At 46.5% G+C, this 71350-nt stretch overlaps 4 protein-coding genes across 10 annotated transcripts; 2 read left to right on the top strand and 2 right to left on the bottom strand.

Moving 5' to 3' along the window:
* Positions 1-16697: 16697 nt before the first annotated feature.
* LOC135522741 (APC membrane recruitment protein 2-like) lies at positions 16698-20122 on the bottom strand. Its single transcript, XM_064949285.1, is given in 3 exon segments — positions 16698-18703; positions 18705-18862; positions 18865-20122. Coding segments are annotated over 3 exon segments (1992 nt in total). The 5' UTR covers positions 19969-20122; the 3' UTR covers positions 16698-17973.
* A 6275-nt stretch (positions 20123-26397) lies between these two features.
* LOC135522738 (myotubularin-related protein 6-like) lies at positions 26398-46499 on the bottom strand. 2 transcript variants are annotated; one of them, XM_064949278.1, is made up of 14 exons: positions 46256-46499; positions 44346-44474; positions 40146-40308; positions 39438-39595; positions 39221-39349; positions 35573-35707; positions 35341-35473; positions 35140-35249; positions 33860-33985; positions 33621-33764; positions 33394-33500; positions 33174-33308; positions 31893-32019; positions 26398-26980 (listed from the first exon to the last, which is right to left on the bottom strand). In XM_064949278.1, exons 1-14 carry the CDS (start codon positions 46277-46279, stop codon positions 26660-26662), a joined length of 1941 nt encoding a protein of 646 aa, XP_064805350.1. In that variant the 5' UTR covers positions 46280-46499; the 3' UTR covers positions 26398-26659. The 2 variants fall into 2 exon arrangements, with proteins under 2 accessions (XP_064805350.1, XP_064805349.1); XM_064949277.1 differs by having other exon boundaries at positions 35341-35707.
* Positions 46500-46793: 294 nt separating this feature from the next.
* LOC135522739 (nucleoporin p58/p45-like) lies at positions 46794-58125 on the top strand. Of its 6 annotated transcripts, none has more exons than XM_064949283.1 (14): positions 46794-47597; positions 48097-48119; positions 48617-48883; positions 50730-50771; positions 50851-51010; positions 51152-51217; positions 51343-51517; positions 51627-51706; positions 53022-53140; positions 53315-53397; positions 53513-53714; positions 57159-57242; positions 57692-57790; positions 57926-58125. In XM_064949283.1, the coding sequence occupies exons 1-14, from the start codon at positions 47518-47520 to the stop codon at positions 58093-58095; spliced, it is 1650 nt and encodes a 549-aa protein (XP_064805355.1). In that variant the 5' UTR covers positions 46794-47517; the 3' UTR covers positions 58096-58125. The 6 variants fall into 6 exon arrangements, with proteins under 6 accessions (XP_064805355.1, XP_064805351.1, XP_064805352.1 ...); XM_064949279.1 differs by having other exon boundaries at positions 46799-47597; positions 48097-48254; XM_064949280.1 differs by lacking the exon at positions 50730-50771 and having other exon boundaries at positions 46804-47597; positions 48097-48254.
* A 7946-nt stretch (positions 58126-66071) lies between these two features.
* Positions 66072-69513, top strand: ropn1l (rhophilin associated tail protein 1-like). Its single transcript, XM_064947343.1, is given in 8 exon segments — positions 66072-66116; positions 66118-66174; positions 67541-67569; positions 68780-68906; positions 69058-69137; positions 69139-69195; positions 69244-69260; positions 69338-69513. Coding segments are annotated over 8 exon segments (588 nt in total).
* Positions 69514-71350: the final 1837 nt, after the last annotated feature.

Genomic DNA, 71350 nt, shown 5'->3' with positions numbered 1-71350 from the left:
CACACACACGCCTCTCCATCAGACTTGGAGCTTGCTATCAGCACGAGATGCACCTCCCATTCCTACTCCCATTCCTACTCCCATTCCTACTTCCATTCCTACTCTCATTCCTACTCTCATTCCTACTCCCATTCCTACTCTCATTCCTACTCCCATTCCTACTCCCATTCCTACTCTCATTCCTACTCTCATTCCTACTCCCATTCCTACTCCCATTCCTACTCTCATTCCTACTCCCATTCCTACTCTCATTCCTACTCCCATTCCTACTCCCATTCCTACTCTCATTCCTACTCCCATTCCTACTCCCATTCCTACTCCCATTCCTACTCCCATTCCTACTCTCATTCCTACTCCCATTCCTACTCCCATTCCTACTCCCATTCCTACTCCCATTCCTACTCCCATTCCTACTCCCATTCCTACTCCCATTCCTACTCCCATTCCTACTCCCATTCCTACTCCCATTCCTACTCCCATTCCTACTCCCATTCCTACTCCCATTCCTACTCCCATTCCTACTCCCATTCCTACTCCCATTCCTACTCCCATTCCTACTCCCATTCCTACTCCCATTCCTACTCCCATTCCTACTCCCATTCCTATTCCCATTCCTACTCCCATTCCTACTCCCATTCCTACTCCCATTCCTACTCCCATTCCTACTCTCATTCCTACTCTCATTCCTACTCCCATTCCTACTCTCATTCCTACTCCCATTCCTACTCCCATTCCTACTCCCATTCCTACTCCCATTCCTACTCCCATTCCTACTCCCATTCCTACTCCCATTCCTACTCTCATTCCTACTCTCATTCCTACTCCCATTCCTACTCCCATTCATATCTCTTTAAAAAAAAACAATACACGATTATTACATTTTTTTTAAATCCAGAAATATTGTGCTTTGGTGATCCATATTACAGAGAGTTTAAAACGGCAATGCTGACAAATTGCACTCAGTGCTTTGAGCAGTGCTCTCCATAGACAGACTGGGGAGAGCAGAGTGCCGACCACCCTACTAAAGCCAAGGTTAGCGGAGTAAAACGCCACTCATCTTGATTTTTTCAGGGCTTGTCAGTCTTCCCTGCTACCACTTCAGTCATGGTGATTTGCCGCTGCTATGGGAACTGTTCTGACATTCAAACATGCTTTGCTGATTTGAAGTGACTGTTGATTGCCGACATATTCTAGTTTCCAAAAACATTTATTTCGCACTGAAGTTAGCTGTTATTTTGGTTGGCAAATTAGATTGATTTCTGTTCATTGTACTGCCCTGTCAGCCATCAACAACCACCATTCATCTTAGCACGTGAATACGCTGACAGGCCAGTGGAAAACCTTTGTTGACGTGTGGTTGGATTGGGACATTTCCCACCGTATGCAGTAATTGGTACACTGTGTGTCAGTATGTATGGTGAGTTACACTGTGTGTCAGTCTGTATGGTGAGTTACACTGTGTGTCAGTCTGTATGGTGAGTTACACTGTCCGTCAGTCTGTATGGTGAGTTACATTGTGCGTCAGTCTGTATGGTGAGTTACACTGTGTGTCAGCCTGTATGGTGAGTTACACTGTGTGTCAGTCTGTATGGTGAGTTACACAGTGTGTCAGTCTGTAAGATGAGTTACACTGTGTGTCAGTCTGTATGTTGAGTTACACTGTGTGTCAGTCTGCATGGTGTGTTACATTGTGTGTCAGTCTGTATGATGAGTTACATTGTGCGTCAGTCTGTATGGTGAGTTACACTGTGCGTCAGTCTGTATGGTGAGTTCCATTGTGTGTCAGTCTGTATGGTGAGTTACACTGTGCGTCAGTCTGTATGGTGAGTTCCATTGTGTGTCAGTCTGTATGGTGAGTTACACCGTGTGTCAGTCTGGATGGTGAATTACACTGTGTGTCAGTTTGTATGATGAGATACACTGTGCGTCAGTCTGTAGGATGAGTTACACTGTGTGTCAGTCTGTATGGTGAGTTACATTGTGCGTCAGTCTGTATGGTAAGTTCCACTGTGTGTCAGTCTGTATGGTGAGTTACATCATGTGTCAGTCTGTATGTTAAGTTACACTGTGTGTCAGTTTGTATGGTGAGATACACTGTGCGTCAGTCTGGAGGGTGAGTTACACTGTTCGTCAGTCTGTATGGTGAGTTACACCGTGTGTCAGTCTGGATGGTGAATTACACTGTGTGTCAGTTTGTATGATGAGATACACTGTGCGTCAGTTTGTATGGTGAGTTACACTGTGTGTCAGTCTGTATGGTGAGTGACATTGTGCGTCAGACTGTATGGTGAGTTACACTGTGTGTCAGTCTGTATGGTGAGTTACACTGTGTGTCAGTCTGTATGGTGAGTGACATTGTGCGTCAGACTGTGTGGTGAGTTACACTGTCTGTATGGTGAGTTACAATGTGTGTCAGTCTGTATGGTGAGTTACACTGTGCGTCAGTCTGTATGGTGAGTTACACTGTGTGTCAGTCTGTATGGGGAATTACACTGTGTGTCAGTCTGTATGGTGAGTTACACTGTGCGGCAGTCTGTATGGTCAGTTACACTGTGTGTCAGTCTATATGGTGAGTTAAATTGTGTGTCAGTCTGTATGGTGAGTTACACTGTGTGTCAGTCTGTATGGTGAGTTACACCGTGTGTCAGTCTGTATGGTGAATTACACTGTGCTTCAGTCTGTATGGTGAGTTACACTGTGCGTCAGTCTGTATGGTGAGTTACACCGTGTGTCAGTCTGTATGGTGAGTTACACCGTGTGTCAGTCTGTATGGTGAGTTACACTTTGTGTCAGTCTGTATGGTGAGTTACACCGTGTGTCAGTCTGTATGGTGAGTTACACCGTGTGTCAGTCTGTATGGTGAGTTACACTGTGTGTCAGTCTGTATGGTGAGTTACACTGTGTGTCAGTCTGTATGGTGAGTTACACCGTGTGTCAGTCTGTATGGTGAGTTACACTGTGTGTCAGTCTGTATGGTGAGTTACACTGTGTGTCAGTCTGTATGGTGAGTTACACTGTGTGTCAGTCTATATGGTGAGTTACATTGTGTGTCAGTCTGTATGGTGAGTTACACTGTGTGTCAGTCTGTATGGTGAGTTACACCGTGTGTCAGTCTGTATGGTGAATTACACTGTGCTTCAGTCTGTATGGTGAGTTACACTGTGTGTCAGTCTGTATGGTGAGTTACACCGTGTGTCAGTCTGTATGGTGAGTTACACCGTGTGTCAGTCTGTATGGTGAGTTACACCGTGTGTCAGTCTGTATGGTGAGTTACACTTTGTGTCAGTCTGTATGGTGAGTTACATTGTGTGTCAGTTTGTATGGTGAGTTACACTGTGTCAGTCTGTATGGTGAGTGACATTGTGTGTCAGTCTGTATGGTGAGTTACACTGTGTCAGTTTGTATGGTGAGTTACACCGTGTGTCAGTCTGTATGGTGAGTTACACTGTGTGTCAGTCTGTATGGTGAGTTACACCGTGTGTCAGTCTGTATGGTGAGTTACACTGTGTGTCAGTCTGTATGGTGAGTTACACTGTGTGTCAGTTTGTATGGTGAGTTACACTGTGCATCAGTCTGTATGGTGAGTTACATTGTGCGTCAGTCTGTATGGTGAGTTACACCGTGTGTCAGTCTGTATGGTGAGTTACACTGTGCATCAGTCTGTATGTTGAGTTACACTGTGTGTCAGTCTGGATGGTGAATTACACTGTGTGTCAGTTTGTATGATAAGATACACTGTGCGTCAGTCTGTATGGTGAGTTACATTGTGCGTCAGTCTGTATGGTAAGTTCCACTGTGTGTCAGTCTGTATGGTGAGTTACACCGTGTGTCAGTCTGTATGGTGAGTTACACTGTGTGTCAGTCTGTATGGTGAGTTACACTGTGTGTCAGTCTGTATGGTGAGTTACACCGTGTGTCAGTCTGTATGGTGAGTTACACTGTGTGTCAGTCTGTATGGTGAGTTACACTGTGTGTCAGTCTGTATGGTGAGTTACACTGTGTGTCAGTCTGTATGGTGAGTTACATTGTGTGTCAGTCTGTATGGTGAGTTACACTGTGCGTCAGTCTGTATGGTGAGTTACACCGTGTGTCAGTCTGTATGGTGAATTACACTGTGCTTCAGTCTGTATGGTGAGTTACACTGTGCTTCAGTCTGTATGGTGAGTTACACCGTGTGTCAGTCTGTATGGTGAGTTACACCGTGTGTCAGTCTGTATGGTGAGTTACACCGTGTGTCAGTCTGTATGGTGAGTTACACTTTGTGTCAGTCTGTATGGTGAGTTACATTGTGTGTCAGTTTGTATGGTGAGTTACACTCTGTGTCAGTCTGTATGGTGAGTGACATTGTGTGTCAGTCTGTATGGTGAGTTACACTGTGTCAGTTTGTATGGTGAGTTACACCGTGTGTCAGTCTGTATGGTGAGTTGCACTGTTCGTCAGTCTGTATGGTGAGTTACATTGTGCGTCAGTGTGTATGGTGAGTTGCACTGTTCGTCAGTCTGTATGGCGAGTTACATTGTGCGTCAGTGTGTATGGTGAGTTACACTGTGTGTCAGTCTGTATGGTGAGTTACACCGTGTGTCAGTCTGTATGTTAAGTTACACTGTGTGTCAGTTTGTATGGTGAGTTACACTATGTGTCAGTCTGTATGGTGAGTGACATTGTGTGTCAGACTGTGTGGTGAGTTACACTGTCTGTATGGTGAGTTACACCGTGTGTCAGTCTGTATGGTGAGTTACACTGTGTGTCAGTTTGTATGGTGAGTTACACTATGTGTCAGTCTGTATGGTGAGTGACATTGTGTGTCAGACTGTGTGGTGAGTTACACTGTCTGTATGGTGAGTTACACCGTGTGTCAAGTCTGTATGGTGAGTTACACTGTGTGTCAGTCTGTATGGTGAGTTACACTGTGTGTCAGTCTGTATGGTGAGTTGCATTGTGCGTCAGTCTGTATGGTGAGTTACACTGTGCGTCAGTCTGTATGGTGAGTTACACTGTGTGTCAGTCTGTATGGTGAGTTACACTGTGTGTCAGTCTGTATGGTGAGTTACACTGTGTGTCAGTCTGTAAGGTGAGTTACACTGTGTGTCAGTCTGTATGGTGAGTTAAACTGTTCGTCAGTCTGTATGGTGAGTTACATTGTGTCAGTCTGTATGGACCCTTTTATGCGCTAAAAGTGGGAACTGGTCAAAAATGCGAGTGAGTGACATTGTGTGTCAGTCTGTATGGTGAGTTACACTGTGTCAGTTTGTATGGTGAGTTACACCGTGTGTCAGTCTGTATGGTGAGTTACACTGTGTGTCAGTTTGTATGGTGAGTTACACTGTGCATCAGTCTGTATGGTGAGTTACATTGTGCGTCAGTCTGTATGGTGAGTTACACCGTGTGTCAGTCTGTATGGTGAGTTACACTGTGCATCAGTCTGTATGTTGAGTTACACTGTGTGTCAGTCTGGATGGTGAATTACACCGTGTGTCAGTCTGTATGGTGAGTTACACCGTGTGTCAGTCTGTATGGTGAGTTACACTGTGTGTCAGTCTGTATGGTGAGTTACACTGTGTGTCAGTCTGTATGGTGAGTTACACCGTGTGTCAGTCTGTATGGTGAGTTACACTGTGTGTCAGTCTGTATGGTGAGTTACACTGTGTGTCAGTCTGTATGGTGAGTTACACTGTGTGTCAGTCTATATGGTGAGTTACATTGTGTGTCAGTCTGTATGGTGAGTTACACTGTACGTCAGTCTGTATGGTGAGTTACACCGTGTGTCAGTCTGTATGGTGAATTACACTGTGCTTCAGTCTGTATGGTGAGTTACACTGTGCTTCAGTCTGTATGGTGAGTTACACCGTGTGTCAGTCTGTATGGTGAGTTACACCGTGTGTCAGTCTGTATGGTGAGTTACACCGTGTGTCAGTCTGTATGGTGAGTTACACTTTGTGTCAGTCTGTATGGTGAGTTACATTGTGTGTCAGTTTGTATGGTGAGTTACACTCTGTGTCAGTCTGTATGGTGAGTGACATTGTGTGTCAGTCTGTATGGTGAGTTACACTGTGTCAGTTTGTATGGTGAGTTACACCGTGTGTCAGTCTGTATGGTGAGTTGCACTGTTCGTCAGTCTGTATGGTGAGTTACATTGTGCGTGTGTGTATGGTGAGTTGCACTGTTCAGTCTGTATGGCGAGTTACATTGTGCGTCAGTGTGTATGGTGAGTTACACTGTGTGTCAGTCTGTATGGTGAGTTACACCGTGTGTCAGTCTGTATGTTAAGTTACACTGTGTGTCAGTTTGTATGGTGAGTTACACTATGTGTCAGTCTGTATGGTGAGTGACATTGTGTGTCAGACTGTGTGGTGAGTTACACTGTCTGTATGGTGAGTTACACCGTGTGTCAGTCTGTATGGTGAGTTACACTGTGTGTCAGTTTGTATGGTGAGTTACACTATGTGTCAGTCTGTATGGTGAGTGACATTGTGTGTCAGACTGTGTGGTGAGTTACACTGTCTGTATGGTGAGTTACACCGTGTGTAAGTCTGTATGGTGAGTTACACTGTGTGTCAGTCTGTATGGTGAGTTACACTGTGTGTCAGTCTGTATGGTGAGTTGCATTGTGCGTCAGTCTGTATGGTGAGTTACACTGTGCGTCAGTCTGTATGGTGAGTTACACTGTGTGTCAGTCTGTATGGTGAGTTACACTGTGTGTCAGTCTGTATGGTGAGTTACACTGTGTGTCAGTCTGTATGGTGAGTTACACTGTGTGTCAGTCTGTATGGTGAGTTAAACTGTTCGTCAGTCTGTATGGTGAGTTACATTGTGCGTCAGTCTGTATGGACCCTTTTATGCGCTAAAAGTGGGAACTGGTCAAAAATGCGAGTCTCACATAATATACGCTGATTAGTTGAGTTTGCTTTGAATTATGCGATCACAGAATCCTGGGAACTGGCACGCAATATGCAACAACAACTGCACATGCCCAGCTAGTTATTAAAGCTGATGGTGCATTTGTCATCTGTGCTCAGAAGCAGTAGTGTTGTGTCAGAACCACTAGAGGGTGATCTTGTCCTGGATTCAGACTGGTTCTGTCTCCACTCTCCAGAGACAGGTCTCGAGGCACATTGTGCGTGGGCTACACAGGGGTTACACTGAGGTCTTATATGAGCTGAAACTGACCCAAAATCTATTCTTCATTGGTCATTCTTAACAAACTTCATTATGTGTGCTGTCTGAAGCGTTGTACCAGCGATATATAAGTATTTTGTTTATAACTAACCATAAACTTCATGGTGCACATCCACGGTTGAGTAAATTACTTTCTAAATGTAAACTGTTAGTTACTAATTACCTGTCCAACATTGTAATCAGTAACATAACTTTTAGATTACCCAAATGTAGTAACGTAATCTGATTACTTTTGGACTACATTACCCTTAAAGGAAATGTTAATAGTCCATTTCTAAAAAAAAAAATAGGTATACACTTATCCTCCTACAAAACATAGAAACATCTTTTTGATGTTGGGGTGATGCTGGAGATGATGAATATGAAGTTGAAACATGGTGAAATGTCCCTTTAAGAGGCATTAGAAGAAGATTAAAAGGATCTGCTGAATGAATTTTGTGTGTCATCATAGTGGTCTCTGACTTGTGGTAAGACTCCCTCAGGTCGAACAAACTACAACTTGCGCCTTTTTTAAATGCTGAATTGAATGTCATTGAGAAAACAGAAAGGTGTCATAATGTTGTTTTTTTGCAAACATCTGTTCTGAATTTGAAAGTAATCCAAAAGTATCTGTACTCTGATTACAGTATTGTAGCTGGTAACGTACCAGATTACAGTTACAGGATGCCATACTTACTTCCTGAGGGATGGGGCAGGAGGGCAGATTTCACAACATATATTGTATAAAGAGTGTGTGAATGTAGCGGCCTACATCACCTCCTAAGCCCCCCTCAAAACACAGAGAGGGTGGGAGGTTAATTTTGGAGGGGGGCTGGATGTTAGAGATATGAGGCCTGACAGGTATTTCTCAGCAGTGTTGTTTTAGTCAATTGGAAAAGAATTGTCAGACATCTCTGTCTTCATGGGAGATGTGAAAACTCGGGTCAGTGAGAGCTTCGGTCTTCCTCAAAAGTATTTTCTAGGATCCTTATGTAACCGATGTGAAATGGCTAGCTAGTTAGCGGTGGTGTGCGCTAATAGCGTTTCGATCGGTGACGTCACTCGCTCTGAGACCTTGAGGTAGTTGTTCCCCTCTGCAAGGGCCGCGGCTTCTGTGGAGCGATGTGTAACGATGCTTCGTGGGTGACTGTTGTCTGTGTGCAGAGGGTCCCTGGTTGGAGCCCGGGGACGGACTAAAGTTGTACTGTTACACTTCCTTCCACTCTTCTCTCAGATCCTCTCCTGCAATATGTGTTACAAAGGAGACGAGGAGAGGCGACACGAGGAATCAAGGAAAGACTTTTGAGAATGAGCCCGGGTCTCCAGCCTGAATTTTCTATCCACTCAGAGCTGATACATTATTGACCATATATCTCTTGTAATATATATTCATCTCTATCCCATCCCTCTTCATGTCTCTCTCTCCAGCCCCCGCCCCCTCTCTCTCTGTCTCTTTCTCTCTCTCTCCCACACTCACACTGCACACACACACAGTGGCAGAAGCTGAGGAGGTGCATATGATATTGAAAAGAGGAACCATTACGTAACCACTTCTCTGAACAGGAAGTGGCATCATGCATTGGGGGGGAGAGAGAGAGAGAGAGAGCGGGAGACCATTGAGGTGAGATTGGCACATGGATATAATGTGTTAAAGGTGAGAGATCTATTGAACAAAATAGGCTTACTTCAAAACCACATGTGCATGCCATGAATGTTCAGTTTGTCTGTCTGTCTGTCTGTCTGTCTGTCTGTCTGTCTGTCTGTCTGTCTGTCTGTGTGTGTCTGTCTGTCTGTGTGTCTGTGTGTGTGTGTCTGTGTGTCTGTCTGTCTGTCTGTCTGTCTGTCTGTCTGTCTGTCTGTCTGTCTGTCTCTGTCTGTCTGTCTGTCTGTCTGTCTGTCTGTCTGTCTGTCTGTCTGTCTGTCTGCCTGTGTGTGTGTGTGTGTGTGTCCTGTGTGTGTGTCTGTCTGCCTGCCTGCCTGCCTGCCTGCCTGCCTGCCTGCCTGCTCGCTCGTGTGTGTCACTGCACCAGTCCGACTACAATCTGGTTTCTCAGTCCTGTCCCCCCCCTCTGTGAGATTGACAGAGATGGCGCCGACAGAGATGGCCGCCTCACTTCAAGTTCCTAGGAAACTATGCAGTTTTTTGTTTTTTTTACATGTTATTTCTTACATTAGTACCCCAGGTCATCTTAGGTTTCATTACATACAGTCGAGAAGAACTACTGAATATAAGATCAGCGTCAACTCACCATCAGTACGACCAAGAATATGACTTTCGCAAAGCGGATCCTGTGTTCTTTCTTTCAACCAGGACAACGGAATGGATCCCAGCCGGCGACCCAAAAAAACGACTTCGTAAAAGAGGGAAACGAGGCAGTCTTCTGGTCAGACTACGTAGACGGGCACATCGTGCCCCACTTCCAAGCATTCTTCTCGCCAATGTCCAGTCTCTTGACAACAAGGTTGATGAAAACCGAGCAAGGGTAGCATTCCAGAGGGACATCAGAGACTGTAACATTCTTTGCTTCACGGAAACATGGCTCACTGGACGCTCTCGGTGGCGGAGCAGCCAGCGGGTTTCTCCACGCATCACGCCGACAGAAACAAACACCTTTCTGGAAAGAAGAGGGGCGGGGGCGTATGCCTTATGGCGAACGAGACGTGGTGTGATCACAGAAACATACAGGAACTCAAATCCTTCTGTTCACCTGATTTAGAATTCCTCACAATCAAATGCAGACCGCATTAACTACCAAGAGAATTCTCTTCGTTTATAATCACAGCCGTATATATTCCCCCCCAAGCAGACACATCGATGGCTCTGAACGAACTTTATTTGACTCTTTGCAAACTGGAATCCATACATCCTGAGGCTGCATTCATTGTAGCTGGGGATTTTAACAAGGCTAATCTGAAAACAAGACTCCCTAAAATGTATCAGCATATCGATTGCGCCACCAGGGCTGGCAAAACCTTGGATCACTGTTATTCTAACTTCCGCGACGCATATAAGGCCCTGCCCGCCCCCCTTTCGGAAAAGCTGACCACGACTCCATTTTGCTGATCCCTGCCTACAGACAGAAACTGAAACAAGAAGCTCCCACGCTGAGGTCTGTCCAACGCTGGTCCGACCAAGCTGATTCACACTCCAAGACTGCTTCCATCACGTGGACTGGGACATGTTTCGTATTGCATCAGGCAACAACATTGACGAATACGCTGATTCGGTGTGCGAGTTCATTAGAATGTGCGTTGAAGATGTCGTTCCCATAGCAACGATTAAAACATTCCCTAACCAGAAACCGTGGATTGATGGCAGCATTCGCGTGAAACTGAAAGCGCAAACCACTGCTTTTAATCAGGGCAAGGTGACTGGTAATATGACTGAATACAAACAGTGCAGCTATTCCCTCCGTAAGGCTATCAAACAAGCTAAGCGTCAGTATAGAGACTAAGTAGAATCTCAATTCAACGGCTCAGACACAAGAGGTATGTGGCAGGGTCTACAGTCAATCACGGACTATAAGAATAAATCCAGCTCAGTCACGGACCAGGATGTCTTGCTCCCAGGCAGACTAAATAACTTTTTGCCCACTTTGAGGACAATACAGTGCCACTGACACGGCCTGCAACTGAAACATGCGGTCTCTCCTTCACTGCAGCCGAGGTGAGTAAAACATTTAAACGTGTTAACCCTCGCAAGGCTGCAGGCCCAGACGGCATCCCCAGCCGCGCCCTCAGAGCATGCGCAGACCAACTGGCTGGTGTGTTTACGGACATATTCAATCAATCCCTATACCAGTCTGCTGTTCCCACATGCTTCAAGAGGGCCACCTTTGTTCCTGTTCCCAAGAAAGCTAGGTAACTGAGCTAAACGACTACCGCCCCGTAGCACTCACTTCCGTCATCATGAAGTGCTTTGAGAGACTAGTCAAGGACCATATCACCTCCACCCTACCGCCCAAATAGGTCCACAGACAACGCAATCTCAACCACACTGCACACTGCCCTAACCCATCTGGACAAGAGGAATACCTATGTGAGAATGCTGTTCATCGACTACAGCTCGGCATTTAACACCATAGTACCCTCCAAGATCGTCATCAAGCTCGAGACACTGGGTCTCGACCCCGCCCTGTGCAACTGGGTACTGGACTTCCTGACGGGCCGCCCCCAGGTGGTGAGGGTAGGCAACAACATCTCCACCCCGCTGATCCTCAACACTGGGGCCCCACTCCCTGTTCACCCACAACTGCGCGGCAACGCACGCCTCCAACTCAATCATCAAGTTTGAGGACGACACAACAGTGGTAGGCTTGATTACCAACAACGATGAGACGGCCTACAGGGAGGAGGTGAGGGCCCTCAGAGTGTGGTGTCAGGACAATAACCTCACACTCAACATCAACAAAAGTAAGGAGATGATTGTGGACTTCAGGAAACGGCAGAGGGAACACCCCCCTATCCACATCGATGGAACAGTAGTGGAGAGGGTAGTAAGTTTTAAGTTCCTCGGCATACACATCACAGACAAACTGAATTGGTCCACTCACACAGACAGCATCGTGAAGAAGGCGCAGCAGCGCCTCTTCAACCTCAGGAGGCTGAAGAAATTTGGCTTGTCACCAAAAGCACTCACAAACTTCTACAGATGCACAATCGAGAGCATCCTGGCGGGCTGTATCACCGCCTGGTACGGCAACTGCTCCGCCCACAACCGTAAGGCTCTCCAGAGGGTAGTGAGGTCTGCACAACGTATCACCGGGGGCAAACTACCTGCCCTCCAGGAAACCTACACCACCCGATGTTACAGGAAGGCCACAAAGATCATCAAGGACAACACCCACCCGAGCCACTGCCTGTTCACCCCGCTATCATCCAGAAGGCGAGGTCAGTACAGGTGCATCAAAGCTGGGACCGAGAGACTGAAAAACAGCTTCTATCTCAAGACCATCAGACTGTTTAACAGCAACCACTAACATTGAGTGGCTGCTGCCAACACACTGACTCAACTCCAGCCACTTCAATAATGGGAATTGATGGGAAATGATGTAAAATATATCACTAGCCACTTTAAACAATGCTACCTAATATAATGTTTATATAACCCTACATTATTCATCTCATATGTATACGTATATACTGTACTCTATCATCTACTGCATCCTTATGTAATACATGTATCACTAGCCACTTTAACTATGCCACTTTGTTTACATACTCATCTCATATGTATATACTGTACTCGATACCATCTACTGTATCTTGTCTATGCTGCTCTGCACCATCACTCATTCATATCTTTATGTACATATTCTTTATCCCCTTACACTGTGTATAAGAAATTAGTTTTGGAATTGTTAGTGAGATTACTTGTTGGTTATTACTGCATTGTCGGAACTGGAAGCACAAGCATTTCGCTACACTCGCATTAACATCTGCTAACCATGTGTATGTGACAAATAAAATTTGATTTGATTTGTTAAAGGTGAGTTCTATTGAACAAAACAGGCTTGCTTCAAAACCACATGTTCATGCCATGAATGTTCAGTTTGTGTGTGTGTGTGTGTGTGTGTGTGTGTGAGTGTGTGTCACTGCACCAGTCTGACTCCAATCTGGTTTCTCTGTCGTCGTCGTCCCCCCCCCTCCTCTCCTTGCCCAGCACCTTCTTCTTATTGGATGACCTAGTGGGGTTGCCAAGGAAACATCTTTGGTGGGGCGAAATGTGGGGTGCAGCTTTTTGAATGGGTTTCAATCACACATTCACACATGCATCCACTTTCTGGCACACACACATGCATACACTCAGGTGAAAATCAGTGGTGAGATTTTCTACAAGCAAGGCCAGTTACCCATGGAGATTAAATGATGGAGAAAAAAACAGATAGAGAAGGAAAAGTGAGGGAAGAACAGATGAGGGGAGGAGAGAACTACAATCATTGTTAACTCTTGAGTTTCTGAAAAAGAGTACATTATCTAGTATATCACACACAAAAGGGTTCTTCGGCTCTCCCCGTAGAAGAACCCTTTTTGGTTCTACGTAGGACCCTTTTGGGTTCCATTTAGAACTCTCTGTGGAAAGGGTCCTGCATGGAACCCAAAAGGGTTCTACCTGGAACCAAAAAGCGTTCTTCTAAAGAACCATTTTAGGTTCTAGATAGCACCTTATTGCTAAGGGTGTAGAACTGTATATCATCATCATCACCATAATCATCATCACCATAATCATAATATTTTAGTAGTACAATCTCACCTGAATTCATTCTTCTAAATTATGCAGGTTCTCAAACAAACATGCACACTGTGACTACAGACAGGCTATTGATGCTAGACCTTTTCGAGCATCATTCGACATTTAGAGTCCACCCTAAACAAACCCTTATACACACACACACACACACACACACACACACACACACACACACACACACACACACACACACACACACACACACACACACACAATAAAGTCCTCATTGCTTTCCTGCCTACCCCTCAGTCTTTATTTCCATTCTGTCTTTGTTTTCCTCTGTAAGCAAATTCAAAGTAATTCCAGCCAGACAAGTCTTTATAGTTGAATTTGCAGTATACCCACGCTGACTGACTGTGTGTGTGTGTGTGTGTGTGTGTCAAGTGACTGCCGGTTTGTGTGTGTGTGTGTGTTAGATCACACGAAAACGACAAGAGATATTCCACTACACACACACACACACAAACACACACACACACAAACAGGCAGTCACTTCACACACACACACACACACACACACACAGGCAGTCACTTCACACACACACACACACACACACACACACACACATACACACACACACACACACACACAAACAGGCAGTCACTTCACACAAAAAGCAGGCTCCCACTTCACACTGATAGTGTACACACACCCCTCTCTCTGTCATCATGAGCAGCTTTGATCTGGTGTGCTGTTGCCATTAGAGTGTTATGGTGTTACGTAATGCTTTTACATAAACTGCACTCTGCAGGGAGAGAGAGGGAAGACGGATGGGGGGGTGAGAGAAGGAGAGACATTTTTGCTGCACCATTACAAAGGGGATTCGCACTGCACCAAATCCCCCTTCCTTACAAATGCATACACACACACACACACTCACACTCACACTCTCAGTTCCATATTGCCAGATTGCCTGAATCCAGCATATTTCTTTGTGTTCCAGATTGTCTGTCTCTCCCCACCATACATTCTAATAATCAATACTCAACATTGATTTATTTTAACGAACCAGCATGCGGAATTGTATCTCCATCTCTTGAAATGAACCAGACAGCTCTCTGAGCCACACACTAAAACAACAACAGCCTCCCTCCCCCACCCCTCATCCTCCTAGGGATTTAAACAGCGGGGGTAGGGGGTTGAACCACAAAGCTTCATCCATATCACCCACCAGCTGAACAACCATGCCCTACACGTGTTGTGTGTATGTGTGTTTGTGTGTGTGTATGTGTGTGTATGTGCAGGTGACAAATGGATGCTAACACTGAGCCAGAGTCCACTCTATTAGCACAAACACAGGGTTTTATTCATTAAATATATAAACAGGAAAGAAAACAAAGACATTCACACCATTAACAGAGAGAAAGAAAGACAGACAGGAAGATAAAACAGTAAAAAGGATGAATAATGCTTTTTCCACTGTAATGCAACTCGTTGCCCAGATGAAGAATAAGGTGGTGAACAGAGAAAAGGAAACCAAAACATAGAAAAACATCCAGACTATTTTTAAAACTGCGCTCCACCTTTACACTCTCCTCTCTTCGACTGTCTGTTAGGATTTCTCCGAACCGCTCCCCAAGCTAGTGGGTCCAATCAACATCCCTTATACCCACTTCCAAAACTCAGGAACAGACCGACAGATGGATAGACAGACCGACAGACAGCTAGGTAGACATAGGGTTAAGGACGTCATGCTCATTTTCTGCAGGTCTGTCACTCCTGATGGCATATAGAGGAACAGTGATCACCAGCAGGATGAGAGAAAAGGAGTGTGTCCATGATTTGGGGATGGGGATGAGGTGTACTCCTGAATGCAAGCCACAGGTATTAACTTTGGCCCCCACCCCCTTCCTCCTTCAGATATCATAAACAATGGTCCACAAAGGTCGGCTAAGAACCTGCCCATTGGGCACACCAGGTCATTTCAACGTGGATAATTGTGTCATATTTGGTTGAGACGTTGATCAATGAGATTACAACCTATATTCAACTCAAAAAGACAGCCAAACGTTAGTTGAATTTCCAATGTGTCATCAATATGCTTTCAACCATCTACAACCACGATCAAATTCCAATGGGAAAACTATGTCTGATTTTTGGTTTAGATGTCAAACGCTCAACCATTTAAAAGCACAGCAGTTCAAATGGGAATACAATGTCAGATATTTTGTTTATTTATAAAACAGATTCATGTGTTATCACTGTGCTTCATCTGGGAGCACACAACCAAGTGACCTGGATTGCAGTTGAGATGACATTAAAAGTACATGATGCAAGTGATCAATGCCATTCTAGATTCTGCGCAGATTATTAAAGAGATCGTAAAGATCTCCATAGACCTGCAATGACCTATGATGCTATCTTGAACATGCACACTTTATATGATTATATAAGTAATGTATAGTTAACAGTAACCTCAAAATGTGGCCATGGATGTGTTTCTCATTTTAAGGTTAAATGTTAAATTAGTTTGAAAGATTTACTGTATACAAAAATAATATGGAATTGTGTTTGGTTGACAACGCAACCAAATATCAACATTAAAAGGCGATGTATCTACTCATTGGATAGTTCCATCAGAGCCACTGGCTTAAACCTATTCTTTAACTTTTATTTTTAGTTGAGTTGGAGACATGAATTCAACATATAATTTGTTAACAAGTTAATCGGCTATTTATTGTATTTCAAAAGTGATATTGAATTGTGTTTATTTTTTTGTCAACGCAACCAAATATCAACATTTGAAAGATATTTATCTTCTGCTTGGATAGTTCCATCTGTGCCACTGACTTACTCTGGCTTTAATTCCAGTTTGTCTGCAAATTAATAATTGATATGTTGGATTATTATATATGATTTTTCTATGTTGAAATTTGGTTACCGTGATGCCATTATTCTCTGGTTGAAATTTGGTTACCGTGATGCCATTATTCTCTGGTTGAAATTTGGTTACCGTGATGCCATTATTCTCTGGTTGAAATTTCACCTTCAAAACAACAGGTTGATATTTTCCACGTAGATTCCACGTCACAATACATTGCAATGTCTCATGAAACATTATCTTATAAAAAGAGTATGAAAACCAGTGAAGAACAAATTACTAAGTAGAAAAAAGTATTGTATTAATGTGTCCTGGTCGAGAAGAAAGTAATCCTTGATGTGTGTGTGTGTGTGTGTGTGTGTGTGTGTGTGTGTGTGTGTGTGTGTGTGTGTGTGTGTGTGTGTGTGTGTGTGTGTGTGTGTGAAAGAGAGTCCTTGACGTGGTGTGTGTGTGTCCTTAGTGTAGTGTAGACTGTGTTCCCTGAACCTAGTGCCTTGTGTTCCAGGCACCTCATGCAGCAAGTGAGGAGTGTTCAGTGGTCGTTGTTCAGTCAGTAGAGGAACATCTTTCAATGCTGTCTCACTATTGCGTTACTTATTCCGTTTTTTATTGGTTGGTTTGTTATAGTTGTTAATTCCAGAGAGATTGAACCTGCTGCTGTTTCTCCAGTGCGAGGTCATCATAGTACAGTAGTTGCTCGTTCGAGTGGTGGAGCACATATGGTCCAGAGGAGAATGTGTGTGTTTGTCATTCACTTAGGACGATTAAGTTTTGTGATGTTGTTTCTTGTTTATGTTCACTGGCAAGGTGAGGTGTTGTATCCGGTGATCTCCATGGACACCTTAGTAAAAATACATTTATAAATGCTTTCTGATTGTTTTTAGCAATGTTGTCACCACTGTTATCCACTGGTACTTTAGAACTGGGAGAAGAACAGTCAACAGTACACCCCACATTGCCACGGGAAGTAGGGGTGCTGAAGAAAATTACAAAAATAGTTTTTTTTATCACAAAAGTAGTGCACTGGGCCTTTAATAGTCCTGTATTGCTCCTCTGTAGCTCAGATGGTTGAGCATGGTGCTTGTAATGCCAGAATAGTGCGTTTGATTCCCGGGACCACCCATACGTAGAAATAATTACACACATCGCTTTGGATAAAAGCGCCTGCTAAATGTCAGACAAAAAGATGTAGATGAGGATTGAGACTGTGAATGTAGTCTGGGATTAGGAGGTAATTAGTTAACAATTAGATTATTACAAACTGTTTCATTAGATTAAACACGTGGTATCATATAAAAATCTGTGTTTCAGAAACAAGGACTTGAAGAGAAGAAGAAAAGCTTCTCTAGTCATTCCTAGTGGTGTGCAGTGCAGTTGAATTCTGTGACCATTGTTTACATATTCAAAAGCGCTGAGAGTTGTCGAAAATGTGGATCCCAAACTTTGAAATGCCCTCCCCTCACCCACTTGAAGTCTTTAAAAGTGTCCCATACACATCATTTCAGTGATGCTGCACACACAAGTCCAGTGATGTAGATTTTTTGTTTTTAACTTTAACTTTTGGAGGCGTGACCCACCAGAACCAATGGAAGTGTTGTTTAGAGCTCCTATCACTCTCTTTCAAGTCTTTATCATTGTATGATGCATTTCACAATACACCAGTCCGGCAATGTCATGCACACTAGTCCAGTGATGTTGTCTAGTTCTAACCAAAGACATCAAAGTCCATGGCTGCCTTGATCAGACTTACTTCCTGGGGGCTGGCCCTCGTGTAGCGTTGCCGGGCTTGTTCCTAGGGCGACGGACTGGCACCTTGGAGACAGGGATCCTGGTCCGGGCTGGAGGAGGAGCTTGGGTGGGTGTGTCAGAGGGAGGAGTGGCTGTGAGGACAGTGGAAAGAGCTGATTGGCTCACCGAGTGAGGGGGTGTGTTCTGTCTGACACTAAGAGGGATTTTGGACTCGCGGGGAAGGCTAGTGCTTCCCTTCATCGAGCGAAAAGATGAAGAGGAGGAAGAGGAAGGAGGAGTAGTCTGGGAGGGAGTGCTGCGTTTGTAGTCGTCAGTGGAGAGAGAAGGAGTACTTGTCAGATCTTCTTCCTCCTCCTCTTCCTCTTCATCAGATCTGTCCAATTCCTCATTGTAGAGGTCGTACAGCGCGTCGCCAGAGCAGCTGTCACGCGATAAACCAATCCTCTGGTTCCGCAGGAAGCCGTCGTCAGGCGTTGCCGTGGGGGTTGCCGAGGGCGTATCCCAATAGCCCTCGTCTCTAAGGGCCGGGACATCCTGTTGGGGCTGGACCTCCTCCTTAGTGTCCTTCTCATTGGGCAAAGAGGTTTGACGGGCAGCATGAGTGGGGAGTTTACTCATCCTTCCTCCCCCCACTAAAGGGATCTTGCTGAGTCCCAGAGACTTGACCTGGGGGGGTTTCCGCTCTGTACCCCTGGGGGGAGCCGGGTGAGAGCTGGGTCGGGGGAGGGGGGGAGTTCTCTCCCCCAGAGGGGAGCATGTGCCAGAGCCCCTGCATGTCTGCGTCGTCCACCCCGTCAGGGCTGGCCATCTCCTCGCCACCCCCCATGTAGGCCACCACGCCGCTGCCAGAGGGCTGCTGAATCGGGGCAGAGTGGGAGGGCATCAGCCGTGCCCTGGCTGGGAGGGGGCAGGGGCGGAAGTGGGGGTAATGCTGGAAGGGGTGGCATGGTTAGTAATGGAGGATTTAGCTGGGGAGCTGCGTACTACCCCACCCCCACTGCTACTGCTACTACTGGTGACACTTCCTCCTCCTCCATTTCCTCCTCCCACGTTTCCTGCCACCTCCTCCTCTGCGTCTGCAATGATATCACCGCATCCTGTCAGCGAATCAAAGCTCTTGAGCGAGGTGACGTCAGTGAAGAGGAGTGAACAGAGCCGGTCCACTGAGGGTTCAGAGGTGGGGTCACACCGATCCAGAGGGGGGGTGGCCGTTGCTGAGGAAATGGACGTTTTGGTTCTTGAGTGAAAGGCAGAGTGAAGAGGGGAAGGGGATGGTGTATAGGGGAATTCTGACAAGTTTGTCGTCATGGCAGTAGAGTGTGTGAGTGGTGTTGTGGCGTTGTCTGCGGGAGAAGTTCTCGCTGATTCTGTGTTTAGCTCAGCTTCCAAGCTCCCATTATCCTCCTGTGGTGAGTGGGGCTGGGGTTCAAGGGTCAGAGTGACGTCTTTCACTTCCTCCTTTAGAATCACATCTCCCTCTCTCACCTCCCTCCCCTCAGTTACCCCCACCTCTCCCTCCATCACTCTCTCCTTCCGCCGCCACCTTATACTACTAAAGAAGCCTTTTAAACCCCTCCCCCTGCTTCCAAACCCTGTATTCTCATTAGCTCTCACACTTCCTCGTCTGAGCAGCGAAAAGAAGCTCAGTGATTTGCTGAGAGACCTCACCTGTCCCGCCTCTGATATTCCAGACTCCTCCCCTCTCTGTCCATCTGTCTCCAAGCTTGTTAGTCCATCATGCGTTTTACTCCTGACGAGCTCATTAGCCGACCCCACAGAATTCCCATTCACAGAATTCCCATTCTCGGAATTCCCATTCCCATTGGCCTCTTTGTTCCTAAAGGAGAAGAATCTGGCCATTCCGGAGCTGGAGCGTCGTTTTCCAAACAGCTTTAAGGCTGCTTTGTTGATCTTCCCTGGCGGTTGGGGGTCGCATGGGGGAACAGAAGGAGGAGGTGGAGGAGGTTCCACGCATTCTGACTGCACCTCCATCTTCTAGCTATCTCTATCACTCTATTTCTCCTGCTGTTTCCCTCTGTCCCTCTCTCTCTCTCTCTCTCTCTCTCACTCACACTCTCTCTGTCCTGCAGCCTGGTACTCTCTCGCTTCCTCACTGGTTCTATCTGATGCTTGCCTGTTGGTTTTCCCTCTCTCTCTCTCTCTCTCTCTCTCCCTCTCTCTCTCTCTCAAACACACACACACACACACCGGGTGCTACTCCTGACTGTATCCATGGCAACTGGTTGGGCTAAGCAGCTTTTGTCAGAGTTGGCGGACTGCCCATGTATCTCCTCCTCCCTCTCTCCCTCCCCCCTCCCCACCCGATCAGCACCATGGCTCCCTCTCTTCTTTTCTGTCCTTTATTTATTCATCTTTGTTCACGCCCCCAGATTAGTTCCTCCCATCAAAGTGAGACATAGAGAGAGACTGACTTGTGCTGCACTACTGTGTGTGGTTGTGTGTGTGTGGGTGTGTGTACGTGTTTGTGTGAGATTTCAATAGTACGTTAGACAGATGAGCTCGTGTTTGCTTATGAATGTGTGACCTATACAGAACATACTAACATGTGTGTATGTGTTCAGAACTAAATACTTTAAGTATAAAAACTGACCCCATCAAATCCCACTCAGATGAGAAGAATCAGTTGTGTACTGTTTTTCCCCCATTGCATGTGTGTCTGTGTGTCTGTGTGCGTCTGTGTCTGTGTGTGTGTGTGTGTGTGTGTGTGTGTGTGTGTGTGTGTGTGTGTGTGTGTGTGTGTGTGTGTGTGTGTGTGTGTGTGTGTGAGTGTGAGTAGATCTGCTGATCAGTGGAATGAATAGGATAAAGCATGCATATAGATTTAGAGAATTATTTCAGCATTGCTAATGTTCTCAACACACACTCACTCACTCACTCACTCAGTCACACACACACACACCTCCAGTAGAGTTTGGCCTGGCAGTATACAACATATGGCAGTATACAACTAACCCTGTTCCACATGGAGTCAAGGACCATGTGTCCAATAGGATATGACAGCTAAGAGACAGTGGTCTAACAGTCTCATCTAAAGAAGACTGACTGTTGAAATAGATTTTTTTGTGTTGTGTATTTGACCCAATGAAATAAATACATACATGTATAGTACCTGTATATCATACCGGTTTGTTCTGTCTCCCTCCACGTGTTTTGTCCACAGACTGTTTCATTCTCTCCTTCCTATATGAGCACTGCTTATGTGCTCAATCTGTACTATCCTTTTTCTTGTCCTTTTCTATTCCTCCAATCCTCCCTATCTCCCCTCAGCACCCGACCTACTTTTAGCCGCTCTCCTCGCTCCTTCCCTCCTCCCCCTCTTCCTTCCTAGTTTTGAGGCACGGGACCCATCTTCCACCTCATTGCTATCAAACAATGTCTTCATTCACATGCTGGAGGCTACCAACATCCACACAGACACACACACAAAGACAGGTGAGGGCTTCCCCAGAGTGAAGCGCTGAGGTGGATCTCCTTATGCTCTTTCCCAGCCAACTCTATTAGATAGAGCCTAACCAGGCCTGCCTGTCTGTCTGCCTACCTTCCTGTCTGTCTGTCTGCTTATCTGTCTGTCTGCCTGCATGTCTGCCTGTCTACCAACCTTCCTGTCTGTCTGCCTACTAGCTTGTCTACCTACAGTACCTACCTGTCTGCGAAAATAGTATGTTACTCTCTATCTCTCTCTCGATTACGTGTTTTTTCACAGGCCCCCTGGGTTGATCTCATCACTAAATGGGACAGTTAGAGGACATTACAGAGTGTTACTGAGTGTGTGCGTGTGTGTGTGTGTGTGTGTGTGTGAGAGAGAGAGAGGTATCTGTCTATTGACTCCATATTCAGACCAATGACTCAATCCATTGATGGGCTGAAGCAGAGTGGAGTGGATTGTGAGAGTGGTTGGCATGGTAACAATTATTGGATGGATCAGGCCGTGAATAGCCATTTTATTCATATCTGCCTTATTAGAAATCCGTCTGGCCATAGTGGTAAGGACATATTTGATGGATTTAACAGGTCATATCTTCTGCTCTGAACAATACAAAAGTATAACCCTTCCTCTAATCCAGAATTAATAACACACAGTACACAGACATGTGCATGCAGACAGAGCACACACTGGTCACCCCTCTGTAGCCCCAGGAGTCTTGTAGTGAGTGGTTTTGGGGGTAGGGACACTTGGAAGAGTGTCTCCTCAGTGTGGCTGGGTCAGAATTAGACTAATCCATGTATGTGTGTGTGTTGTAACCCCCCCCCCCAGGATTACTCATTGTGCTCTTTTGTTCCTGTAATGAACAGAGAGCAGCTTAAGGTCTTATTAAGTGACATAGAGCCACTCCCCCCATTGTGACAGAGTATGAATATACACACACTCCTACATTAAAATCACATGTACAGTACAGTCAACAATTTGTATTTGCTGTCTTAGGACTGGTCTAAATGTGAGCATGAAAAGGGAACATGTAGATACAAAAGTATGTGGACATCCCTTCAAGTGAGTGGATTAGTCTATTTCAGCCACACCCGTTGCTGACAGGTGTATAAAATTGAGTACACCGCCATGCAATCTCCATAGACAAATATTGGCCCATACTGAAGAGCTCAGTGACTTTCAATGTGGAACCGTCATAGGATGCCACCTTTCCAACAAATCAGTTTATCAGAGCAGCCCTGGTCAACTGTAAGTGCTGTTATTGTGAAGTGGAAATGTATAGGAGCAACAATGGCTCAGCCGCAAATAGGCAGGGCACACAAGCACAAAGTCCTTAAAAATCATCTGTCCTTGGTTGCAAGGAACACTCACTACCGAGTTCCAAACTGCCTCTGGAAGCAACGTCAGCACAAGAACAGTTCGTCGGGAGCTTCATGAAATGGGTTTCTATGGCCGAGCAGCCGCACACAAGCCTAAGATCACCATGCACAATGCCAAGTGTCAACTGGAGTGGTGTAAAGCTCGCCACCATTGGACTCTGGAGCAGTGGAAACGAGTTCTCTGGAGTGATGAATCACACTTCACCATCTGGCAGCACGACGGAAGAATCTGGGTTTGGAGAATGGCAGGAGGACTCTGCCTGCAGAGTGCCGACTGTAAAGTTTGGTGGAGGAGGAATAATGGTCGGGGGCTGTTTTTCATGGTTAGGGTTCAGGCCTTAGTTCCACTGAAGGGAAACCTTAACGCTACAGCATACAAACATTCTAGATGATTCTGTGATTCCAACTTTGTGGTTGGAGGAAGGCCCTTTCCTTTTTCAGCATGACAATGCCCCCATGCACAAAACGAGATCCATACAGAAATGGTTTGTCGAGATCGGTGTGGATGAAACTGACTGGCTTGCACAGAGCCCTGACCTCAAGCCCGTCGAACACCTTTGGAATGAATTGGAACGCCGACTGCGAACCAGGCCTACTCGCCCAACATCAGTGCCCGACCTCATTAACGCTCTTGTGGCTGAATGGAAGCAATGTTCCAACATCCAATGGATAGCCTTTCCAGAAGAGTGGAGGCTGTTGTAGCAGCAAAGGGGGGACCAACTCCATAGTAATACCCATGATTTTAGAATGAGATGTTTGACGAGCAGGTGTCCACATTTGGCCATGTAGTGTATATGGAGCGTGTGTGTATGTGTGGGTGGACGTGCATGTACACTTAGCCCTCAGTAGTGTCATGGCTGTCTGGGGTGTAGAACATAGCAGAATGTTGGCGTGCTATGGGAGAGGGTAGGGGAACCATGTCGTGTGGAAGACCTGTTAATGTTTAATGGAAGTTAAAGTGCAACGGGACTAAATGGCCTACGGAAGCACAGTTCATCATGTAGAGGGAGAGAGAAGTGTAGGGAGTGAAGTCTTGTCTATGCAGTCCAACACTTCAGCAGACACTCTTGACATAGTGTTTGTGTGTGTATGTATAGTAACAGTGACCTCCAGAGCTCATTTACAACAAGGACCTTCTTGTCTCGGGCTACAAGGTTTTAGCTGGTCTTTACTGAAAGCTGACACGAGTATAGAGTAGCAACAATGTATTGGTGAAAACAGACAGTCACACACACAGGCTTGGAATAAAAGGCCTGGTAAAGTACATTGGTACAGTGTCTTCATGGAGGTTTACAGAGCTGGTGGAACTAGTTCAATGCCCATGCAGGGCATATTCATAAATCATTTAGGAGCAAGTGCTTTACCCCCCTCCCCCAGTTACTTTCAGACAAACTTCACAAGGTATGTTCACACACACACGTAATACCATCTGTACACTGTGTGCTTGTCAGTGTGTGAGAGGGATCAGAGAAACGGTTTAGGTCAACTTGTATAAACCCATTCCAGACAGTCTAATCCTAACTCTGTTACACTTCTGTAGTGACTGCTGGGGGACAGTAATGTCCCGACCTCGGCATGGGGTTTCATTATACACTGTAGTGACTGCTGGGGGACAGCAATGTCCCGACCTCGGCATGGGGTTACATTATACACTGTAGTGACTGCTGGGGGACAGCAATGTCCCGACCTCGGCATGGGGTTACATTATACACTGTAGTGACTGCTGGGGGACAGCAATGTCCCGACCTCGGCATGGGGTTACATTATACACTGTACTGACTGCTGGGGGACAGCAATGTCCCGACCTCGGCATGGGGTTACATTATACACTGTAGTGACTGCTGGGGGACAGCAATGTCCCGACCTCGGCATGGGGTTACATTATACACTGTAGTGACTGCTGGGGGACAGTAATGTCCCGACCTCGGCATGGGGTTACATTATACACTGTAGTGACTGCTGGGGGACAGCAATGTCCCGACCTCGGCGTGGGGTTTCATTATACACTGTAGTGACTGCTGGGGGACAGCAATGTCCCGACCTCGGCGTGGGGTTACATTATACACTGTAGTGACTGCTGGGGGACAGCAATGTCCCGACCTCGGCGTGGGGTTACATTATACACTGTAGTGACTGCTGGGGGACAGCAATGTCCCGACCTCGGCGTGGGGTTACATTATACACTGTAGTGACTGCTGGGGGACAGTAATGTCCCGACCTCGGCATGGGGTTACATTATACACTGTAGTGACTGCTGGGGGACAGCAATGTCCCGACCTCGGCATGGGGTTACATTATACACTGTAGTGACTGCTGGGGGACAGTAATGTCCCGACCTCGGCATGGGGTTACATTATACACTGTAGTGAAGCTACACCAGTCCCGCGGGCCCAAGGAGGTTCTAGTGGCCGGCTCAGATGCACTACGATGAACAACTAAAACCAACGGGTGACTGTCCTATTACTTGCTGTCACCACAGTGTGTTATAGCGACCACCTGCTGGATGCCAGCTATGGCTGTTCTTACCAATGTGGAGGCGGGGGGGGGGGGGGAAACGCACACCTGTTTAGGCGAGGTGCTGCCTAGCGGAGTAGAACACTTGAAAAATAAATGGAGAGCCGCACTCTCTAGGAGCTCCGATGCAATAATTGAATAACCTAGCTAACGTTGACAGAAATGCGGTCTTCATCAGGGTATAGTCACCCTGACGTTCTCACCAATGGAACATGAGGAATTGTCTGAAAGATCGCGATAACTTGGTCAGAGGCTCTACTGCACATGTCAAACTCATTCTATGGAGGGCCAAGCGTCTGTGGGTTTTCCTTCCTCCCTTGTACGTGATTGATGAATTAAGGTCACTAGTTAGTAAGGAACTCCCTTCTCACCTAGTTGTCCAGGTGTTCATTGAAAGGAAAAACCAGTAGACACTAGGCCCTCCATGGAATGAGTTGACAGCCCTGCTCTAGTCTCCTCTAATGGATTGACAAACTCTTCCACACACACAGCATCCTTGTTCTCCTGCTGACCCCTCCAATGTTCTATGACCCCAGAGTAACTATGGCAATTACCTTGAAAATGGGGTTATGACCTTACCCAGTGAGACAAAGGTAACCAACTGGATTATCCAATCAACCCAAGGGAGCCAATGGGATTATCTCAATGCCATGTCCACGGATGAATGTTGGACATGGAAGTAAAAATCAGCTTTCAACATCCATCATTCAGATTACAGTGGAATCATGCAATCTTGGAAGATGGAACAGTTTGAAGGATAAATTATCTGATTTCAGTGCAATTCCACGTTAAAACAGGGTTATCCAAAGATGTTCTGGCTTAGACGCAGGATCGAGACGTTTTGGTACTCAAATCTGTACCTGGCCGTCACCCCATCTGGAGGATCACAACATTAAGAACATGAAATATGGGATGTTCATTACTAAAATCGGCTAGACGTTGGATTAAGGGGAGAATCTGATGGTTTGAACATCAAGAGATCAGAGCAGACACAGTCTGATGCCAGGAACTGTCCTACAGAGCATTGGCTTTCACAGATACAGTTGTGTGGAGTTGAATAACATAGGCAGACAGAACACGCAGATCTTCATGTCATTTATTCTCTTTAGTGCTTTTCAACATTCATAAAAACAAGCCTTTCTATGTGCAGTAAATGCCGCTTTCTATAAAGATTTATAATACAACCTTCATTCGCCAACATAGGAATATGGCTAAACACAACACACACACACACGCACACACTCACACACACTCGTCCTTTAGTGACCCCATCTCTCACTCATTCCTCCTCCCTCCATTCCAGCCCAGTCACCCCTCCTCCATTTCTCCAGTATCACACGCCTCAGCAGGTCATGCGGGCCACTCCAAACTCCAGGCTGACCACAGCGGGCTCGGCCTTGGCCCCATATGTCCCCTGCAGGTCACTGTAGCTCTCCTTGCGCTCTGTACCGCTGCTGCCCTCTACTGTCCGCTCTGTGTCACTGCAGCACTCTGTCACCTCCTCTCCCACCTCCTCCTCCTCCTCCTGCTGTCGCTGTGCCTCCTTCCGGCTGAGGGGGGCTCCCAGGATGAGGGAGTGAGGGCGCGTGGGGAGGATGCGTTGGTCTCTAGGGGAAGCCTGGGGGTCCGGGGTGGGGGGGCTGATGCCATGCTTCTGTAGCCTCTGGAGGGACAAAGAAGGAGACATAGGGTTAGATTAAGTAACGAGAACCCCCCCACCCATAAAAACACATTGCGCACCACCAATACCTCTACACAATCACCTGTTGTTTTCAGAATTCTGATGTGCTGATTGATGTCACATTGTGTGTCGTTTCAATACACCAGCACCACATTAAAACCGTACCTCTAACCCCCTCCTCTCAAGCCATATTTTATTTATTTATTAACTTACACCTTTATTTAACCAGGTAGGATAGTTGAGAACATGTTCTCATTTACAACTGCGACCTGGCCAAGATAAAGCAAAGCAGTTCGACACATAACTATCCAGAGTTACACATGGAATAAACAAACATACAATCAAAAATACAGTAGAAAAATCTTTATCCAGCATGTGCAAATGAGGTAGGATAAGAGACGTAAGGCAATAAATAGGCCATGGTGGCGAAGTAATTACAATATTGCAATTAGACAGTGGAATGTGCAGAAGACAAATGTGTAAGTAGAGATACTGGGGGGCAAAGGAGCAAGATAAATAAATAAATACAGTATGGGAATGAGGTAGATTAGATGGGCTAATTACAGATGAGCTATGTACAGGTGGAGTGATCTGTGAGCTGCTCTGACAGCTGGTGCTTAAAGCTAGTGAGGGAGGTAAGGGTCTCCAGTTTTAGTGATTTTTGCAGTTCGTTCCAGTCATTGGCAGCAGAGAACTGGAAGGAGAGGCGGCCAAAGGAAGAATTGGCTTTGGGGGTAACCAGGGAGATATACCCGCTGGAGCGCATGTCAGTGAGCTAAGATAAGGCGTGGCTTTACCTAGCGTAGACTTGTAGATGACCTGGAGCCAGTGGGTTTGGCAATGAGTATGAAGCGAGGGCCAGCCGACGAGAGTGTACAGGTCACAGTGGTGGGTAGTATATGGGGCTTTGGTGACAAAATGGGTGGCACTGTGATAGACTACATCCAATTTATTGAGTAGAGCGTTGGAGACTATTCTATAGATGACATCACCGAAGTTGAAGATGGGTAGAATAGTCAGTTTTACGAGGGTATGTTTGGCAGCATGAGTGAAGGATGCTTTGTTGCAAAATAGGAAGCCATTCTAGATTTAATTTTGGATTGGAGATGCTTATTGTGAGTCCGGAAGGAGAGTTTAGTCTCGCCAGAGAGCTAGGTATTTGTAGTTGATGCTGAACGGGCGGGCATGTGCGGGCAGCGATCGGTTGAAGAGCATGTATTTAGTTTTACTTGCATTTAAGAGCAGTTGGAGGCTACAGAAGGAGAGTTTTATGGCATTGAAGCTCATCTGGAGGTTAGTTAACACAGTGTCCAAAGAAGGGCCAGATGTATACAGGATGGTGTCGTCTGCATAGAGGTGGATCAAAGAATCATCCGCAACAAGAGCGACATCATTGATGTATACAAAGAGACAGCCCCTGAGCCCCCACCCCTCCTGAAATGACGCCACACTATTAATAATTTTATACAATTCAAACCTAAGACAAGGTTTGTTCTTGTTAGCCATACAGCCAACAATGGCCTGGCCAAACAAACAGTTCAGCAAAACACATTTGACCCTTTTCTCTGCTTGAATAGCTTGGCCCCAATCACAAACATCCCCACAGAGAAGACCACTCCCCACCTCACACACAGAGTCTAGAGACAATAACAACATTATCCTGACACTCAGAAAATACATGATCAGTCTCAGTCACTGCACAAAACAGATACCCCTCCCCAACTCCCAGGTCAACCCTATAGCTATTGGTGACCAGTGCTTCATGTAATACCCTCCACTGGAGGTCCTCTGACATGTTTGGCACTGGGAGCTTATAGAGCACCCTCCACCTATACCCTGCCATGCTCTCAGCCCCCCACAACCCCCTGATGCCCCGTCACTCCCACTAAGCTCCTGATGTGCCTAACCTTGACACGGAAGGGGGACAGCGCCTTACCCCCCACATCCACAAACTCCCACAGGCTCGGCATACTAAATATCAGTAATATCAGTCTCTGCTGTCACTTGCAGTGGTGGCCACTCCTCCAGAGGCTGCTCTAGCACACGCTTCACTGGCTCAGGCAGAGCCTCCTGGACCTTCCCATGACTCTCTCCAGCAACCTGAGAGACGTTAGTCCCGCCTGTTGTGCCAACTCCTGGGGGTTTTCCATCCCCCACCAGTCGTTGGTCAGCTAGTCTCCTGCTGCCATTAAACGTCACTGCAGGGTGGCTGAACAAACAGACCTCAAAGGGATCAGTGGGTTGTGGATGATGGGCTTCTCCCACGCCCCCCCTCGTGTGGGCCTCAGTAGCTGCCAGGCACTCAGTACTGCAGCATAGAAATCAGAGACCCCTGCTTCGTTTAGTCTCTCCGGCTTCTTCTCATGAAGAAGAGCTTGCGGCCCAGCCCTAAACCACTCATAAACAGACAACATGCTGGTTCCCTCCAGCTAACATCATTGTGGTACAGTAGCCTCTACACTGCTTCGAGTCAGAATGATGCCACCCTGCTCTCCAGGTCCACCAGGCCTTGTCCTCCCTCCTGGACAGAAAATAATCCATGTATTTGCGTTGCATGTCCGCAAGCAATCCGCCGTGGGGAGGGGGTGTATCTCCCTCACAACAGAAGTTACACGCCCATCAGACAAAAGTAAACAAGGGCTTTTCTTGGTTTCCCCACTCTTGTTTTTCCAACCCAAACAAGAAATGGATGCTGACAGCTCTCTCTCTCTCAACATGGAAAATCCAGCTCTTACAAGTGCTCCTTTCTCTTTGATGGGATAAAGAGCCCCATGTCCCAGTGTAGTTGATAGATGATCTTGCATCCCCCACCCTATCCTGCCACACCAGCTCAACCTCCGCTACACAAGTACCCTGAACAAGAAAAAGCTGTATACTGCTGACAGAAAAACCCAATCTGGGCTTTCCATACATTCCACCACTGACAGAGACTCAAACTCCCCTTTCCGATGTCCCCACCTCTCCCAAAAGCCTTGGAAGCTTGAGCAAAAAGTGTTACCTTGTAAGAGCTTTAATTTGAATTTTCAATAGGACACCTGGCTGGGCTCTGGTGAAACAGAGAAGTGAGCCATGGCAATATGATGGTCTGAAAGTGCAACTGGGAGAATGGAGGCTCTCACTTGCGTATTGCTCTGATTTTTGAATGTATAGATACGATCCAAAGGAGTTCACCCTCCCCCAACCACCTTTACAAAAGCCCCTCTCCCATCCTGGACTAGGTGCATACACATTCATGAAAGCAAAGGTTGTGGATTTAGTCTCTAACCACTAATGTTGACACACAGTCCCAGGGGGAAGCATAGCTACCCTGCACTAAGCTTTGTGCCATGGCTCAGCACCTGCGCCCCCTTTCACCAGACCCCCATCCACTTCATTCTTCACATCACTGAGTCTCTTGTAAAATAAATAAATACATTTTATATATATATATATATAAAAAAAAGATTCACATTGAAATTGTTTTGTTTTACAAACCCCTCTCCCCCCAGTCTCTGCTGCTTTCATGTTAAGGGAGCCTAACCATAAAATCTCCAGGTGGGAGAGAATACACCACAATTAGAAACCAGTAGAGTAGCCCATGAAGCCACCGTGCCATAAAAGACCTATCAATTTACCGTACGCACCAATGTGACCCACTTTCTTAGCCTATACTGCTTCCTGGGTGAGAGGACACTGAACCCCTCATTCTTCATCAGGTGTTGTGCTGACCTTACAAACCTTTCAGAAGCAGTCTCCCTCAGAATATAACACTCATGCTTACCATTCCACACAGACCCTGTACTCACCTCCTCAGCGGAACCTTCTTTTTCCCTTTAGTCTCCCTCAGGAAGCTAGACAGTTCCCTCCTCAGCATGCTGTATGTACTCATCTCCTCAGGGCCCACAGACCCTGTACTCTCCTCTCTTACCGTTCAGCATGCTTACCGTTCCCCACAGAGCCTGTACTCATCTCCTCAGCATGCTTACCATTCCTCACACAGACCCTGTACTCACCTCCTCAGCCTGTACTCACCTCCTCAGCCGCTTCCCCACAGACCCTGTACTCATCTCCTCAGCATGCTTACCGTTCCCCACAGAGCCTGTACTCACCTCCTCAGCATGCTTACCGTTCCACACAGACCCTGTACTCATCTCCTCAGCATGCTTACCGTTCCCCACAGAGCCTGTACTCACCTCCTCAGCATGCTTACCATTCCACACAGAGCCTGTACTCACCTCCTCAGCATGCTTACCGTTCCCCACAGAGCCTGTACTCATCTCCTCAGCATGCTTACCGTGTCTCACCTCCTCACAGAGCCTGTACTCATCTCCTCAGCATGCTTACCGTTCCCCTCCTCACAGAGCCTGTACTCACCTCCTCAGCATGCTTACCATTCTCCTCAGCATGCTTACCGAGAGCCTGTACTCACCTCCTCAGCATGCTCACCTCCTCAGCATGCTTACCGTTCCCCACAGACCCTGTACTCACCTCCTCAGCCTGCTTACCGTTCCCCACAGACCCTGTACTCACCTCCTCAGCATGCTTACCGTTCCCCACAGAGCCTGTACTCATCTCCTCAGCCTGCTTACCGTTCCCCACAGACCCTGTACTCACCTCCTCAGCATGCTTACCGTTCCCCACAGAGCCTGTACTCATCTCCTCAGCATGCTTACCATTCCACACAGACCCTGTACTCACCTCCACCACCAGAGTTTCTGTTACTACAACAACCTGCCTCTGCTCATCCCTCCCCCATCTATACACCCCCTTCTCCAATAAACAAACAATGCGTTAACACTGCACCATGAAAAAGATGCATAAAAACATCAAAATAAGCACGAAACAGGATAGAAAAACGATAGTTGCCCTCAAAACAACCCATCAACCCAGACCCTAGTGAGATACAAGTACTCACAGCCTCCAGGTCTTTTATTGTGTTCTCCAGTTGGCAGTTACTCTCTTTCAGGGTGAGAACGTTCTTCAGGACAGACTGACGGGGGTGCATGGAGCGATCAAACTGGTGGTACATATTCCTCCAGAACCTGACACACAGAGAGAGAGAGAGCGAGAGAGACAGAGTGAGACAGAGAGAAAAGAAGGTATAACAGGGTAGGGTTGATGAGAGAGAGGGATGGAGAGGAGGAAGAGATCAAAATGTAATTGTATTTGCTTCGTAAACAACAGGTGTAAACTAACAGTGAAATGCTCAATTACGGACCCTTCCCAGCAATGCAGAGATTTTATTTTATTGAAAATAAATTTTTTTTGGGGGGTGGATGGCTATATACACAGGGTACTGTACAGTTTATGACAGAAGATTTTTAGGGCCTTCCTCTGACACCGCCCTGTATAGAGGTCCTGGATGGCAGGGAGCTCAGCCCTAGTGATGTACTGGGCCGTATGTACTACCCTCTGTAGCATCTTGTTGTCGGATGCCAAGCAGTTACAATACCAAGTGGTGATGCAGTCAGTCAAGATGATCCCAATGGTGCAGCTGTAGAAGGCTTTGAGGATCTGAGGACCCATGAGAAATATTTTCAGCCTCCTGAGGGGAAAGGGGCGTTGTCGTGCCCTCTTCACGACTGTGTTGATGTGTGGACCATGATAGTTCCTTAGTGATGTGGACAAAGAGGAACTTGAAGCTTTAGACCTGTCCCACAACAGCCCCGTCTATGTGGATGGGGGCGTACTCGGCCCTCCATTTCCTATAGTCCAGGATCAGCTCCTTTGTCTTACTGACGTTGAGGGAGAAGTTGTTGTTCTGGCACCACACTGCCAGGTCTCGGACCTCCTCCCTGTAGGCTGTCTTATCGTCGTCGGTGATCAGGCCTACCACCACCTGCAAACTTAATGATGGTGTTGGAGTCGTGCTCGGCCACACAGTCATGGGTGAACAGGAGGGGACTAAGCACGTACCCCTGAGGGGCCCCCTTGTTGAGGGTCAGTGTGGCGGATATGTTGTTGCAGAAGGGTCCTTAGCTTAGTGATGAGCTTGGAGGGCACTAGGGTGTTGACCGGTGAACTGTAGTCAATTAACAGCATCCTCACATAAGTGTTCCTTTTGTCCAGGTGGGACAAAGCAGTGTGGAGTGAAACAGAGATTAGGAAGATGAGGAAAGGATAGAGAAATTATATTCTTAGAGGAGATTGGATGAGGGAAGGAGAGAGAGAGAGGAGGTAAGGGACTAGTTCTTACTTGAAGTGGCAGGGCAGGGTGGAGGGTTCTAGGACGGGGTGTGTGTCTGCGTAGGTGGGGCAGTAGGCAGGGTTTAGGTAGTTCTGCTGCTCTCTTAACAGAAACGCCCACAGAGAGTGAGTCCTGTCTCCAAGTCTGGCAGGAGAGAGAGAGAAGATTGAGTGAGTGAGTGAGTGAGTGGGAGAGAGATGGAAAGCATGCATGTTTGTGGTTTACTCACTGCAGCTCTTCTCTCCGTCTCTGGTTGTTAGCCAGGAAGTTTCCGTACTGACAGGAGTGAACATGTTCATGGATCTGCAGCAGCAGCCACTCACTGAACTCAAACGCCTGAGGAAGAGTAGGTAGCATCATCACCACCACAATAATTCCTCACTCTTCCACTGTGATGGCTGCTATGTGGTGAGTATACTGGAAACACCAGATGCCTGCACACACACACACACACACCTGGGGAAACTGCTCGGTGAGCTGCCACACACACTCCAGGAACTGTGTGAAGACGGGGGACACCTCCTTGGGGTCTCCATCCAACTGGTCACACCTGTCTGCAAACTTGTGTCCAAATGAGATCCAGTCTTTCTCTATGAGGACCTGAAACACAGAGAGAGCAGAGTTTCTTATGACATGTTTCCTTCCTCTACAGGCATAGGGAAGTTGTTTGATGGTGCAGTAGCACACACACACACCATGAAGCCTTTGATGGTGCGGTAGTAGGGGTCCATGAGCAGAGCTCCCAGAGAGCAGACCTGGGCTGTCCGATCCCAGCCGTCTGAACAGTGGACCAACACACTGGCTCCTTCTACGGTCACTGCCTATGGGGGAGGGGGACTGAAGTTAAATCACTACCGTTGCCATTATCATGACTTGTAAATAAATGATATATTTTTAAATACAATGTTTTAATTGTCACACACACCGGAAAGGTGCAGTAAAATGTGTTGTTTTACATGGTCAGGATTAGGGTATTAGAACCAGTGACCTTTCGGTTACTGGCCCAATGCTCTAAGTGCTAGGCTACCTGCTTCATGTGAGAAATTAGAAAAATGGTGGAGTGTCGACACCAAAATAATTGATTCCTCAGCTGCACGTCGACTCCCGGTGTTGACTCCCATTTCTGAATGTCAAGATTAGATTCCGCTCAGAATCAACTCCTAAAGATTCAGTATTTTTGGAACAGAGGAAACTGAGTAGTTCCCGTACTTCCACGAACACAAACACTTGCATCTTTCATAGCGAGCTAGCGAGGGATGGATAGCGAGGGGCACAGCATAGTCAGGTCGGCCACCAGGCAGACAGTCAGAACCGTGCACTAGGCCCATCTATAGGCAGTCAAAAGCTGTATATCGCAACGGGATGCTGTATCTCACAATTTATTTCCTTGCAATGTCTCGCAACTTCAGTAAAGCAGGGCCTATTATCAATGAATAGGCTAGGATATTCTACACGCAACAGACGGAAGACTGAACACACACTGGCATCATGATCATAACACTGCTCTAACAGTTAAGAAGCGTGTTTCAACTAAAACTAGAGTTTCTACAGACAAATGCAGGTAGGTCCCTCCCCGTTTTCTTCTGTTTAAGAATAGTTTTGCAACAGAATCGGCAGAATGAATACGCCCCCAGGCGAGCCAGCGTGAGGGAGAGAGGTGTGCATATGTCTTGGTAATCTGTTTTGCATTCCTCGCAAATTCACCATAGTAGCCTCAAGTTCACCTCTTCCGCTCTGGTTTTATTTAAATGAAACAACTTTCCCCAGACCTATATAGCATATAGTCTAGTTAGGATATAACACGCAAAATCATGTTTTGTGATAACTGCACTGCTACATTGTTTTTCGGTTTGAGATTTTTCTTAAAACGTTAAGGAACCCAAATGAACGTTTAAACCCCTAAATGTCTGCAATCACAGTGTGACTAAACTGAAGTGGAAAACAGAAAGTGATTGGAGAAAGGACATGGCCTTACCTTGGTGAGGAAGATGGCTGCATCTACCACAGCTTTGACGTGCCGTAGCCAACCACAGCTCTCCAAGCCCAGCAGGTAGTCATTTACCGACAGAAAACGACTTCCCACCACTGAGACAGGCAGAGAGAGATGGAAGGGGTAGAGTAAATAGTGCATGTAGGTGTAGTGCATGTGTGGTGTGAGTGAGTGTGCCCGTCTGACCTTCCAGGAGTTTCTGTAGGCTGGTCCTCATCACGTGGATGTTCTCGATCCCCACAAACTGGAAGCGGATGTTGGAGTAGTTATCTTCATTCTCATAGCCTTTACCTGCTGCTCTGTTGGCCATGGCATTCAACTGCAGAGAGGGAGGGCGATAAACAAAAGAATGAAGGAATGGACTGAGAATGTCCACATTTTTTGGGAAGAGCTTGCTAACAATGTTGCGATTAGGTACCTTGGGCCTGGTATCCATGACATAGACAAATCGGCTGTTGTGATTGGCTTTGCTGATGGCCTGCAACATGCTCTCGTCCTCCAGGCATCGTGCGCTGAACCCAGAGAGAGGCTGGCTGCACCGACACACTGCTGCCTGCAGGGGACAGGGTCGAGCACGGAAAACAGGGGTTAGGCCCCATACACCGAACCGGACGATTTACAGAGACTTGTTAGGTTGGGAATATTGTCTTGGGGTGAAATGTTAAAAGTTACAGTACAGAGGTCAGGGGGCCTGAACATAATTATAAAATCATTTGTAGACTGTAAATTGCCCAAACAGATAATATTCGACTAGCACAATCATTTCAAACCTTACATTTGTATACAATAATTTCTCTCCATTATGTGTGGGAATACTTGGGAACAGATGACTTAAATTAAAATCACTTGGGACTGATTAAAATTCTCAACAATAAAAAGAAAGAACTTGGGGGGCCAAATAAAAGCAGATACGTGTTATATGTTTAGGGTGAAGATGGGTATTCAGACCCCTTGACTTATTACACATTTTATTACGTTACAGCCTTATTCTAAAATGTTTATTTTTAAATACTACACACAATATCCCATAATGACAAAGCAAAAACAGGTTTTTAGAAATGTTTGAAAATGTACTACAAATAAAAACTGAAATACCTTATTATTTATTTGTATTTCCCCCCTCCCCAATTTCGTGGTATCCAATTGATAGTTACAATCGTCTCATCACTGCAACTCCCTTACGGACTCAGGAGAGGCGAAGGTCAAGAGCAATGTGCCTGGCCCCCATAGGAGTCGCTAGTATGCGATGGGACACGAACATCCCTGCCGGTCAAACCCACCCCTAACCCGGATGACGCTGAGCCAATTGTGCGCCACCCCATGGGTCTCTCCCGGTCACTGCAACAGAGCCTGGACTTGAACCCAGAATCTCTAGTGGTCACTGTGCCACTCGGGAGGCCCTGAAAAACCTTATTTACAGACCCTTTGCTATGAGACTCAATTGAGCTCAGGTGCATCCTATTTTCATTTATCATCCTTGAGATGTTTCTACAACTTCATTGGTGTCCACCTGTGGTAGATTAAATTGGACATGATTGGAAAGGTACATACCTGTCTATATACAGTTAAAGTCAGAAGTGTACATGCACTTAGGTTGGAGTCATTAAAACTAGTTTTTCAACCACTCCACAAATTTCTTGTTAACAAACTATAGTTTTGGCAAGTCAGTTAGGACATCTACTTTGTGCATGACAAGTCATTTTTCCAACAATTGTTTACAGACAGATTTTTTCACTGTATCACAATTCCAGTGGGTCAGAAGTTTACATACACTAAGTTGACTGTGCCTTTAAAGAGCTTGAAAAATTCCAGAAAATGACATCATGGCTTTAGAAGCTTCTGATAGGCTAATTGACATAATTTGCCTCTGCATGACATCATGGGAAAATCAAAAGAAAAATCAGCCAAGACCTCAGAAAAAATGTTGTAGACCTCCACAAGTCTGGTTCATCCTTGGGAGCAATTTCCAAATGCCTGAAGGTACCACATTCATCTGTACAAACAATAGAACGCAAGTATAAATACCATTGGACCACGCAGCCGTCATACCGCTCAGGAAGGAGACGTGTTCTGTCTCCTAGAGATGAACGTACTTTGATGCGAAAAGTGCAAATCAATCCCAGAACAGCAGCAAAGGACCTTGTGAAGATGCTGGAGGAAACGGGTACAAAAGTATCTATATCCACAGTAAAACGAGTCCTATATCGACATAACCTGAAAGGCTGCTCAGCAAGGAAGAAGCCACTGCTCCAAAACCGCCATAAGAAAGCCAGACTACAGTTTGCAACTGCACATGGGGACAAATATTGTACTTTTTGGAGAAATGTCCTCTGGTCTGATGAATCAAAAATAAAACTGTTTGGCCATAATAACCATAGTTATGGTTGGAAGAAAAAGGGGATGCTTGCAAGCCGAAGAACACCATCCCAACCGTGCAGCACGGGGGTGGCAGTATCATGTTGTGGGGGTGCTTTGCTGCAGGAGGGACTGGTGCACTTCACCAAATAGATGGCATCATGAAGCAGGGGAATTATGTGGATGTATTGAAGCAACATCAAGACATCAGTATTAGGAAGTTTGGTCACAAATGGGTCTTCCAAATGGACAATGACCGCAAGCAAACTTCCAAAGTTGTGGAAAATGGCTTAAGGACAACAAAGTCAAGGTATTGGAGGGACCATCACAAAACCTCATCCTATAGAACATTTGTGAACAGAACAGAAAAGGTATGTGTGAGCAAGGAGGCCTACAAACCTGACTCAGTTACACCACCTCTGTCAGGAGGAATGGGCCAAAATTCACCCAACTTTTTGTGGGAAGCTTGTGGAAGGCTACCCGAAACATTTGACCCAAGTTAAACAATTAAAAAGGCAATGCTACAAAATACTAATTGAGTGTATGTAAACTTCTGACCCACTGGGAATGTGATGAAATAAATAAAAGCTGAAATAAAATCACTCTACTATTATTCTGACATTTCACATTCTTAAAATGAAGTGGTGATCCTAACTGACCTAAGACAGGGAATTTTTACTAGGATTAAATGACAGGAATTGTGGAAAAAAAGGAGTTTAAATGTATTTGGCTAAGGTGTATGTAAACTTCCGACTTCAACTGTAAAGGTCCCACAGTTGACAGTGCATTTCAGAGAAAAAACCAAGCCATAAGGTCACAGGAAGAGGCACAGCTCTGGGGAAGGGTATCCAAAAATGTATCCAGCATTAAAGGTCCCAATCATTCTTTTTTTAACCACCCAATTTCATGGTATCCAATTGGTAGTAGTTACAGTCTTGTCTCATCGCTGCAACTCCCGTACGAACTCGGGAGAGGCGAAGGTCTGCCGGCTGCGACAGGGCCTGGGCTCGAACCCAGAATCTCTGGTGGCACAGCTAGCACTGTGATGCAGTGCCTTAGACCAAGAAGGATTGGAGGCCCCTGCATGGTGCATGGTGGTGGCAGCATCATGCTGTGGGGATGTTTTTCAGCAGCAGGGACTGGGAGACTAGTCAGGATCAAGGGAAAGATGAACAGAGCAAAGTACAGAGAGATCCTGCTCAAGACCTCAGACTGGGGTAAAGGTTCACCTTCCAACAAGACAACAACCCTAAGCACACAGCCAAGACAATGCAGGAGTGGCTTCAGGACAAGTCTCTGAATGTCCTTGAGTGGCCCAGCCAGAGGCTGGACTTGAACATCTCTGAAAGGACCAGAAAAAAATCTGTGCTGTGACGCTCCCTATCCAACCTGAAATAACTTGAGGATCTGCAGAGAATGGGAGAAACTCCCCAAATACAGGTGTGCCAAGCTTGTAGCGTCATATCCAAGAAGACTTGAGGAAGTAATCGCTGCCAAAGATGCCTCAACAAAGTACTGAGAAAAAGGTCTGAATACTTATATGTTTCATTTTTTTCTTTTTAATACATTTGCTAAATCAATCTACAAACCTGTTTTTCTTTTTCAGTATGAGGTATTGTGTGTAGATTGAAAAAACACAAAAAACGACTTAATACATTTTAGAATAAATTACGGTAAGGGTGAAGATGGGTAGGGTGGGGTAAGGTGTTACCTTCTTCTCCTGGTAGAAGTATGTGAGGACAGGAAAGCGTCCTTTACTCCTGAACTTGGAGCTGCCGACGATGATGGGCTTACTGGCTGTAATGGGCACATACAGGTCCCTGGGATACGTGTCACATATCTACAACAGGAAACATGGGATTTGTTGTCAAATATTGAACCAATCTTATTCCATTATATCCTGAATCCTATTGGAACGCTCTGCCCACCTTGTAGTCCCTGTTGACGTCAGTGAGCTGCCATCGGTCACAGGGTACGCCCATCCTCTCAAACTCCGTCCCCAGATCGATGAGCTGCCAGCCTTCCTCTCTCTGCTGCTCGTTTTGCTTGGGGTTGTAGGAGAACGCATAGAGCTCATCATAGGATACTAGGGAGGGAGACAGAGATGGAGAAGAGGGAGAGAGCAAATGTCAACATTCTTTAGAAACTTCAATCAACTCAACCGTCCTGCACACTCAAAGTAAGCGGGCACAATTACCTTATAATCATCTAACCAACGATTATGAATGAAGACTCATTAAAATAAACAGTCATAACCGTTTAGTTTTTGTTTTTTGGGGGGTGGAATGAACTGCTGACTGAAGACAGGACGGCAGGTCATTCTTGCGGTTGAGTCCATTTCCGCGGTAACATGGACTCTTTACAACGTGATGAAACTGTTGCTCCTTGCTGAATGAAACAAGCAAGGTGTTGTGGCAAACAAGTCTTTGGTTGCCTCGGCAACAACCCCCTCCCTGCAGCAGCAGCACATGCAGTCAGGAGCAGAGGAGAGGAAGAAATGTGCATCTTACATTTTTTTTTAAATAAAAATGCTATTCTAACGATTTTAAAACGGTGACCACGGTCATTTAGCTGACCAATAACCATCACCGTCAAGCCCTAACTGAAACACACACACGCTCAGGTACAGTAGGTACCTGGTCGTAGCAATCTGAGCAGTGAGCTGTAGATGTCGTGACAGTCTCTCTCTCTCTGGACCACAAAGTGGACCACTCTGAAGTTACGACACTGGATGACCAGAGGACAACCGCTGGTGGTCAACGACAGCTTCTCCACTGACGCTATGTGGTGGTGCAGGATCTGGAGGGGAACACAAAACAGTCATGACACCTTTCCTTAATATGACACCACAGGACATACTGTAGGGGCAGCAGGTAACTTAGCAGTTAAAAGCCAGCCACCGGAGGTTTCCAGTTCGAATCCCGGGTCTGACTGGAAAAATATGTTGGGAAGTGAGCTGGCAACTGGAAGAGCGCTGGTATCAAATCCTAGATGTGATTGCCTGCCATTGTGCCCTTAAGCAAGGCATTTAAACTCCCACAACAACTGGTTCATGGGCACCCAGTGTAGCAGTCCCCTGCTCCAACCTATGTAAGTGTGTCTTTTAGAGGGGTTGGGATAAAAGCGGAACTCAAATTTCGGTTAACCTTTTGTAAAACAGATAAATAAAGTAATCTTAATCTAGAGGTAGAGACCGTTTTCTTTCACTCTATCAAACATTTAAACACACATAAAGGACACAGGGAGATAATGTGCACTCACACACGCGCTCATTGCTATCATCATACCTCATCACCTTTTTCTATCTGCCAGGAGTGTGTGAATGAGGTTACCAATTCATTAAAGCCTTTTCATGACCATCAAAACAGAGAGCATGAAAGGACAATGCACCAAATAAGCATATTTAAATCATCCCATCACCATAATCATATTAGATAACCAACATCCTTATAGTGACTCCAACCCTGGGACATTATTAAAATGCGCATTCATCAGCATAGTTAATGACTAGCAGAACATTCCAACACTAAGTGTGTGTGTGTGTGTGTGTGTGTGAGAGAGAGAGAAGTAGCAATGAGTCAGACAGTAAGTTTGGGCGATATACCGTATACCGGGTTATTTGAAAATAGAAATGGATTTTCAATACCCTATTTGAGACGTTTTTTTTTATTTTTTTTTTAAATGTGAACGTTTGTAGCTACATTTAAGTAAATACCTGCAGTCAAATTGTGCTATACATTAGGAGATAAAGATTGTGTTCTTCATTTCACCAGTCACATAATTTTTTCATTATGAAGTGTGACGCTATTCACCAGTCACATGGTGTTTGTTTAAAAGCACACAATGATGAGAGACCATGGTCTTGTGAGTCACCCACTGTTGTGCAGCCAGGTGATCTAGGTGACCTAGCTACAGTATGGAATTTAAACTAAAAATGTCTTATAAAAACTCTTATAACTATTAAGTTAACTGTCTAAAGATGTGCTAAATGCTCTGTAGTTGTTCATTTGGTTTGTTCATTTAGTAGCTTGTGAGCCATCTAGTTACAGCGGTACCTCCTTTAAAAGTTGCAGGGTACTGCAACACAGCTTGCATGGTGACGCAGAATTCTATGGCACGTTATTTAAGTGTGAACCACTGGTACCATTAATGCTAGTTTGTGCTACTTTGACCACCAAAGGGCATCTTTGAGAAGCATTTGATAGCCTTCAATAGCGGCTGTACTACAGAATTTAAAACATAGTGTAATGGGCTGATAAAGAAATGGTGTTTCTATCCTAAGAAAAATGAAAAACCCTCCGGGTTTCCGTTAGGATAGCACGGAAAATATGGCGCTGTACAACGTGACGGCCGGGAGTAGCCTACAGTACTGGGCTATTTAGCTAAAGAATCCCTGTGTCATGCAGGCACGCGGGAAACCGGGGTTCAATTCAACAGAGAGGAAGGAGTAGGCTGTCCTAGTAAATAATTTGTTCTTAACGGATTCCATAGGGGTTATTTCATAGTTGTGATATTTTCACTACTTTTCTACAATGTAGAAAATAGTCAAATGAAGAGAAACCCTAATTAATTTGTTTAATATTATGGTGTTTCTAATCCAAGAAAAACAAAAATCCCTCTGTTTCCATTAGGATGGAACTTCAATGTACTCTTTAAATAAATAAGACCACCACTTTTAACAGCATATTACTCAACACTAGTGAGACTCATGTCGCCTACGGTAGGCCTGCAGTATAGCAAAAAATATGATGTGACTCTCCGCCAATAATTAAATATAGAGGATTGGAGGATATTTTTATCATTATTTTATAAAATGAAAGCATAAAGATGCCATTATTAGTTACATTATTTTAGTTTGAATGTGCAGACTGGCACTAAGAACAGTGTGAACGATTCCCTAGTTAGCGCCATTATTAGTGCAATCCCCCTTAAAGTGTTGCTCTGTGCTACCCAGTGGGGCGGGGGTCCACCACCCCTTTCTCATGGGCTAGGTCCGTCTTCTGTATGCGGCTCTGCGGCGCACCCTTGCCCTCGTGTGGAGAGAAACCAAAAACCTACAGTCATCTCATGGGTCCCCCAGTCGAGGTGGGCACGGGTATTGAACCAGCATCTGTAGCAACACAGCTTGCACTGCTATGCAGAGTCTTAGACCGTTGCGCCACTTAGGCGCTGTACAACGTGACCGGTCGGACCTAACAAAATAAACAGTATTAGTAAGTGATACTGGAGTCGTGCACAATTATCAGTTTCTATTTAGGTTTATGTTGCCCATTCATTGTCAGTTAAAGACACCGTAGGACCCAAAAGCATAATCAGCACTCCAACTCCCCCTTGCGCTGGTCTGGAGCAATGAAGTGGTGACGCAGGGTACCGTACTAAACCACAAATTACCTCTAAGTCCCGCAGCATAATCGCCAAACTTTTAGTGGAACATCCACTGTAAGTGGTTAGCCTGGTAATAGAAGAATCCCCTCTGGATCAAGAGCCTTGTTTTGCACGTGCAGCAAACTGAGTAGCATTTTGGAGTTACTTGTATAACTTTATGAGCTGGGATGTTTGTCCTGCAAATACTTTAGGTCAGAGACTGTATTACAATGTTCCCAATACGGTCGTTAATATTTAGTTGGCACTGTTTATGGGATTTTACATGTATTTATTAGCATTGCTAACCTTTGGATTACAATAGCGCCCCTTGTATTCAGTACCGGTACTACCGAATAGCCCGGTATGAAGTTATGACAATCTGGACACTGCCCAAGCCTAAGACAAAGTCTTAGCATCTCTTGAATATATATGCCCTGGAGGCACATTTTGCCTTGCTACACATACTCTGACTGAGTGCTAGCTACCAAATTGACATACACTATTCCCCTTGCTCAGCAGTAGGAAGAGGAAGGAAGTGTGTAGGAAGCCTGGCAGCAGTGTCTTTGTTAAGAGATCCGACTCCAACCGTGGGCCTGGAGCTACACGGTTTACAGATTTCCGTTCCAGACTCCAACCCAGCCAGCACTAACTAACCTACCCGATTCAACAGCTGACTAAGGAGCTACAGAGGGTAGTGCCTATGGCCCAGTACGTCACTGGGGCCAAGCTTCCTGCCATCCAGGACCTATATACTAGGCGGTGTCAGAGGAAAGCCCCAAAAACAGTCAAAGACTCCAGTCATAGACAGTTTGTTTTGCACTGCTGCTACCCGCTGTTTATTATCTATGCATAGTCACTTCAGACATGTACAAATTACCTCGACTAACCTGTACCCCGCATATTGACTCGGTACCCCCTGTAGAGCCTCGTTATTGTTATTTTATTGTGTTACTTTTTACTTCAGTTTTAACATTTTCTTAACTCTTTCTTGAACTGCATGGTTGGTTAAGGTAAGTAAGCATTCCACGGTAAGGTCTACACGTTGTATTCGGCACATGTGACAAATTCAGTTTGATTTATCAAGTCAAGTAGGCCTAATAAGAGCTTACGGTCTTCCCTCATTCCTACTCTCTCACCCCTCCCTTTCCACCTGGCACTGCCAACAGGTTACCAAGGCGATGTTGAGAATAGGCTGGGCCAGCAGGTTACTGTAGCAACAGTTGTCACTTGAGGAAGGCCGAACCCAGTTCCCACGGTGTCTCAACAGTAACTATCACCGCTAGACAGACTACACACACCTCACACTGCCCTACTTCCTCACCACCCACCACACACACACACCTATGATATTATTGAACACTAATCTGAAATGGGGTGTGTCAGGCATTAGCAAGTCCTACATTCTGAATTTAGAGCGCTGTGTGAGATGAGGTGTGTTCTGTATTCCGTATTAGAACAGAGGTACTTCTTACCCAGATCTCCTGTGCAGCGGTGGTGGCAGCGTTATTGCTCTCCACGAAGATGAGATGTGTGGCTGTCAGGTGCAGCGTCCCGCTGGTGGACTTGTTACTGAAGCGTTCCAACAGACGCACCTGCTCCACCTGCACAGGTACAATTATGATTACGTTGACACCTGTCAAACCTGTCTCCTTGCAACATTATGTAAAGAGATTTGGACTCTCTTTCCCTTGTTCACTCAAACCCAAGCACAAAAACACTTGTAGTGAAAACCTTTGGCCCTATTACCATGTCCTCACTAATACTCCCACAGCATGAATGTCAGTAGAACATTGACAGAGTCTGTCGAACCAGAGTTGATAATTTCCTGACTGGACACTGCTAAAAAAAAAAAAAAAACACATTCCTGGTTCACTGACTCCTGTTGACAGTGGTTACAAGATGAAGAACTACTTCATTTAACTCTCACATTTGGCTTCACACCCTGTAGGTTGTATCACTTTAATGGCATTTAGAACACTTGACTGAATATACTTCATCCGCACTATTCTAATCTGTGATTAACAAATAGGCTAGCCTATTCTCTCTCCCTCTCTTTGAGTCTCTCTCTGTTTCCCAGCAACCAGTGTGGTGCTAGGCAACGCCACAGGATGGCGATCAGTCAGCTCAGTCAAGGCCTGGTAGCAAACAGAAGAGAGTGTGTGTGTTTGTGCAGACTGACACACACACACACACACACACACACAGAGAGAGGAGGAAAGAAAAGGTTGATGACAGGCCTGAAGTCAAGCTGATGACTGTCCTGTTCACCAACTGCATTGCAGTTCCACAGTCCCAAGGCCTATTTCCTTGATTCGGATATCAGCATGATTCAGATTAGTGCACCCATGACCCAAGGCCACAGCAAATCTCAGGAGTTGACTGTCTGTATGTTTTAATTAAGAGTTCAAACAGGGTCCAGGGGGGCAGAGCCTAAAATACTGCAGATGGGTAACACCCTTGCAGGCGACCACACCCACCATCTTTCACCTGAACAAAACAAACACACACGACAAGTGCCAGTTCAGACGACACACTCCTTCAGGTGGCACTTCACTGATAAAAAAATTACAAAAGGACTTTAAGGTGGCTCTTCACTGCAGTGCCACCAACATGAAAGCTTTGAGCCTGTATTGTGAAAACAGCGGCTGTGATGACGTCTGTTACTCACTATAGCAAATCATTGCATAACTAGCTCATTATTCTGACTATAGCACAAATACAAACAAAAAAATCCACTTTGCTCATTTGGCGTAGTGGTGGCCCCATGATCTGTCACACTAAGTGCATTATCTGGAAACATCCAGCTGGTATAATAAATCTAATATCGTGTTTGTGCCAAGGAGGACAGGCAGCTGCAGGAGGCGGCTAGCGAGAAAAACAGGTCACTGGCACACAACACATCAGACAGTCTGTTGTCAAAACAGAAGAAAAAAAAGATTGTCTTCATGGTGTAGCCTACTTGGTTGTCTCCACCTATACTGTTTTATATTACTAGCAACGTCTACAGTGGCTTCCCTGAAGCTCTCTCTATCAAGTTCTACAATCACCACCCAAAGCGCGAGCCAACTTGCCCATTCTAAACAACCATTGTAATGGCCATTCATACAGCCGTGCAGCATCCGCTTCTCTTGGAACCAAAACAAGACTGGGCATATTAACAAGTTAGCTAGCTAACTAACTAATTAACTGGCCCTGTATCTGTCAGGCCTTACGTTAGCTTTTAGGGCACCATTGTCAACGCACCAGACGTTGTTGTAATTGCAAAGCAAGTTATTATAGCTAGCTAAAGTTAGTTAACTAGCTACATCATATGCATTTGACATGTTTTGCTGAGGTTAAACAAAAAAACAGTAACGTGAATGGCGCCAGCTAGCTTTCTTACCTTAGGCGTTCGGATATGTTCCATTTCCCTGACAGCTGTCAGTGCATGCAACGATTCAACCAGTTGACATTTGATGTGGCTCGCACATCGATTATCAAGGTGCGGCAAGCTGACGTTATTTGATTGCTTGTTTTACTTTGGTACCGACATTAGTTGAGTATTCACGATTGTGTATTTTTTTCAGTAGATGTTCGCTAGCTATTAGTTATTCACTGTCGTCACTAGTCACCACAGCCACAAAGTAATAAACCCCGCCCATTTCTACAAATTATCTTCTTAAAATGTGATTTTAAACTTAACCTTAACCACACTACTAACATTATGCCTAACCCTAACTTTAAATTAACACCAAAAATCTAATTTTTGTTTTCATGAATTTTTACGACATAGACATTTTTGACTTTGTGACTGTGGTAACTAGTGGAGACCGTTATCCACGACAGTGCTTCCCGCTTGGGTGACGTCAATGGGCGTTCTACCTCGCCGCCACGTAGTGCAGATTCCATTGTTTGATTGTTTATTTTTTTATTACTTGATATTTGTTGTATGTTTTAGTATTTTCTCGTTAATACATGTGTTATGTTTTGTATGATGTAACAATGTACATTGTTGATTTGTATTTTGTATAATATTTTTATTTTTTTAAACGTAGTACAGATTCCAGGCGTTATGGGAAATGTTTCACCCATCCATCAGACATCGAATTCAGAGTAGTCTAAGTAGAGGATATTCTTGTTAGGCATTACTCCACCACCTATTACTATTTGCACATATTCTGTAATCGTTCCATCGTGACACATGTATGTATTAAAAACCCGTTCTCAAACTGACAAATAATTAAAGCGAATTTTTACTTCTTCAAAAACATGATAGCAATCGCTAGATGTCCCCACATGACCGTCCAATCTGCCAAGTCCTCCAGTATCCCAGCAGGCCACAATAACCGGAAAGTACATAGAGGGTAAAGCGCGGATTGGGAAAAAACAGTTTTGAGAAGGAAGCTAACATTTTAGTGCTGTTTAACTATATGCATAACGGATTAATTACCTTTCAGATCGCTGTAAATGTGTATACGTTACTAAGCGTGTGAGTTTAAATCGCCGAATAGTATGTTTTTATTTTCTTTCACGTTACCATGACTTCGTAGCCACAGTCACACTGGCCTGCACGCGGGCGTTCATACCTTTCACAGCTAACTAACAGCTATCGAACAGTCAGTTAGATAAAGTTTGACTAACTAGAAACTTGGTTGTTGCTTAAAAATGTCAGGCTTTAATTTCGGATCCGGGTCTATTGGTTCCACCAACGCTGGCGGAGGGTTTTCGTTTGGAGCCGCTGCCAGGTAAGAATTGTACGGCTGACGTACGTTAGCTTTATCTCGCGGATATGTCGATACAGCGAGGGTTACCCAGGATGTATTGTTGCTAACTAAATATCGATGTAGAAGTAATCATGCAAACAGCGCTCTGATGTATGTGTGTCAAACTGCTAATATATTATGGGTGTGTCAACTAGTTGTTTTATATGTATGTATGTATGTATGTATGTATGTGTGTGTGTGTGTGTGTGTGTGTGTGTGTGTGTGTGTGTGTGTGTGTGTGTGTGTGTGTGTGTGTATATATATTATATGAGAGAGAAGTTTGTATTCAGTGTGGGGTTTAGACTTCGGCCTTTTCTATGTCATAGCTACGTACTGTTCGTATTCAGCAGATATACATTGTAATTGTGACAGCGGCATATTGCACGTCTGTAAATATGGTGAGGCATACTGCAAAGTCATGTAATGTTTTGTACTTATTCCCTCTATCTCCCCCACTTTTATTTCTCACCCCTTTCTCTAGTACCCCAGCTGCAGCAGGTACAGGTGGGTTTACTCTGGGTGGAGCTCTGGGTGCTACAGCCCCAGCCTCCACCACCACCACCTCTTCTCTGGGCCTGGGCGGGTCACTATTCTCACAAAAACCTACTGGGGGGTTCTCCTTTAACACTCCTGCCTCAGGTAGGCACACACGTTTTCAATATGGCCTGTCGATCTCTTTCCCTCTGCAGACCTGCATCATGCTTGATGTTTCCTACCACCGAGCACAAAGAAATACACAGACATACATTTAGGTGTAGGTGACTATTGGAGTTATGGTGCTCCTGCACCCACACATGGCCTTACATTAGGTGAGCTTACTATCAATATAGCTCCACATCAGTCAAGACCTCCACTGCTACCATTGGCGCATCCCAGTCTGTGCCTTCGCATGATGATACAATAGTCCCTGTCTTGGCAGATTAATTTGTTAATGCCTGTGGGTGAGGATGTCGTATGGTTGAGTCTACCTTTAACCATGCTCTACCTGCTGTCTCTCCCAGGTGCTCCAGCAGCCTCTACAGCCCCTACCACGGGCTTCAGTATGACCTTCAATAAACCCTCTGCCTCGGCCCAACCCTTCTCCCTCACTGCAGCCTCCTCAGCCCCCACAGGGGCAGGACTGACACTAGGCTCAGTCCTCACCTCCACTGCGCCACAGCAAGGAGCCACAGGATTCTCTCTCAACCTAGGGGGTGTGGCTGCAAGTACAGCCCCATCCACAGGTCTATCGCTGGGTTCCAGTATGTTCTCTAACATGGCTACTACTGGTTAGTTAACTAAATATCTCTGTCTCTCTCTGTTATCCAGCATGGATCCTACTGGTTAGTTAATTACACACATCTCTCTCTGGGTCTCATCTAGAGGTTGACCGATTGATCGGAAGGGCCGAATTCAAGTTTTCATAACATTCGGTATTTTTGGGCGCAGATTTTCACCTTCTCAGCTCGGGGGATCCAATCTTGCAAGCTTATAGTTAACGAGTCCAACACTATAACCACCTGCCTCTCATTGCACTCCACGTGGAGACTGTCTGTTACGCGAAGCCAAGGTAATTTGCTAGCTAGCATTAAACTTATCTTACAAGAAACAAGCAATCAATCATAATCACTAGTTATAACTACACGTGGTTGATGATATTACTAGTTTATCTAGCGTGTCCTGCGTTGCATATAATCAATGCAACGTTGTGGGATGATTTAACAAAAGCGCATTTGCAAAAAAAAGCACAATCGTTGGGACAACTGTACCTAACCATAAACACCAATGCCTTTCTTAAAATCAGTACACAGTAGTATATATTTTGAAACCTTCATATTTAGCTAAAATAAATCTAGGTTAGCAGGCAATATTAACCAGGTGAAATCGTGTCACTTCTCTTGTGCTCATTGCATGCAGAGTCAGGGTATATGCAACAGAATTTTACGCAATTATGACATAACATTGAAGGTTGTGCAATGTAATAAGAATATTTAGACTTAGGGATGCCACCCGTTAGATAAAATACCGAACGGTTCCGTATTTCACTGAAATAATAAACATTTTGTTTTCGAAATTATAGTTTCCGGATTTGACCATATTAATGGCCGAAGGCTCGTATTTCTGTGTGTTATGTTATAATTAAGTATGATTTGATAGAGCAGTCTGACTGAGTGGTGGTAGGCAGCAGCAGGCTCGTAAGCATTCATTCAAACAGCTCTTTCGTGCGTTTTGCCAGCAGCTCTTCGCAAGCACTGCGCTGTTTATGACTTCAAGCCTATCAGCCTAATGGCTGGTGTAACCGATGTGAAATGGCTGGCTAGTTAGCGGGGTACGCGCTAATATCGTTTCAAACGTCACTCGCTCTGAGACTTGGAGTAGTTATTCCCCTTGCTCTGCAAGGGCTGCGGCTTTTGTGGAGCGATGGGTAACGCTTCTTCGAGGGTGGCTGTTGTCGTTGTGTTCCTGGTTCGAGCCCAGGTAGGGGTGAGGAGAGGGACGGAAGCTGTACTGTTACACTGGCAATACTATATTTGCCTGTAAGAACATCCAATAGTCAAAGGTATATGAAATACAAATGGTATAGAAATAGTCCTATAAATACTATATTACCTACAACCTAAAACCTCTTACCTTGGAATATTGAAGTCTCATGTTAAAAGGAACCACCAACATTCATATGTTCTCATGTTCTGAACAAGGAACTCAAACGTTAGCTTTTTTTACATGGCACATATTGCACTTTTACTTCTCCAACACTTTGTTTTTGCATTATTTAAAGCAAATTGAACATGTTTCATTTATTTATTTGAGGCTAAATAGATTTTTATTGATGTATTATATTAAGTTAAAATAAGTGTTCATTCAGTATTGTTGTAATTGTCATTATTACAAATAAATAAAATCGGGCCGATTTTTAATCGGTATCGGCTTTTTGGGGCCCTCCAATAATCAGTATCGGTGTTGAAAAATCATAATCGGTCGACCTCTAGTCTCATCACACCTATCTTTTTCCATTTCTGTCTCTGATCTCTGTCTTTTCACTACATTCCTTATTTGGAGGTAATGAATGATCTGTCTCGTGTGTGTGTGTGTGTGTGTGTGACTAACACCTTTTTGATTATGTGTTGATCTTAGGTCTGAGTCAGTCCACTCTTGGAGGACTGGGGTTTGCGTTAGGTTTGTATGGGTGTCAGACTAACATTTGCATGGTTGTGTTTGTGAGTGTCGGTGTGTTTATTTGTGTTAATGTTTTCAGGTTTGGGCCAGACCACTCTCGGATCAGGGGGGTTGACGTTAGGTTCCCTGGCCTCTACTTCCACGGCGGTGTCAGCGGCCCCCAGCCTTGGACTGGGAGGAGTTGACTTCAGCACCTCCTCAGAGAAGAAAAGCGACAAATCATCAGGGGCCAGCCCACAGTGAGTCCTACTGACTGACAGCTGTCTGGACCAATGAGTGTCCACAGTGTCATTTCTTGACCAATTGTTTATAATGGTCATCATAATAGGTAATATATCTGACTCTTGTCCTTGTTTATTTTTCTTTCCTCTCACTCTCAGAGACAGTAAAGCTTTGAAAGATGAAAATTTGCCTCCAGTCATCTGTCAGGATGTAGACAACTTCCAGTACGTAAATCAGTACTTTTCTTCAACTACACCCCATGTTAGTGTGTGTGGCTCTAATAGTACTGTTTGCACATCGTTGGTCATGAAGATGCATTGTGTTGACTTGTGAGTTATCCGTCCTGTAGGAAGTTTGTGAAGGAGCAGAAGCAGGTTCACGAGGAGATCAGCAGGATGTCATCTAAAGCCATGCTGAAGGTTCAGGACGACATCAAGAGTCTCAAACAGCTGCTGTCTGTCAGCGCTTCGGGACTACAGAGAAACGCCCTGGCTATAGACAAACTGAAGATGGAGACTGCGCAGGTACACACGCTGATGTCACATTGTCTTTTGAGGAATTAAGGCTCAAAATACACATGCCCTTACTGTTGCTGAATGTCATAGTCCCTCTCTCATAACCCTCCTCGTCTAGGAGTTGAAGAATGCAGATATAGCTCTGCGGACTCAGAAGACTCCCCCTGGACTCCAGCACGACAACACAGCTCCCTATGAGTGAGTATTCCTATCACCATCATTGTTATATCCCCCTGAACTTACATGATCAAAAGTATGTGAACACCTGCTCGTCGACTATCTCGTTCTAAAATCATGGGCATTAATATGGAGTTGGTCCCCCCTTTGCTGCTGTAAACGGCCTCCACTCTTCTGGGAAGGCTTTCTACTAGATGTTGGAACATTGCTGTGGGTCTTGCTTCCATTCAGACACAAGAGCATTAGTGAGGTCGGGTACTGATGTTGGGTGATTAGGCCTGGCTCGCAGTCAAAGCGCCAATTCTTCCCAAAGGTGTTCGATGGGGTTGAGGTCAGGACTCTGTGTAGGCCAGTCAAGTTCTTCCACACCAATCTCGACAAACCATTTCTGTATGGACCTCGCTTTGTGCACAGGGACATTGTCATGGTGAAACAGAAAAGGGCCTTCGCCAAACTGTTGCCACAAAGTTGGAAGCACAGAATCGTCTAGAATGTCATTATATGCTGTAGCGTTAAGATTTCCCTTCAGTGGAACTAAGGGGCCTAGCCCGAACCATGAAAACAGCCCCAGACCATTATTCCTCCTTCACCAAGCTTGACAGTTGGCACTATGCATTAGGGCAGGTAGCATTCTCCTGGCTTCCGCCAAACCCAGATTTGTCCGTTGGACTGCCAGATGGTGAAGCATGATTAATCACTCCAAAGAACGCGATTCCTCTGCTCCAGAGTCCAATAGCGACAAGCTTTACACCACTCCAGTCGATGCTTGGCATTGCGCATGGTGATCTTCATGAAGCTCCCGACAAACAGTTATTGTGCTGAAGTTGCTTCCAGAAGCAGTTTGGAACTCGGTATGGAGTGTTGCAACCGAGGACAGGTTTTTACACGCTTCCGCAGTCGGCTGTCCTGTACTGTGAGCTCGTGGCCTACCACTTCGCGGCTAAGCCGTTGCTGCTCCTAGGCGTTTCCACTTCAGAATAACATAATTAACAGTTGACCGAGGCAGCTCTAACAGGCCAGAAATTTGATGAACTGACTTGTTGGAAAGGTGGCATCCTATGACTGTGCCATGTTGAAAGTCACAGAGCTCTTCCGTAAGGCCATTCTACTGCCAATGTTTGTCTTTGAAGATTGCATGGCGGTGTGCTTGATGCACCTGTCAGCGAAGGTTGTGGCTGAAATAGCTGAATCCACTCATTTAAAGGGGTGTCCACATACTTTTGTGTGTGTATATATAATGTACCATACCCCTTTTTAAGTTTTAACCACAGATGAATGTACTGCATTTTAGCCATAATAAATTCAATCCTGTCTCATTCTTTCTCTCTGTCTGTAGTTATTTCCGGTGTTTAGTGGAACAGTTTGAGGTTCAGTTGCAGCAGTACAGACAGCAGATAGAGGAACTGGAGAATCACCTTACTACACAGGGCAGTGGATCACACATCACACCACAGGGTAACATGCATACATGCATACATGCATACATGCGCATACATACATACATACATACATACATACATACATACATACATACATACATACATACATACATACATACACAGACTCTTGACTTTCTTCATAGTCTTTATGTGTGTGTTTCTGTGTCTCTTCACTGAATATTGTCTGTAGATCTGTCACTGGCCATGCAGAAGTTGTACCAGACGTTTGTGGCTCTGGCTGCTCAGCTCCAGTCAGTACACGAGAACGTCAAGGTAAGTCCTACAGACATCACTGTTGACTGTTCTATAAGAAATCACCTTGTTACAGAAATAAATATTGAGTATTTTGAATGAAGTGATTGAGGTTCTTCCTCTGGGGTATCTGTAGACCCTGAAGCAGCAGTACCTGGGATACCGCCGGGCCTTCCTGGAGGACTCCACGGACGTCTTCGAGTCCAAGCGGGTGGCCAGCAAGAAGTGGCAGAGTGCCCCACGCATCACCACTGGCCCCGCCCCCTTCAGCAGCATCCCCAATGCGGCGGCGGTCGCCATGGCAGCCACGCTGAGCCAGCAGCAGCAGCCCGGCCCAGGTCTGACCTCCGCCTTCAAGTTCTAGAACCCTGACCCCCTCACCTTTTGACCTTTCACCTTACCACCCCTCAGTCTGACAGCAAGAGGGGGGAGGAGAGAGATGTAGGGGGAGAGAAGGAAAGTGGGACAGAATAAAAATGTAGCCAGTGCCCAACTTTTAGGTTAGTTTGTCTTTTCTTTCTCTGGAAAGAGGGAGAGAAATGGAGGGAAGGAGAATGTAAAAGCAACAGTAAGTTCCAAACCGTGTTCAGTTTGTCTTTCTCCAGTGGTTCTGCTCTATACGTGTGAGAAGACCTTTTCCTCACAGGCATTAGACCCAAAGCAATCTTTCTGCGGTAGTGTTGGAACTGCCTGTTCATCAACGTAGCAGGGGCCATTACTTGGCTCTCTGCTTTCCCTTCATCTCCCCCTCTCTCTCTGTCTCTCTGTCTCTCCCTCCATAAGAGAAGCACTTAACAGTTTCTCAGTGAATCTGTGGCTTTTTAAGATGATTGAAAAAGTGTAGAGTGCTCAGATTACTGGAGATGAGACTAAAAACAAGGAAGGCAGGACTCATATCACTGGGTATTCATTCACAGCTCTCATCTGTCCCAGACACTCTAGACTATAATCTTTTGAATACTTGGAGGCTACATTCTCTTTGGGTTCATTCGCTTAATTTATATTGAATGGGTTCTTGATTATCTATATTTATTGAAGGTGCTTTTTTGTGAAGCTTAACTGCTTTGGTTTTATTGAATAAAATATCATAGGTAGTTACTCTGGACTTAGTCTGGATGGTGTAACGTGGTGGTTCCAAGTGAGTGTGCTCTGTGTCTTCGATTAGGACGCAACTGTCCAAATCGGTTTAGTTCGGAAATTGGGTCTCAAACTTTTATAAATTATTATTAGGATTTTCCTGAACAAACTGGTTTAGATTAGGACACAGTTGTGTCTGTGTGTTTTCATAAAGCAGTAATGTAGCTTTCACTGTGTGGTAGCAGTCTTGATAAGCACTTAAATCACACACACTCATTCTCTCACACACACACACCAGCCTTAGACCAGCAGATCTCCCTTCCCAACTAGGTTGTATGTAAATGAGTAAAGATTTGTCTTTTTTCTCGGCATCTGGCATCTTGTCTTTGATTGACATGCTTCACCTATATTTCAGGATGACATTTTAAAAGTTCAAGACGATCTGACAGTGTATAGCTTAGTGTTTTAAAGAAGATATTATCATTTACTGCACAGGTCTTGCATCAAAAGGGTGTTTTAATTTCAGTGAAAGATTTTAACTGTTGAACATATGCATTCCTTTTTGTAACAACGGCAGCGTCTTTAGTTGTAATAGCAATAACAGCAGGCTCTGGTTGCTAGTGGCCAGGTGTGTGCTTGTCTGTGTGTGTGACTGTATCCGCGTTGTAGACAGGACAATGACTGCCTCAGCCGGTAATAACCGTTGTACAGTAATTTTAACCACAGACAAGACACCCACTTCTACCTGACAGTCCATATCACTTTCAATTCATCACTATGCATTCTACAATAACCTTTTGACTAAGATAATGATTGTGATTTATCAGTATTTCCTACACACACTACTTAACACTGGCAGGTGGTCTACCATGCAGGTCTACCTCACTCCAGGATATAGATGGCAGAGGGGCTGATGACGCACAGTCCATCTGTACAGATGGAACCTAATTCTCTTTAGTTCCATAATCCATTCTATTTAATAGAAGGGCTACGGTGTTACGTCACTCACTAGTTTTACAGGGGAGAAACCGAGTGAACGTGCTGCTCGTATCGACTGCCTTGGGAAGGCCAGTTGGATCATTAGTGCCAAAAATCAGTATTTTTCTCTATTCAGAGTCGGCCATTTTGTGCTCCGAGATTAACCAACTGCTGCTCTGGACTGATCCGTCTGTCCTCCATTTCACGCTAGCATTCCAGAACCACCGAAACTTTGATTGTTCTAGAATGAGTAGCTAAATGGTTGTGAAACTGGAACACGTAAATTAGTTCTGGAACTCTGTGGTTGGTTTCTGGAACTCGTGGTCTGCTCTACATAGCAATCTCCTGTTAATGTGACAGGGCTGGCTAACAGGACTATGATGAATGTCTTGGGGCTTTTTGAAGGGGTTCAATGAGCTCAGAAGGTCCGATAGATTTTTTTTTTTTAAATCCCAGCCCCCGTCCCTGCAGGAGGCCTTTTGGTAGGCCGTCATTGTAAATAAGAATTTGTTCTTAACTGACTTGCCTAGTTAAAGAAATGACTACTAGTTGTGGTTGGACTGACTGGCTGAGAGACTGTCCGTCCACTCAGACAGTGTTCAGACTCAGAGGAATAGCTAGTTGGAGCCAGTGAAGTGCTGGGATGTTTGTAGAACACTGGTATTGGCTGGGGAAAGTGTATTTTCAGACAAAAACACAGATGCCAATTCTGTGGCCTGTTCAGGAGGGTGTGACGTTGCAGAACGTTCAGATAGAAATGTGTTGTAGAATAGGGAGTCATATCAGCTCTATTCATTACATTTCTGTCTTCAACGTACAGAACGTGTCGCATCACTGAACACACCCCTCATCTTCACTCTGGTTCAGAGTGCTTTTGTTTAGAATGGTGTGTTTAATCTAAATATAACCAATGCTTGTTGTTGACGATGATGCATATATCTGATACTATATAATATTGTGTGCCTTTTGAAACTAGACGTATATTAATAATAATTTTGCGATGCATTTTTCCTAGCACATGCTAGTTCCTTCACTCTTGGAATCTTGAATAGTTTTGGAAAACTTGTGAAATGCAATATAGCGGCTAGGAATTAACAATCGGTTGTGTCCTTTAACTGTGTCTGTTTATATGTAAGTGGTATTGCTTTAAATTGACAATAAATCCGTTTTAAAGGAGCGACTTTGTCTTTGTTTCTTTTTGACTGGTAAATTACTGATTTTTGAACACCCAATTGGATTTAAGAGAATTAATGAGTACACTTTTTGGATGATGCTAAAAACCAAGCTGTTTGCATCTCTAAAATCCAATTTGAGAAACGATACAGGTGCACGGAGGTTCAGAGTGAAGGAACTAGCAGACATGTTTCTACCACAGTCACATTTGTTTGACCATTTTATCTGTGAAAATCTATCCACAGTTGCTAATGTATTTGTAGAAATGTGTAGGGATTATCTCAAAGGGAACAACTTCGATGTGGCAGTAAGGTTAGTGTTGGGGTGAGACAGGAGGTTGGGCTTAGACGTAGTCTGGTGGAATGTGATACAGAACCACTGATCCACGGGGTCCTGACATGTTACTCTGTTCACTCTCTTGTGGACACACACACACACAGCCTATATCACTACTGAACGTTGCAGAGGAGAGGGGGAACTTGACTTCAGTAACACACACACAAACGGACACTCCCTAGTCCAGAGGAGTAAGCTGTGTGCTCTCTCTGTCTCAGGGAGCCAGGTGTCCCTGGGGTCTGGCTTGGGAAACCCCTTTGCCTTGGGAGTGGGCTCTAGCTTGGGCACCTCAGGTCTCGGAGGTACTACCTCTCTTTTTACATCTAGTCTTTTCCTCATCCATCGCTACTATGTATCTTTTCTCACTGTTGCTTTCTTTAGATCTCACTCGCAACCTCCCTCCATTTCTCCCCCTCTTTGTGTGTGGAAGACTGTTGGCAGTGTTAGGAATGTATGTGGTGTGAGTTAAGCTCTTCACTATCTAGGGCTGAAACAGTCTGCCTGTAGCTGTGGTATGTAGTGGGTCTCTATGCTTTACTCTCGTCATTGGAGACAGTTCCTTCTACTATACCCTGTTTGTGAGAGCCATTACAGAGGCTTAGCTACTGTTCTTTCTCTCACTCTTGCAGTAGTTGTGTGTGTGTGTGTGTGTGTGGTGTGTCCATGAAGCTAAGCTCTCTCCCTCATGTAGTAGCAGCATAGTGAGTGTGTGTCCCTAAAGCTTGGCTCCCTCAATCTCTCTCCCCTGCAGTGTTTGGTGGGGGTCCAGGTTTCGGGGGGGTAGCGACGGGGGGCTCCTCATTTGGTTTCTCCTCTGCCAGCAAGCCCTCGGGAGGGAGCCTGAGTGCAGGTACACACACACACCTTACCTCCTTGTGCAAGCTCTCTGGAGGGTGTTTTAGCAGAGACACACACTCCCTGTGAGCATACTCATTATTTGAATAACTCACGTCCTCTTCTGTTTCTCCTATCTCCTTGTCTCCAGGTTTTGGAAGCAACAGTACTTCAGGGTTTAACTTCAGTAGCCCCGGCCTCAACGCGTCTGCAGGCCTGACGTTTGGCGTGTCCAACCCTCCCGCCACGGGCTTCGGCACTGGAGGTCCACTGCTGCAGCTCAAGAAGCCCCCGGTGGGAAACAAGAGGGGCAAGAGATAAGAGGGGCAAAGGGAACGGTTAGGATTTGGGGAGGGTGATCCTAGATCTGACTTCCAGAACTGTCCAAGGTTGTTTAATGGGTCACAGTCCATGTAGGTGGATTTGGGAGGGTACGTTTATTTTAGACCTGTGCCTAAGGGCGACTTCTAGAGCTGTCCAAGGGAGGTCGGGGTGTAACAGTCTGTCCCAGATCTTTATTTTTATACCAGACGGGGGAGCAGAGGGTTTGAGGGAGGGGGGTTATGCAGGACCAGGGTAGAGGGAATGAGGAGAGGGAGTCCTCGAGCAGAAAAAAAGATCAGCACATTTGGATAAGGTTCATAACCTGTGTTTTGTTCTTTTTAAATGTCCTCATTATTGTTTCATCATGATTGCTTAGTTTTTGTAGAGTTTTTATTTTATACTCTTTGTAAGTGTTTGTTGTGTGTGCAAGGATGCATGCAAGGGAGAGAACTGGCTGTGCTGAATGTCCCACACAGCCTCAAATTAGAACCTGAAAGGGCACCAGAACACACCAAACATGCACAAACACATACGTACATTTCCTGTCAAGTGTGAATTTATGCAGTATGGTTCTCAATAGACCGTGGTGTTGTTTTAGGGCTGGTGGATGATGAGGGTATTACGGTCTGTGCTTTTTCGTTGTCTATTCTGATCCTCTCTGTTACCAAATAGTGATGTCATCCTGTTCTATTCATTTGAGTTGATAAGTGTAAACCTGTATTTTCAAACATCAGTTTAATAATAAAATTCCTGATGTTGATGGTTTTCCTTTGTCTGTCTTTGTTGAAATGTTTCTCTTATGAGCAGAGGTCATGTATCAAGTGTTTGGAAAGATAGTCTGCTGTTTGCCTGTTTACAATGCCACCTGGCGGTTGAACAAAAATTTTGCGGCAATACATGTCACCTTTCTGGTCCAATCACCGAAGCTTACTGTTGCAATGTGACCTTGAGGGCAAACGTTTGCAATGAAAATCGGGTTGTCCATCTCTAAACCAAATCAACTTATGTAATTTAGCAATTTTCCTATTGTTTTTTTGCCACCAAGAGAGATATTCGATTCCATTTTTGTAGTAACTAAACTGATTACATGACTTGGTTAGCCGTGTTTTTATGTCTGCTAAACATGACTAGCTAAGACCGTGCACTAGTTAATACTATTTATACTAGCTAATATTTTGTAATGACCCGACTAGATCATAAAGGAACAATTGTCCAGACTGAGGCTTGAGTTTATGAATTGAGGGTTTATTAACCCAAATTTACACAGGCTACTGTTTGGCCGTAGCCCACGCCAAATAAATGAAAGACCCCACAAACCAACTGTGACCTTCTCTTAGGAAGGCCAGACGTAAGAGCGAACAATGGCTAAACCTGGTCTTAATTTCCAATGCTCCATCCCCCTGCCCAGCCCCCTCCGCCACTCCGCCAACCGCCAGGATGCCCGGCATCAGAACATTCCAGGCATTCCCGTGATTGGCAGATAGTTGATTGGCATGTCGGACCCCACGAACACTGGTATAACAACCCACTACTGTTTGTGAGGGTCACTACACAGCCCCCCCCACCACAAAGTCCCTCGTCCCCGAGGGAACAAACAAAGTCTCTGAAGCGACCCGGAGGTCTCCTTTGCCTGCGTGGCCGTGATGGTCGCAGTGTCCAGATGTGAAACAGGGGGCTCCATCCGTGGCAGGGGGCTGCCCCTCTGGGACCCAGGGGATGAAGGAAGTGATATGGGGGACAAGGAATGGGGAATGCAGTCCGTGGCTCCGGGGAACCACGCTGTGACACAGGGAGGGAGACCGGGGGAGTGGGCTGTCTGGAGCCTTGTCTGGGGCACCTGGGGGTGGGTGCCTGGAGAATGTCATTGCCAGAGAGGGGAATTGTGGGGGTCCCTGGGGTTTGGGGAGAAGAGGCCCCTCTGTATGGGGCTAACCTATCCCGGTGCAGTGCCACCTTTCTCCCCCTGGGAGGAAGCTGCACCCGGTAAACAACCTCCCCTCTCCAGGACGCTGCAGGGTCCCACCCAGTGACTGTCCAACTTGGGGCATCAGCCTTTTTTTCTTAGGGGGCTGTAGACCCAGGCCAGCTCCACAGCCACAAAGTGCCTTCCCCGGGTGTGCACGTCGTAGTTCCTTTTCTGCCTCACACCTGCATTCACCAGCTGCTCTCTGGCGAAGGTGTGGGCTGTCTCCAGGCGGTCCTGGAGTCTCCGGGCATACTCCGGCCCCGGGAGAACATGAGGGCTATCCAGGGGCCGACCAAACGCCATCTCCCGCAGGGGAGCGGATCTCTCTCCCCAGCATGAGGAGGGCAGGAGGTGGAGTCTTGACAGCGGAGCGGCTTGCCATGAGGACCATAGGCAGGTACTTGTCCCAGTCACGCTGGTGTTTGGCAGAGACGATGGCCAGCTGCTGCCCAAGCGTTTTGTTGAAGCGCTCCACAAGGCCATCACTTTGAGGATGGAGAGGAGTAGTGCGGGACATAACCAGCCTCTCACACATAGTGGTGAACACATGGGACTCAATGTTTCTGCCTTGGTCGCTATGGATGGACTCTGCAGCTCCAAACCTGCTGAACATCCCCGCTGTCAGGGCGATGGACGATGGTCGATGGACGATGGTCTCTGCCACCTGGTCAGGCAGAGCATAGGCCTCGGGCCATTTTGTGAAATAGTCCATGGCCGTGAGCACCCAGCGGTTTCCACTGTCTGTGGTGGGGAACGGCCCAACTACATCCACTCACACCCTGTCCATGGGAGCCCCAACTGGGAACTGTTGGAGCTGAGCATGAGAGCGGCCTGGGGGGCCATTTCTCGCTGTGCAGTGTTCACAGCGGAGGCAAAAGTCCTCCACATCCCTCTTGTGCTGCCCCCAGTGAAAGCCCTGGCGGAGGCGGCGGAGTGTCCCAAAGTGTCCAGTCCCCACCCCCCCATGAGTAGGTCTGTGTCCCGTCCCTGCTGCTGCCCCCATTCAGCCACGTCGACAGTCTGCAGCTCACAGCAGACAGGTCGCTCGCCCGACACACTGAGGCACAGGCCCCCTCCTCTGCACTCATTTCTCTCTCCCGTCCCTCTCTCCGCTCACAGTGGCGGCAGATGTCTGCAGTACAGGGCCGATGGGACTTGGCGTTGGAGTGGCGTGCCCCTGCCCTGTGCACCGCTGACGCTGGCAGGTGGGGGTGGGCCAGTCTCGGACAGCCCCCACCTTGTCCTTCATGGTGCTGATCCCCTCCTTCCCCACTCGGTGACCCAAGAAGGGCACCTCTCTCCTCATGAAATGGCACTACTCGGGGTGGAGCTTCAGACCTGCGGCAGCCACCCGCTCCAGCACACGCCGAAGCGTCACCAGGGCTGACTGGAAGGAGCTGCCATGGGCCAGGATGTCATCGAGAAATACCAGACACTGCTGACGGGGGATGCCATCCAGCACCCTGTCCATCAAACGCTCAAAAGAAGCTGCAGCGTTGCACAGGCCAAAGCACAGGACCTTGAACTGCCAGTGTCCTCTGTTAGTGGAGAACACAGTTTTTGCTAAGGCCTCTGGGGAGCGGGGCACCTGCCAGTAGCCACTGCGGAGGTCTAGTGAGGAGAACCAGGTGGACCCCCTAACCAGGTCCAGCGACTCATTGATATGGGGTATGAGTCCTTCCTGGTTACCTCATTCAGCTGCCTGTAGTCCGCACAGAACCTCAGCTCTCCCCCTTCTTAGGAACCATGACGATTGGTGCCGCCCAGGGGCTGTCTGAGGGCTCGATGAAGTCTTCCCGCTGCATCTCCAACACAGCCTTGTCTGCCGCCTCCTGGCGTGCCAGCGGGATACGGTGGGGACGCATCTTGATGGGTCGAGCATCACCTGTGTCGATCTCATGCTGCACAAGATGAGTCTGACCCACCTCTTCCTCACTCAGCGCAAAGCTGTCTCTGAATTCAAACAGCAACTGCCACAACCGTTCCTGCTGCTCGGGGTCAAGACCAACACTTTTCCTCCCCCATATCTCCCTCACTGCAGACAGTGTCCTCTCCCATCTGGGGTAGCTGGGCTGGGGGGCGCGACCCGGACTAACGGAGAGATGGAGGTAGCTGGGGGAATGTAACACACAGCCGTAGGTGACAGGGGGTCTGGGGAAAAGTCACACAGATGTGGGGGAGGGGGGGCAGTCTCTGCTGCTTTAACTGTTGGAGTAAAGGGTTTGTTGGGTTGAGTGAATGTGACATTAGGGGGGGCCATGGTGACTGCCGGCCCTCCCTGAAAGCTCAGTGTGCCCCCATTTAGGTCTAGCTGGTAGCCTGTGCTCCTAAGAAAGTCCAACCCCAGGATACAAGGGTCTTGCACAGCCGCCACCCACACAGGATGACGCACAGACCTGCCCCCTACTGTCAGAGTCAGTAGTCCCTTCCCTTTCATGGGTGCCAGCTCACCTGTGACTGTGCGGAGCTGCACAGTTATGGGCTCACACTGAGTCCAACCTGGCACAATATCCGGCCTGACCAGAGTTACTGTGGACCCAGTGTCCACCAGGGCACCCCCTCCACAGTGACAGGGACATGACAAAAGTCCCCAACACAGGTCCGGCGACACCACAACAACAGGCTCCAGACGCTTGCCCTCGTCTGCTTCTGGGGGAAGTGGAACCTTGCTTCCCCGTCTGTGCCAGTGGGCTCCTCCTGAAGAAGATGGTAGTTGGGATAGAAAGCCAGGGGTCCGTACTACCCGGTCTATGCAGACCGCGAGCCGTTTCCCTGAGCTCTGGGGGACCTGAGCCGTTTCCCTGAGCTCTGGGGAACATGGGCAATCCCGGCGCAGATGGCCTGGCTGGCTACAACCCCAGCAGACCCTTGGACCAGGGTGTGTGTTTCGAGCTTTTCCGGCTCTGGGCTGCTCTGCCTCACAGTCCAACCAGAGGGTCTTTCTCCCTGCACCCCACCAAAGCCCCAGCTGAAGCCCCAGCCTACACCAGCTCCCTCTCCAAAGCCATCTCCAAGGCTATCTGCAATGACTCAGGATGAGCCAGCTGGGTCTGTATGTGCAGCTCCGTAGGAGAGAGCTCCTGTATGAACTGGTCCTGTGCTAGCTCGCTTTGCACGGAGGGGGGCATGTGAGCATATGCCCGCCGAGACAGGCTTTCAATGTCATTAGCTAGCACCCGTAGAGGCTCTCCAGGCTGCCTGCATCTATTACTTAGTTCGGAGCGCAGTAGCCTGGGCTGTACACACTGTCCATAGCGCCTTCTCAGTGCTCCCACTAAAGCACCATAATCATGTCTGTCCTTGGGGCTAATCAATATCAAACAGGCCAGAGCTTCATCCATGTGAGGCATAAAGCCAACTGCAGTGCCCTTTCTTCATCCGACCACCCCCCTAAATGAACTAACAGTTCAAACTGAGCATGAAAAGCTTCCCAATCTGCCTTACCAGAGTACTTCGGGGTCTTAACTGATACGGACACAGCCGGGAACTGGGCAGCCGGGAACTGGGCAGCCGGGAACTGGGCGCCGCCATGTTTGTTTACATCCTGAACCCCAAATTCCTCGTTCCGCCGTGTCGACGTCACCCCTTCGGTCCGCCCACCAGAATCCGTGCAAAACAGTCGACGAAGGACTAATGCCCGTTTCAGCCACCATCACTCTAACGTCCTCCCTCAAGCAGCCTCTGGGTTCCGACGCCCTGGCGATCTCCTCAGACAGATCCTCCAACGTCCTCCCTCAAGCAGCCTCTGGGCTCCGACGCCCTGGCGATCTCCTCAGGCAGATCCTCCAACGTCCTCCCTCAAGCGGCCTCTGGGCTCCGACGCCCTGGCGATCTCCTCAGACAGATCCTCCAACGTCCTCCCTCAAGCGGCCTCTGGGCTCCGACGCCCTGGCGATCTCCTCAGACAGATCCTCCAACGTCCTCCCTCAAGCGGCCTCTGGGCTCCGACGCCCTGGCGATCTCCTCAGACAGATCCTCCAACGCCCTGGCGATCTCCTCAGACAGATCCTCCAACGCCCTCCCTCAAGCGGCCGCTGGGCTCCGACGCCCTGGCGATCTCCTCAGACAGATCCTCCGACGCCCTGGCCATCTCCTCAGACAGATCCTCCAACGTCCTCCCTCAAGCAGCCTCTGGGTTCCGACGCCCTGGCGATCTCCTCAGCCAGATCCTCCGACGTCCTCCCTCAAGCGGCCTCTGGGCTCCAACACCCTGGCGATCTCCTCAGACAGATCCTCCGACGCCCTGGCGATCTCCTCAGACAGATCCTCCGACGCCCTGGCGATCTCCTCAGACAGATCCTCCGACGCCCTGGCGATCTCCTCAGACAGATCCTCCAACGTCCTCCCTCAAGCAGCCTCTGGGCTCCGACGCCCTGGCGATCTCCTCAGCCAGATCCTCCAACGTCCTCCCTCAAGCAGCCTCTGGGCTCCGACGCCCTGGCCATCTCCTCAGACAGATCCTCCAACGTCCTCCCTCAAGCAGCCTCTGGGCTCCGACGCCCTGGCGATCTCCTCAGCCAGATCCTCCAACGTCCTCCCTCAAGTGGCCTCTGGGCTCCGACGCCCTGGCCATCTCCTCAGACAGATCCTCCGACGTCCATGCACACAGATCCTCCTTGACAGCCTCCGACGCCCTCCCTCAATCGGCCGCCTCCGACCTCTACAGATCCTCCGATTGCCTCAGACAGATCCTCCGGCGACGCCCTGGCCATCTCCTCAACCCCCCTCAAGCAGCCTTCTCACCTGGCGATCCTCAGACAGATCCTCCGAGTCCTCCCTCAACGGCCTCAGCTATCTCCTCAGACAGATGACTAACGATCTCCTCAACAGATCCTCCGTTTTCCTCTGACACCAATGTGTCTGACGATCCTCCGACCCCGATCTCCTCAGTCCTCCGCCCACCAGAAGATCCTCCAACGTCCAAAACAGCCTCTGACGATCTCCTCAGACAGATCCTCCGAAGGACTAATGCTCATCAGACAGATCCTCGTCCTCCCTCAAGCAGCCTCTGGGATTCCGACGCCCTGGCGATCTCCTCAGACAGATCCTCCAACGTCCTCCCTCAAGCAGCCTCTGGGACAGATCCCGACGCCCTGGCGATCTCCTCAGACAGATCCTCCAACGTCCTCCCTCAAGCGGCCTCTGGGCTCCGACGCCCTGGCCATCTCCTCAGACAGATCCTCCAACGCCCTCCCTCAAGCGGCCGCTGGGCTCCGACGCCCTGGCGATCTCCTCAGACAGATCCTCCGACGCCCTCGCGATCTCCTCAGACAGATCCTCCGACGCCCTGGCGATCTCCTCAGACAGATCCTCCGACGTCCATGCACACACACCTCCTGGTCTCCGACGCCATCTCCTCAGCCAGATCCTCCAACGTCCCCTAAGTGGCCTCTACACCCTGGCCATCTCCTCAGACAGATCCTCCGTCCATGCAAAGCTTTTTGGCCAACCCCGTTCTCACCTATGGTTTTTCAGCTACCTATGGTAGCTAGCCACAGACGTCAGCTATCTAGCTGACTAACTTTTAACAACGTTTTTACTCTGACACCAATATAATGACCTGACTAGATCATAAAGGAACAATTGTCCAGACTGAGGCTTGAGTTTATGAATTGACGGTTTATTAACCCAACTTTACACAGGCTACTGTTTGGCCGTAGCCCACACCAAATAAATGAAAGATACCCCACAAACCAACTGTGACCTTCTCTTAGGAAGGCCAGACGTAAGAGAGAGAACAATAACTAAACCTGGTCTTAACTTCCAATGCTCCATCCCAACCCCCCTCCACGCCCCTCCGCCAACCGCCAGGATGTCCGGCATCAGAACATTCCAGGCATTCCCGTGATTGGCAGATAGCAGGTTGATTGGCATGTCGGACCCCGCGAACTGTTAAGTACAACACAACCCACTAATAGCCTAACACATAATACACAGCTGTCTGTGCGGGTCGCTACAATATTATCACAGCTTGAATAACATTTAATTCCCACTTTATTTCCCAGCAATGTCTTCTCCAGATACTATGTACTGTTCCCAGCAAATCAACATCCCCCACTGAACTACCAGACATCCTCAAACAGTTCACCAAAGCTGCCATCAGAACGTAAGTACAGGCTACAGCCTCCCTGCATGTGACTGGACTGTAGAAGAGTTAAAAAGGTTCGCCCATCAAACTTCAAATGATCAGAATAGAACAACCCGTTTGAGGGTCAGTGGCCCAAGCCCGCGAACAGGAATATTCCAAGTTCAGACAGAAGGGGGAGTCAGACTGCTATGATCGCCAGGAACATTACTTTTGGTGTCTATTTTTAATTGTTGCGCTACTGGTGCTGCCTGTTGATGTTAGGTAGGCAGCTACAGTAGTTGAATGATGTTAACATCTTCAGGTTTTGTTTCATTAAATGTATTTTATTTCATCTGGGTGCTTGCATCACCTACTAACACCCTGGTACTACCCGTAGCTCCCGTTCTCCTCAGTCGAGAAAACACTGAGAGAAAGGTTGCAGATTACTCCTTTGTAGAAGTCCATAGCGTCAAATCAATAAAAACATCCAAGGTTAATCCTGAAGATAATGTTAATATGGAGTGTGAGACTATTGAAACATGTAATTTAAGAGTTGTATTGTTATTAATATACACTGCTCAAAAAAATAAAGGGAACACTTAAACAACACAATGTAACTCCAAGTCAATCACACTTGTGTGAAATCAAACTGTCCACTTAGGAAGCAACACTGATTGACATTAAATTTCACATGCTGTTTTGCAAATGGAATAGACAACAGGTGGAAATTATAGGCAATTAGCAAGACACCCCCAATAAAGGAATGGTTCTGCAGGTGGTGACCACAGACCACTTCTCAGTTCCTATGCTTCCTGGCTGATGTTTTGGTCACTTTTGAATGCTGGCGGTGCTTTCACTCTAGTGGTAGCATGAGACGGAGTCTACAACCCACACAAATGGCTCAGCTAGTGCAGCTCATCCAGGATGGCACATCAATGCGAGCTGTGGCAAGAAGGTTTGCTGTGTCTGTCAGCGTAGTGTCCAGAGCATGGAGGCGCTACCAGGAGACAGGCCAGTACATCAGGAGACGTGGAGGAGGCCGTAGGAGGGCAACAACCCAGCAGCAGGACCGCTACCTCCGCCTTTGTGCAAGGAGGAGCACTGCCAGAGCCCTGCAAAATGACCTCCAGCAGGCCACAAATGTGCATGTGTCTCAGCACTCCATGAGGGTGGGACGTCTACAGGTGGGGGTTGCGGTGTGTCAGTCATGGTGTGGGATGACATTTCTTTGGGGGGCCGCACAGCCCTCCATGTGCTCGCCAGAGGTAACCTGACTGCCATTAGGTACCGGGATGAGATCCTCAGACCCCTTGTGAGACCATATGCTGGTGTGGTTGGCCCTGGGTTCCTCCTAATGCAAGACAATGCTAGACCTCATGTTGCTGGAGTGTGTCAGCAGTTCCTGCAAGAGGAAGGCATTGATGCTATGGACTGGCCCGCCCATTCCCCAGACCTGAATCCAATTGAGCACATCTGGGACATCATGTCTCGCTCCATCCACCAACGCCACGTTGCACCACAGCCTGTCCAGGAGTTGGCAGATGCTTTAGTCCAGGTCTGGGAGGAGATCCCTCAGGAGACCATCAGGAGCATGCCCAGGTGTTGTAGGGAGGTCATACAGGCACGTGGAGGCCACACACACTACTGAGCCTCATTTTGACTTGTTTTAAGGACATTACATCAAAGTTGGATCAGCCTGTAGTGTGGTTTTCCAATTAAATTTTGAGTGTGACTCCAAATCCAGACCTCCATGGGTTGATCAATTTGATTTCCATTGATCATTTTTGTGTGATTTTGTTGTCAGCACATTCAACTATGTAAAGAAAAAAGTATTTAATAAAAATATTTCATTCATTCAGATCTAGGATGTGTTATTTTAGTGTTTCCTTTATTTTTTGAGCAGTGTAGTTTACAGAGTGCTAAAAGTGCTGCTGTTGCTAGCTAGCGTGCCTTTCTGTGATGCAGACGGTTAGCTGAGCTGCCGACTGGTGCTGGCGTTGTATTATGGGAGATGTAGTTTTGGCTCTCTAAGGTCTAAATGGGATAGAGGCGATTTCACGTTGTAACTTGTTTGTGTTGCAGGGTTTTTGTACATGAGTTGTATTCTGGTACTGTCAACACTGAAAGCACCAAGCAATGTATTGGGGATGTGAGACAGGATATGTGTTTTACCTTTCTTCATGCTCCTGTATAGAACAGCTTGTCAGATGGTGCATTGGAGACTGATGTGTTCCTGTCCTGTCTTTTCACAATACTATTGCAGGTATGGTTCTATTGTCTAAGAATTAAGAGGATACATTTGTTGTATTAAGGACTGGTTATTATTTTATACTATACATTATGGCTTTATGTATGAATGTGATTTGAGTCTGAGAAAACACAGAGAGAGAAAGAACAACTTGTCAGATGGTGCATTGGAGACTGATGTGTTCCTGTCCTGTCTTTTCACAATACTATTGCAGATCAACATAAAAGCCAAAAAGACAGCCGTACATATAAAACCCGCTACAGGACCACCAAGAGAACGGGGCTTTTATGGTACAGGTTGTCGTACATTGGCTGTGTAACTACCCAGTATCTGAGCAGGGATAATGGGCAGGGTAAGGTGAAATTCTTTCATTAAAGTGTATCTGTTGTTGTTATATCAGGTACTTCTCTGCCCTGTCCAAAGGAGACATTCTACCAACCAAGGAGAGGCTGGAGAGGCCTGTCGCCACACAGAAGACAGATACCGGACTAACTCCAGGCCTGCTCAAGGTCCTAAATAAACAGATAGTCAGTAACCCACAGAATGACACCAGGCTTCCTCACTCATATTTGGTACTCTAGCTTGCCCCTATTAAAACTGTCCATGGTAGTTGAAAATTGAGAGGAACCAAGCTAATTGAACCCCTGTTCTCCCTCCTCTCTCCATATATGTTTCTAGCCTATTCCCAAGGAGACGATGAGTATGGAGGAGCTGCAGCAGAAGTGGAAGGGTCTGTGTCAGCCCTCAGAGCAGCTGGACACTGCTGGCTCTGGGGAACTTCTTTGCCAACATCCACTGGATGCAGTTATTTGCTCTGTAAGGGGTGATTGACTGGCTCCCATATGGCAGTCAGTCTCCAGAGAGAAACTGTGGTGTAGTTTGTATAAGTATCCACATGGAGGCAGTATTTCACTGTCTTGATGACCTGGGGTTTACTGACTTTTCTGTGTGTGTTCAGATCATCAATGCCTGAGGTATGCGTGTGAAATCCTGACAGAGTATGAGGGGGGTGGAGCGGCGACGATGCCCTTTGATCTGTTCGCAGGGCTGTACACCCTACCTGGCCCACCTGGGCGGAGAGATCCCCAGGACCAGATAGACAGCTTCCTAAGCAGCCTGCAGAAGCCTGTCTGAGTACACTACCCTACATACACTTTCTCTATCACTCTGTAGCTGTCTGTCTGTCTCTCTCTCTCACTATCCATCCCCCTCTGTCTCTACCTCTCTCATACTATCTATCCTGTTGTTCATTAGCCGTATAGGCCTAGTACAGTAATCTCATTGTTTTATAGCGCAAGAACATACCTGTAGTATTCACAGGACACCTGTACTGTGGATGGTACATTACATTACTAAGGCAGTCAATACCCTCTAAAATATCCTAACCCTAATTCTATTGGCTATCATTGCGTAAGATCTGATTACGTTATCTAACACTGCCTAAGACGATTGGGAATATACCCTCAACATGAGATGGTAGGGAAGAGGAGAGGGAGAGAGACGATAGGGAAGAGGAGAAGGAAGAAACAGAGCATAGCAGGAAAAAAGGGTTTACTACTTACTCTACAAATACATTCTCTAAATCAACATGAATTCAGGATCAGTGATTTTCTTCTCTATTAATGCTCAGATTTTTACAATAATAATAATTAATAGCCAGTGCTTGAATTATATCCCAAACAGAATGCTCTCAAGGTCATTGAGTTTGGTCCATATCTTATTGAGGTCAGGGACAAAGTCGTAGAGAAGTACAGATCAGGGTTGGGTTATAAAAAAATATCAGAAAGTTGCTGTGATATTACATGGAAGGCTACTGTATGTAAGTTAGTATCACTGTTTCCAATGACACTCGCTCCTGTCCTGACAGGTTAGTCGATAGTTAATTTGTCATGCTCATGACTTATCACTCAAGTGCCTGTTGCATTCACTTTCCACTTGGCATATTATGTGAAAGGTTCTGAGACAGAGAGATTGTCAGCTCTTGTGAAATGCAGATACAGTGTTCATATCAGTGGTCCTCTCGACAATAGAACAGACACTGATAAGGCTGGTGAGTGAGAGAGCCCCCAGATCATCTGTTCAAAGCTAAGACATGCACTGGTACACAGTAGCACATGCTGTAATACAACAGAAGATTGCCTGTGTGTGATAGTGAAAACAGACTAATCTCTCACTTTTTCTTTCCCATACAGTCGTCATGTAGGATGAGGAAATATTACAAGGAATTGACATCTATGTTTGACAATGTATCGAGAACTCTCATTGCATATACCAGTTGACTGCTTGCAGCATAGAAAAATCATCTCTCTAGCATGAAGAAGCCTAGGTTGCCTTGCAAAAGCATTCACCCTCCTTGGCATTTTTCCTATTTTGTTTCATTGCAACCTGTAATTTTAAAATTATTTTTATTTGGATTCCATGTAATGGACATACACAAAATAGTCAAAATTGGTAAAGTGAAATGAAAAAAATTACTTGTTGCAAAAAATTACTAAAAATTCTTAACGGAAAAGTGGTGTGTGCATATGTATTCACCCCCTTTGCTATTAAGCCCCTAAATAAGATCTGGTGCAACCAATTACCTCCAGATGTCACCTAATTAGTTAGATTGCACACAGGTGGACTTTATTTAAGTGTCACATGATCTGTCACATGATCTCAGTATATATACACCTGTTCTGAAAGGCCCCAGAGTCTGCAACACCACTAAGCAAGGGGCTTAGTGGTGTTGCAAGAACGTGGCACCATGAAGACCAAGAAAGTGGCACCATGAAGATCAAGGAGCTCTCCAAACAGGTCAGGGACAAAGTTGTACAGATCAGGGTTGGGTTATAAAAAAATATCAGAAACTTTGAACATCCCACGGAGCACCATTTAAATCCTTGATTAAAAAATGGAAAGAATATGGCGCCACAACAAACCTGCCAAGAGAGGGCCGCCCACCAAAACTCACGGATCAGGCAAGGAGGGC

The sequence above is a fragment of the Oncorhynchus masou genome, chromosome 30 (genome assembly GCF_036934945.1).
Source record: "Oncorhynchus masou masou isolate Uvic2021 chromosome 30, UVic_Omas_1.1, whole genome shotgun sequence".
In the NCBI taxonomy this organism is placed as follows: domain Eukaryota; kingdom Metazoa; phylum Chordata; class Actinopteri; order Salmoniformes; family Salmonidae; genus Oncorhynchus; species Oncorhynchus masou.
Note: the sequence above shows the minus strand (reverse complement) of the source record. Positions and strands in the feature narration are given on the sequence as shown.

What these genes read in the sequence shown, in the direction of transcription:
- LOC135522739 (XM_064949279.1), top strand. Translation starts at nt 47,518, where the DNA reads ATGTCAGGCTTTAATTTCGGATCCGGGTCTATTGGTTCCACCAACGCT. An exon ending in TGAAGATGGAGACTGCGCAG is followed by an intron (nt 51,518 to 51,626) that starts GTACACACGCTG and finishes CTCCTCGTCTAG; the next exon opens with GAGTTGAAGAATGCAGATAT. An exon ending in GGGAGGGAGCCTGAGTGCAG is followed by an intron (nt 57,791 to 57,925) that starts GTACACACACAC and finishes CCTTGTCTCCAG; the next exon opens with GTTTTGGAAGCAACAGTACT.
- LOC135522738 (XM_064949277.1), bottom strand. Translation starts at nt 46,279, where the DNA reads ATGGAACATATCCGAACGCCTAAG. An exon ending in ACTTCTACCAGGAGAAGAAG is followed by an intron (nt 35,708 to 39,220) that starts GTAACACCTTAC and finishes TGTCCCCTGCAG; the next exon opens with GCAGCAGTGTGTCGGTGCAG. An exon ending in CAGCCATCTTCCTCACCAAG is followed by an intron (nt 33,986 to 35,139) that starts GTAAGGCCATGT and finishes CCTCCCCCATAG; the next exon opens with GCAGTGACCGTAGAAGGAGC.